This window comes from Raphanus sativus, chromosome 5, assembly GCF_000801105.2.
Source record: "Raphanus sativus cultivar WK10039 chromosome 5, ASM80110v3, whole genome shotgun sequence".
NCBI classification, from domain to species: Eukaryota; Viridiplantae; Streptophyta; class Magnoliopsida; order Brassicales; family Brassicaceae; genus Raphanus; species Raphanus sativus.
This window is the reverse complement of record NC_079515.1, coordinates 20822864-20891950: the sequence shown is the minus strand read 5'-3', so window position 1 is coordinate 20891950 and position 69087 is coordinate 20822864. Positions and strand designations below refer to the sequence as shown.

At 31.6% G+C, this 69087-nt stretch overlaps 1 protein-coding gene and 3 pseudogenes across 1 annotated transcript; 3 read left to right on the top strand and 1 right to left on the bottom strand.

Annotated features, from left to right (window-relative positions):
- Positions 1-6254: 6254 nt before the first annotated feature.
- On the top strand, positions 6255-8684 carry LOC108861189 (zinc finger protein MAGPIE-like). The gene is made up of 3 exons (XM_018635017.2): positions 6255-6537; positions 6713-7109; positions 7617-8684. Exons 1-3 carry the CDS (start codon positions 6390-6392, stop codon positions 8563-8565), a joined length of 1494 nt encoding a protein of 497 aa, XP_018490519.2. The 5' UTR covers positions 6255-6389; the 3' UTR covers positions 8566-8684.
- A 21829-nt stretch (positions 8685-30513) lies between these two features.
- Positions 30514-34052, top strand: LOC108857452 (protein TPX2-like; annotated as a pseudogene).
- A 3579-nt stretch (positions 34053-37631) lies between these two features.
- Positions 37632-45220, top strand: LOC108857299 (probable phospholipid-transporting ATPase 12; annotated as a pseudogene).
- Positions 45221-45937: 717 nt separating this feature from the next.
- On the bottom strand, positions 45938-48707 carry LOC108857205 (glutathione gamma-glutamylcysteinyltransferase 2-like; annotated as a pseudogene).
- Positions 48708-69087: the final 20380 nt, after the last annotated feature.

Genomic DNA, 69087 nt, shown 5'->3' with positions numbered 1-69087 from the left:
AACAAGAAGGCCATTATCATCCACTAAGTGACATATGTATACTTTAAGTCTAATCATATCTCCATTATGTCTTTGTTTTTATTTCATATATCGCCAAGTTTCTATGCTATGGATCTTTACTTTGTCTTCTTTGAAACGTCGTTTATTGCATTATGTCTATCTACACATACGTTTAATACAGGTATATAAAATTGAATGCACATGTATCTGTGGCTTAGACATCTCCTAGATCGTGATTTTTCTAGTGCCCTCCCAAGAATAAGTACGGATTCTAGCTACTGTTGTGTTATGTAAATCCATGTTACGACTTTTTTGGTCTAGTCTATGCTAATATTACTCTACATTTACATATAAACATGTGCATATATCTACACGTTCACCTTCTACATTTACATATAAACATGTGCATATCTACTTGTTAGCAAAAACCATTATACTATGAGATTTATTCAAAACAACTAAGTTGAGCAACTTAGTTTACAAAAATTTATCATTTTACCAAAAAAAAAAACTTAGTTTACAAAAAAAAAAAAACTAAGTTGAGCAACCACACCTTAATATAACGACTTTTAGAAAGTTTTCTTAAACAACTCATTTGTTAATTTTATATAAAGATCAGACATTTTGAAACAATGGTGCCTTAATTGGCACTATTTATAAAGAAAAAAGCTAGGTGACTATGAAAGTTCATATTCTATTATTTTAAGTATTTTCCCATAAAATTATTAATCAATGCAGCAGACTAATTCGTTCCTATTATTTAGAGCGTTTTCCATTAAAACATATATATATATATATATATGTGTGTGTTTCGTACACTTTCGGTGAGTTTATGGAAGATATAAGGGAAAACGTGCTATTTCCCCACGAGAAGTATCACATCCTCTCAGATGTCTCCCAAACTATGACCTCATCTTATATGTCCACGAGATAAAAGTTCGAAATCTAATTCCCCATAGAACTTTAGAAAACCTCTTATATCTCTCCGACATATAAGTTGAAGATCCTTAACCCCATAAAATTAAATTTATCTGGTTAAACCTATAAACCAAAACTATTTTCGTTAATTAAACCCGATTAAAACCTTATTTAGATCTCATTGCAGTAATTAAACAAGAAAAGAAAGATAAAGACCTGATTTGGATCTGGTTTAATTACTGTAATTGGATCGAAATCAGGTTTTAATCGGGTTTAATTAACTAAAATGGTTTTTGTTTATAGGTTTAACCAGATAAATTTGATTTTATGGGGTTAAGGATTTTCAACTTATATGTCGGAGAGATATAAGAGGTTTTCTAAAGTTCTATGGGGAAATAGATTTCGAACTTTTATCTCGTGGACATATAAGATGAGGTCATAGTTTGGGAGACATCTGGGAGGATGCAATACTTCTCGTGGGGAAATAGCACGTTTTCCCAAGATATAACTATTGCACCTTTTGTGAATTAAAGCATGTCTGTAACTATAACTAAATCACAATATTGACTGTACAAATTAAAATTAATACTTTTGATACTTAAACGGTATGAGCTGTCTATATATATACAGCAAGATTTGTTATTAATTTGTTAGATACAAGACTAAGACTAGGTCTATTATATTGACTATGTATAAGCGCCGTTACTCGAATTCGAATGAATATAGTTTCGGTCATTTCGGAGCTAAATATGCTGATTAAATAAATATGTTCTTTGTTGGTCTAAATGTATCAAATACATATGTTATTTTGATAAAAAATACATATGTTATTTTATCATCCTCTGGATACATTAAAATTAAAATTAACTAATTTCGAAGTATATTTTAAAAAGATTCTAAAAGATATTTGAAAGATTTTGTTAGACATTTATTTAAGATATTTATTAGTATTTCAAATAATAATAAAATATTAAAAGATATTATAATTAAGTTACGTAAAATTTAATAAATTTTCTATAAATGGTCTAAATAAAAAAATCACACATGAAAGAAATCATGACTTCTATTTTAATAGTATAGATTCACATGCACACATATATATATGCACATAAACAAACGAGATTTAAACAATAAAGAAACGCGTTTAATATAGTTAAAACGCATATATATATATATATATATATATATATATATATATATATATATATTAATTATCACAAAGTATAATTAGAAACTAAATTTTAGTTTATTTTTGATTGTAAACAAAATTAATAACTATATAAAATAATTTTAATAACATTTTAATGATAACAACAATTTTAAATTGATTTTATTTTCAAAACTAAACTAAGAAATATTTTTAAAGATGTTTAAAAAAAGAAATATTCATTTCTATTTCTACTTTAAAAATAAAAATATATTATCTATTTAGCACAGAAATTGTGATCTTTTCATGTGATTTTTTTTTAAAAGTTAGACCACTTAGAAGTCTTATCTTTAAATGCTTTTATCATGTAATACAATTAATTTACATCTCCGTTCATGGATGAAACATTTGATCTTTATTCATATTGTATAAATAAGACTTTAGTCTAGTGTTATTAACATATGTGTATTTTCCTGAGTTAAACATTAATTTTGTTTAAATATCTATATTAAATTGGTTTAGTTAATCCCTACATATCAAATTATATATTATGTAGATTCAACTTAATTTAATTTTCACATTTATTTTAAATTAATAAAAAAATTATGTAAGTCAGTATTGTTACATAATAATGTTTTCAAAATAAATTTTGTTACAAAAAAACAATTAGGTTTATTATTTAAAAATATATACTAAATTGGTTTAATTAATTACTATAGACCAAATTCTCTATTATGTAAGTTCAGCTTTATTTAATTTTCACATATTTTTCAAATTTAGAAATAAAACAAAATTATGTAAATTAATATTGTTACATAATAATGCTTTCAAAATAAGTTTTGTTATAAAATACAAAATTTATAAATTTTATAGGAATAATATTATAAGCCACATAATATCATTATAAAATTAGATAATACTCGAAATTGTATTAATTTATTGATATATTTTATTGCATTACCTAAAATATTTTAGTAATATAAAATCTGCACGGTCGGTCGGATCAAGATCTATTTTTTATTTGATAAAGGGAACTCATTAAAGTATAATGAAGTCTCGGAAAATTAGGGGAATATTCTAGTGCCGCCAAAGTTCAAGAAGAAAAATCCAAAAACTAAAACATTAAATAAATATAAATAATAGTATTTTATAGGAATCTTAAAACATGATTACAGTATGATTAAAGTGGAAATTACATATAAAGAAATAGTAACAAGTCAGCCCACATCCTGACGACCTCTCGCCCTTCCAAAAATTCACCTGCATTTTGTCAGTTATCTGTCTCTTAGTTTCTTTTAATTAATTAACCCATTGTAATTATTTTACTTTTCAGCTAGGAGTTACAAAAGCACACTATTTAATTTTTTAATTTTTGAGTTACACTAAATGATGTATTTGTTAATAGTTACTTGTGATACATTAAGTTTTTTTTGAATTTTTAAAAACAATCAAATGTGTGAAATTTTTTTTTATTATAAAGAAAACTTAAAGTGAACAATGATAGATTATATATGAAATATATAAATCAATTTAGTTAATTTAAAATAGGTTGAAATAAATGACTTTGAGTCATATATAAATCAAAATTGGCTCATTGTTATTATATTTTTTGTTAGGGCCATAGTGTTTTAGGTCAAATTAAGTTGGTCTAGTGGCTCATGACTCCCCTCTCTTATTCTAACCGACAATTTTGTTTTGTAACCGTTCGGTGGTTAGAAAAAAATTGTGAAGAATGAAAAAAAGAAATATCCCGACTTTCGGTGTTCTCCCATGGCGATGACGATTTCAAAACTCATTAATCGAGGGTCTAATGTTTTATCTTTGTGAATCTGATGTTTTTTCTTTACGAATCAAGGTATGGAGTAATTAAATCTTTTTTGAAATAATTGGTTTATTTTTCATTCTGTTTCAAAGTATATTGTTTGCATGTCTAGTTACACATAGTTAATTAATAAATGTCCATAACATTTATAAAACAAATCAATTGTTTCCTAAGAATATTGTAGTTAGCAAGAATATAGGCAATTGCCTCATTCTTAACTATTTACTTAATCTTATATTTAATATTGAGTACTCTGCAAGTTCAGTTAAACAGATTTTACTGGGAAAAAAACATAGATAATTTATTCATACGATAATTTTTTAGACTTATTGAGACCTAGCTCTATGTGAGGTGAATAAACATTGGTTTAGATGAAAAGGGAAATTCAATTTAATTTTGAAATTATTTTAATAGAGAATGGAAGTTAAATTTTATTTTACTACAATAAATAATTTCAAAATTAATATCCTAGATTTTTTTTATGATAACAAATATATAATTTCGGAATTTATTTAATACAAGAGAAGTTAAATTTTGTTTTAGGACAACACATTAACTAAATTGAAAAAGACAAACATTAAAATAGAAACTATCTATAAATAAACAGAGTGATAAAGACACATTTAATAAACTAGTTAAGACAAACATTTTTATAGGAAGTTTAATTAATATTCTCAGTGGCATGCCATTGTAAATAACTTGAAAAACTAAGGGGTATTTTTAAAGTGTACTTCTCTTTTAATAATATAGATATAGTTAACTAACTTACTTTTGTTTGAAAAACGCTATGATCCAGACTTTTATATATCATCAAAAATTAGATTTTAGAAGTGTTAAGTATGATCTACTTGTAACAGGTATAAAAATTCTACTACCAAGTATGAATTCATTCAACAAGACATTTATCTAATGTAAATAGTTAAATAGAACTTTTTAAAATATTATGATTTTTTTTATTATGACTTATAGTCCTCACATAATATAAACTAAGTTTATAAAATATGAAAGGAAAGAACACTTTGACATATTGGGAGAAAAAAACTTTGGTAAAGAAAAAGAAAAAAGGAACATTGCAAAAAGATCCTTATACAAAAGCATGAAAAAGATACTCGTATCTACTAACTTTATTCTCAATTCTAGACAGCATTCGCATTTTTAGTTGTAAATGTTTTTTCCTCACAGAAATAAGAAAATGATGTAAGAAAAATCACAATACTTCTTTAACCGTGATTGATCCTATTTGGTCAAATATAAATGTTTTAAGTGGCAAGAATAATTGTTTGAATTCAATTTAAAATACTTTTTTCAACTTAAAATACTTTTATCAATTAAAAGGGAAACTATAAAAAGAAAAACGAATTTTAACGTGGGGGTACTGAAAGGAAGAGTTTATAATGTCCATGGGTTTTGTTTTCACTGTCCACCAGACGATTATTCTCTTTTGCCTATTTAGGTTCTTGAATGATTTGTCGTATGTTGTTGGATTTACCTCATCAGCACGTGCATGGATACATGTGCATTGCAGGTTTAGTTCTCAGCAAACGAAGATGTAACCATCGCCGTTGGTTCTGTTTGCTTCTTTGACTACCCTTAATTTACGGAAATGTAAATCTCAATCAGTCAATTATGAAAGGATCAATAAAGCGTTGGCTATCATATAAACTTGTAACAATCATTTTAATCGTTTAAACATTAAAGTAAAACACATTCAACTATTTAATTTGCTTTTTCAAAATTTAATCCATTATTCAACTTCTAGATTGCACTATGATTCTACATATAACAACATACCACGTAGTTGTTGTAACCAAAATAAAGGGCACAAGTCTTTTACTTATCACATAATTATTGATGCTTTTGATCCGGTCCTTACAAAAACTTCAACCAAACCTAATTGATATGAAAATATGTTTGTAATGAAAAATATAACACTAAGAGAATCTATAATGAGAAAACCTACAGGAATATGAAAAAGCAAATAAATACGAGAAAATAATTAAGGCTAAACAAATAATGAGATCATCATACCAAATAGAAAAGGCAGACATAGTAACTTTCTGTGTGTCATGACGCACTGCCACTGCCACTGCCACTGAAAAAAAACTATCAAATATTGAAAATAATAGTAGTCAGGTAAATTTTATAAAGTTAAGTTCCACCGCCATTAACTTTTAACTAATAAACAGATAAAAATGGGAAAATATATGTTTAATTATAAATGAAAATGGCTGCGACAGTTTGATCAAGGTGCTTATATATAAAAAATGAAAGATGAATATTATTTTTATCACACATATTTGCTTAACTGTGTAGGGTGGGTGTGTGCCTATATAAGTAAACAACCAATATAACTTCTCTTTTGTATTATCCTCTCATTCTAATTACACAAGAGTCTAAGTGCTTCTGGTCCTTTTGTTCTCTCTTAATTTTCCTTTATATCTCATTTCTAGTCTCAACCTTCTCTTTTGTATTTCTCAACAAAACTTTCGCCCAGAGGAAGTCATGACAGCTGAAGAACAGACAATCATCTCTAGTAGTGGAGGATATGTCCAAAGCTTATCAGCAACTGATCATGTCGATCATCGTCATGAACCTGAACCCTTTAATCCTCCTCTTGCTAAGAGGAAGAGAAACCTCCCTGGAAACCCTGGTAATAATTAAATAACTATATCACTACCTAAAACCCTAATTAAGAAAAAAAGAAAGAAAAGTCATCTTCTTGATCTATTTTCTTCTTCCATCTTGAACTACAAAATTTCATGCATTCTTTCGTATAATCTATTATCAAGATCACAAATATTGATTAATTAATTCGATCTCTACAGATCCAGAAGCTGAAGTCATAGCTCTATCTCCAAAGACACTTATGGCCACAAACCGTTTCCTCTGCGAGATATGTGGAAAAGGTTTTCAGAGAGACCAGAATCTACAGCTTCACCGTAGAGGACACAACCTCCCATGGAAGCTAAAGCAGAGGACAAGCAAAGAAATAAGGAAACGAGTGTATGTGTGTCCTGAGAGGAGCTGCGTCCATCACAATCCAACAAGAGCACTCGGGGACCTTACCGGAATCAAGAAACACTTTTGTCGTAAACATGGCGAGAAGAAGTGGAAGTGTGGGAAATGCTCCAAGAGATATGCAGTCCAATCAGATTGGAAGGCTCATTCAAAGACTTGTGGGACTAGAGAGTATAGATGTGACTGTGGTACTATTTTCTCCAGGTATTGAATATTACATAGCTCATTTCAGTATTATAACTTGGTATTAAGGGGATAACATGATAAATTTTCGTTCAAACATTTGATTAACTGTGTAATTAGTATATTTAATTGATCATGTTTGAGTTAGCATTTTTCTTTTCTTATAACGAAGTCAAACTAAACATATACCCGGTAGATACTCTGATAAATGGCAACAAAACCGAAACAATCTTTTACTTCAAGTATATATATATGTTCTACAATATTTTTAGACTATGTATACAGACAAATTAAATTTGTTTTATTATGTTGTTTGTATATAACTAAGTTAAGATTATTAAAAATCAGTTCAAAAAAAAAACTAAGATAAGATTATTTTGTTGTTGTTTGACTTGTTGGTAGTAGCACTCGTAGGGTCTATAACTAAATAACTCGAAGAGTTTCTGAATGTTTTCTTGAATAAGACAGTTTCTTGGATTACAATATTCGATTAATTGCTGTCTTGTTAATTAATTTTTTTCAAAACAGGAGAGACAGTTTCATTACACATAGAGCATTTTGTGACGCCTTAGCAGAAGAAACCGCTAGGCTAAACGCAGCTTCTCATCTCAAAAGCCTCACCGGTAATAATCTTAATTACCATTATCTTATGGGCACACTCATCCCATCACCACAGTCACCACAATCACCACCACCGTCGTTTCCATTTGGAGCACCGCAACATCACCACCACCATTTCCCCATCACAACAACCACCACCTTCGATCAGCTTCATCATCAAGACGCCATGAAACCTGCTTCTTCGCTCTCCCTATGGATGGGAGGAAATGTCAATCATCATCAGGTGAGCAACGAGGACTGTACGCAGCCGCAATCACCGCAAGAGGATTATAATTGGGTTTTTGGAAACGCAAATAATAGCGGCGAGTTAAGCGATTCACTCATCACACATGAAAATATCAATAACTTTGCCCATAATGAAAACGCAAACGCGGTTACCTCTCTTTCCGTGCCTTCTCTTTTTAGCAACGTCGACCAGATCAGACAAGACGCAAATGCAGCTGTTGCGGCGGTTGCAAATATGTCGGCAACTGCGTTACTTCAAAAAGCGGCTCAAATGGGCGCGACTTCTTCTACTCCGACGATCACCAACGACCAGTCAGCGTTTCTTCAGAATTTTACGTCGAAAATCTCGGACCAGAGGCAGATTGTAGAAGATGGTGGCAGTGACAAGTTCTTCGCTTTGTTTGGATCGAACAGTGTTGGTTTGATGAGTAACAATGGTCTTGATCACGAGACCCTGAACCCTAGAAATAGTGTTACGGTCGTTTCGAGGATAGATGAATTACAGAATTACCCTTTGAAGCGTAGAAGAGTTGAGAATGGGGATGTATTAGAAGGAGGGCAAACTCGAGATTTCCTTGGAGTTGGTGTACAAACAATGTGTCGTTCATCTTCTATCAACGGATGGATTTAAAAGTTGAAACACTCGTAATGGATTTTCTACCTTGTTTAAGGAATGTTAGTGAAAGTAGAATTTGTAATGATTTGTTAGAATTTTCAAATTCTATTGTTATAGGTTAATGAGTTTTAACATTTTTGCTAACCAGGTATTATTGGTTTGTTTATTGTCCAATGATAAAGAAAATTCATAGTTGTTAGTCTTTGACTAATTTAAAGATTGTTGATTTTATCTCTCGAACAAAAATCTACTCTATTAAAATAGAGTCCTATTTGAAAATTACCATGGCATGTTTTAATTTTGGACTTATTGAATATGTTGTGACTTAAAAAAAACTTTAGTGTCACATTTAATTTTCCTATGTTTCTATAACCCTTCACATGTTTCTATCAAGTTATATCTAACCAACTAAATCCTTAAAAGCGGCTAAATAAAATATAGGATCAAACTCGATTGATTAAGGGTTTCTCGGAGAAAACGATGAAGAAAATTATAAGAACTCATATCGGCTGAGCTGGGATTCAACGTAATTCCTGATGGGAGCTTTATGGCCTCGAACACTGGGATCCAGCCTGATGGCATGCTGCCCAGGTATAATAATCTAACCTCCATTTCTATTTTTTTAATGTGTCAAAGCTTTTTGAGGGACAAACGTGGTTTGTCTTTTGTTTCTCTCGCAATGATACTACGTTTGGTGTCGCACACTTGCTTTCAACACATTCTTTAGCGAGATTGGTGCAGGAAAACATGTCCCTAGAGGCGTTTTCGTTGATACGAGCCCACTGGTTTTGATGATATTCGTACGGGAACCTACCAGCAGCTTTTTCATCCCGAGCTGCATATCTCTGGGAAAGAAGATGTTGCTAACACTTCGCAAGATGTGGTGAGAAAACCATTCCCTGCGTTGTTGTACTTAGAATTTTGCAAATAGTTCTTTAAATTTATATAATTGCAGTTGGAAAGGAGATTGTGGACCTTTATCTTGACCATGTGAGGAAACTTGCCAACAACTTTATTGGCAAGCAAGGATTCTTGGTCTTCAATGCTGTTGCTGGTGGAACTGGTTCTGGTTTTGAGGTCTCTGTGTTGCTAAAACGTTTCTGTTGATTATGGAAAGAAGACTAAATTTGAATTCACCATATACCCTTCTTCTCGGGTATCTTAAAACAAAGAAACTCATTAGTAATATACAGTTCTTTATTTGGTATAATTTGAAGCCTCTCTCATTATCTCATATACTCTGAATCTTGGTTTTGATACATTGTCTTCTTATGTGAAACCTTTCAAAATAGGATGGCAGATTCATGTTGAAGTGCTCTCTTGGAAACAATACATAGTTTCTGGTGGAGAGTCATTGGACCTAATAATTGCAGATGAAATTTTAAGCATATAATCTTTTTTTTATCTAAATCTACAAAGCCTATATTAATATTAACATTTTTTTTTACCTTTTTGTAGAGTCTAAAGATTAATGTTTACGTAAAAGAGTTTTTCTTAGGCACAACACTGTTGTTGCAATTTTCCGAAAATGATTTTGTGAAACCAGCAAGAGATAAACTTGCAAAATGCAGCCCGTTGAGTAGAGGTACCACCTCTTTTCTTAGGTCTTAATCTCTCGGGAAACAAACATCAGTAGGAAACTTACACCATAGATAAACTAGAGTCAGCGTTTTGACCTATTCACAAAAGGGTACACAAGTTTGATCAGCCAAGAGAAGAACATATAAAACAAATAAAGCTTTGATTCAAAAAAAAAAACAAACAAATGAAGCTTGAATAGAGATTCTTAAATTCAAGCTTTATTGGTTTACTATTATATCTTATTTCTATATTTTTGAAGATACACCTAAAGTAAGAAATTGTCATTCATCATATATATTTAAAAAATTGCCATTATCTTCCCAAAATGATATTTCCAATTTGCATAAGAGAAGAAAATTATACTTTGGCTAATCAGTTTTAAAGTCTATTATTAATTGCACATAGATCAGAGAATTGTATTCGATCTTTGTAAAGGACCTCTCTCAAGTCACAAATATTTCCCACCACCAGATTTTACTCTTTTGAGGAACAGTTGAGCAGTTTATATACAGAGCAATGGGAGAATAGATAATTGATGGCTGGACTTCAACCTGTTTAATAATTGTAACAGAAGTTGTTCTTCTGCATAAACAATTGATGGTTGGATGCGTTTTAAACTACTTTTCCATTTTAGCGGGATATATATCTTGGGAAGTAGATTTGAGAATATTCTACTTGGCTGTAACTCGCACACTAGCTCTTCCTCTATGCAAGTAGTTGAGTAGAGGGTGCGCAGTCGCGGAGCCGCTTTGTTCCATCCCCAAGGTCGCTTTCAGTTGTGTTGATAAAAGGAAAAGTAATACATCTTGGACTCTCTTTGCAAATAGATTACTAAATTTGTAAGGAAATGAAATAAAATTAGAGGATACATTCGGTTTCATGAAAGTTCTTTTATGTTAAATTACATACTATTCAATTTATCAAGTAAGCAATTTATTTCACTATAAGAATGTAAGATAATCGTGCTTAGCTTGAATCCTGATCCAGACTAGATGTACGGTTTATACTTTGCATACAAATCATTTTATTAAATGTTAAATCAGTTTATACAATATCAAACAACACAATTCAAACTACAATATTAAATTATTTATCGTCTACGCCAAATGTATAATTTACATTATCAGATAGAGGTATAAAGTTTCTGATTTGTTATATAATTTACAATTACTAAATATATTTAAAATATATAGACATTCAATAACAAAAAATAAAAATAAGAAAATGTAGCGAAAAATATAGCTATCTAAATCATAATCAAGATCTATAAGTTATATTCCTATTCAGATCCGGACGCTCGAATTAAATTCGAAATTTTATCGGGTTCCGATATTAATATTTGAACAAAAAACCCAAAATAACTAAATTCAAAATCAAATTCAAATTCATAAATAACCAACCAAAAAATATATTTCTTTAAACCAAAAATGAAAAACTATACTCAAACCAGAAAAATAAAAAAAAAACAAATCTGAAAGAAAGAGAACCAAACGTCTGTACCTAAACATAATAGTAAATACAAATACATATTAATAAATTTATCAACAAAAAGTAGTTCCGCGCTTTCGAAGCGCGGGTTAGAATCTAGTTTAAACTTAATTTGAAGAACATTCTTGGTATAGTGATGTGAATTATCCAGTGGCTACATTAAATACATTTTCCTGATTAACTTAACAGGATAATTTGATCAATACATTCAACCAGTTTTGGGGTTAAAATATTTTTACTTTTATGCAAGACATTTTATTCTACATCGTGAACCATCATTTTCAATATGATCACTAGGTGATGACCCGCGCCCTGCGCGGGATGAGACTATTTTAAGAGATAATCACATTTGATTAAAAGAAAGAGAAATTACTTACAATAACACATATTTTTCTTGGAATGACTAGAATAACATACAAAAACAAAGAAAGAATGAAAAAGTGAGTATAAGTCCAAAATGCCCATTCAATAAATAGAATTAAACTAAATATAGTTTTTTAAAACAGAAAATGAAAAACTCTACCTAAAGGGGAAGCTTTGCTGAAGAAAAAAAAATCTGAAAACTTAAAAAAAAAAAACACTTTCTCTCCCCCCTTCCCCCCCCACGATCTCTCTCTCTCTCTCTCGTGCAATCCTGAATCCCCAAATTAAGAAATTTTAACCCTCAGTTCTCTTTTTTAGTAACATGTTTCCTCATAGATTCGGTCATGTCCGAACTCTGATTTACCACTACAGCCTTCGGTTCACATAGGAGAAGTAAATCCGAAATCCACTTGACGAACCCTAGATCTCTTTTGAAATTCTCAGTTCCGTGGAAGGTCGTGGCTTTATTAACTGTTTTCTCAGTTGTTTCTTCAGAAGCACAACCTCATCTCCTGTTGAAGCTATTCAATTGACCTACAAATCGTGGCATCAAGGTGAGTCTCTTTCTTCTTTTTTTTTTTTCGCCATTCCATGTATGTTATTTGATTTTTGGTTTCTCATTTTGGTAGTTGTGTGTTTCCGCTTCTGAGTTGTGGAATTGGTAGTTGATTACTAGGTAGTAAAGAATTGGTAGTTGATTACGAGGTGCTTCTGAGATGTGGAATATACGATCAAATTTACTTATGATTTATATTGTTGCTTTCATAACTAGTAATGATAAATCGATACATACTTTATTATTATAGAGCCTTACCATTCGTTTGTAGTACTTTCATAGCATGCATGTTTGCTAGAAGCTCATCTCCGCTTGCTAAAGAGTTGAACTTGATTTACAATACCTTGGTATACTTGATTAAATTTTATTCTTGCGCTAATAGTATTATATATACTCCAGTAATTTGGAAGTTCTTGATTTTTCATTGGGTTATATGTTTGAAAATTTAGATAAGAGTTACACCAATCCCTCTTGATTTACTAATTGTCTAACTCGCTTTTCATATGTTTTGGACAATGTCTTTTTTATTACATTGTACATTTTTGACAGAGAGATGAGTCCAAAAATATATCTAAAAAGGTTGTCTGAAGAGGGAAAATGCCACTGCAACACCGAAGCATGAATCATAAATGTCACTTGGCAAGTTTGCAAATGGTCGAGGAATCAGTTGGCATAGATGCACGGGAATCCATTAAAGAAGCAGCTGTGAAGTTATTCTGAGGTTGAAAGAGCTGGATTATACTTGATCAAGCCAAACTGTTCACCATTTACTTACAAACCAGCTAGTCTTTTCATGTTTTAAAAACAAACTTATTGACTGCTATGTAGTATTTCATGTTTCAGAATCATTATATACTTGATGACTAGAAGTTGTGTAATTTGATTATGAATTTAATTTTAAATCGTTGGAATCAAACTGACCCATATCTACATGAATATAGGTTCTAGTTATAAATCAACGCAAATGCCTGTTAACTTTTTGTTCATCTTGTCTTTGTGGTTGCCGAGTACAACAGGACAGAGGACACATTGTATAACCAGTAAATAAATTGTCCAAAAAGAAACAAGAGAGTTTTGTCCAAATCGAAATGAGAAACAATGACATGTTTACGGCTAAACCTAGTAATTATTGATCAATCTTTTGGGCTCAATTTTGTCATTACTTAACCAAAAAAATTAATCTTATTAGGTTCAATTAGTAAACCAGAATCTGGTTTATTATATAAAAGTCTGTCATTACATAAAACTCCTAAAGGTCTACCATGTTGTAAATAAAAGTATGCCAATTAAAAGTTAGTTTTAAGTCTGCTATAATGAATACTATTCAAAAACTTTGCCACAGATAAAATAAGATAATATAAGTTTGTCATCACAAATGTAGAAAAATCTGCCAAGATATAAAAAGTCTGCCATCACAAATGTAAAAAAATCTGCCAAGATATAAAAAGTCTGCGAAAAAATTATCGATCTGGAAAAAAAAATCTTCCACATATTAAGAACCTGCTATCATAGGACCAAAAATTTGCTATAAAAGTCTGCCAGCTTACAAAAATCTGCGAACTTAAATATGTCTATTGTAGTGTATGGCAGATTCTTTTATAAAAGTCTAAAACGATATTAAGTCTGCCGTGTAAAATCTGCTGGAGAAAATAAATTTGCCCAAAATTAATAAATCTGTCATCATGTACTGCAGGTTTTCAACGGCATACTTTTTATCAATTTCGAAAATATTCCATCTCTACTGCAGAACTGGACGTGAGAGTTTCTTCTCATCCAGCTCCTCGCGAATAAAAGGATTAATTAAGATATAGATGTAGTTAATGATTAATCCTATTAATCATGGTATTTTTTTTTTATTTCATTTTTATTTTTGATAAATTAGTAATGGCTTTTTTGGTAAATATATTTTTTGTTAACATAAGATATGAGGGCAATTTAGGTACAAAAAACAGTCCTGTAAATAAAAAAAAAATTAGTGTTAATCTAGTAATAAAAACAAAGATTAATGTTATTTGAGTAATCATCCCTAAAAGAAATATGATTTAAAATGCATAAAAAATTAAAACTACACGTATTTTTTTACGTACATTGTGGTTTCGTTTAATTATTTATTTCGATCATATATCATATAATTGAATTAATAAGAATAAACAAATACTAATATAATTTCTTATGATGTGAATATAATATAAGTACAATTTGTTTTCATTTAACAAAACAAATATAAGTTAAAAAGAAACATATGAAATAGAAAAATAAAACCATGCATAAAAATATAAGAAATGATCATGCTGATCATCAAGTTCTTAGAAAAGGACGTGAATAGTGCCGTGAATAGTATCACCAGTTGAAGCCTTCGTTCGCAATCATATAATGAGGAATTAAATAAAATATCACTTATCACATTGCGAAATTTAAAACATTAGTTAACAAAATATGTGAAAAATGTATTACCTCAGTCTGAGAGCGGCGATTTCTGGAACATTATGGGGCTCATATAAACATGTGTATCATAAGACTTACCTAAACCCGATATTCTGATAGAAATTTCCTAATTTTTTTCTTAATTCTATTTTGTAAATGGACTACGCATTGATAATAAATGATAGGTAAATATTGATTATGAAATCAAAATTTCTTACGTGAAACAATCACAATATTTGATAAAAACTACTAACCATAATCGTCTTATTGAAAATGTGCATAAATTAATATCATTAGGCAATTAATGTTGATTGCCTTGGTTACTAAAATCGTGTACATATATGTCTAAATTAATTCAAATGTTCCAACCGCATACCATCAGGAAATTAATGTTGATTGCCTTTGGTTACTAAAATCGTGTTTAACAAAATATATAAAAGTCGGTAAACATTAAAGTTTTATCAATCACAATATCATATGACCTTGATTGATACGTTTTTTAATGCAAATACTAACACAAAGAAATTTAATAAGGGATTTGATTGAGATACAAATGAAATTAGAGCCTACATTAACTATGAATGTGTGAACGTATATAACATTTATATAGAGACGACATTACAGCAATTTTTTTTAAAAAGTTGGACTCATACAAAACGAATGCATTATAATTGTTATAACCATTAGAGATTTTAACATCCCCTATATATTATTTGAGGAGCATTCATTGAAAATAACCTTGTGTTGATGTGTGATTTACAAGTGTGCCATTTACACGTGACAGCTCCACAAGCACTCTCATCTCTTAAATTTAAAGACCCTTTGCTAACTAGAATAATTACAGGAATTGCCATTGATCAATATATTATAACTTTACTAATATAGTATAAGCTACTTTGTTATTGACTAACCAAACAAATTAAAACGTAAACGTTTAATGCTATGACTTTATTATTTTCCTATCTTGAAGATGAATAATTTTATGATCTGCAGATGAATTATTTTCTTATATACACGTCAAGAGGATTGTATATTAAAGTTGACCCCTAGACAAAAATAAAAATTATGTGCAAAGTCTCAATCCTATGTAGTATATTCACAATGTTAGAGAATTCTATTATATATTCATCCAATTTATCTTGATTTTTACACATTATACATATACTTCACATTCTTTTGTTAGTTGGGGTTATAACATATAGTATATGAATTTATTATATTTACGAGTCTGTTATGAAATTATTTGCAGTTTTTTTTATAAAGAGAAATAATTAAAACCAAACTATAACATGGGTTCTGATATAAAATGTCTAACTATATATAAAATGTAACCATCAAGAAGTTCTATATATAGTTAGACTATATATATATATATATATATATATATATATATATATATATATATATAAACGTGTTATAATAAGGATGCCTAACTATAGTGTTTACATAGATAGTGTAATGTCTAACTATAATGTCGTCTATATATCAAGTATCAAATAATAATAAAAAAAACAAAACAAATCTGTAATTGGACATATACAGAATTCATATAACCTACCAAATTTATTATGTTAACTTAATCAATTTTAAAATGTCTAACCTACAAATCTGGGTGGCATTAAATAAAACGTGATTTGCAAGGACAAATGATATCGTGTTTGTTAAAAGGAAACTTCTAATAAGTTTGATATTTTTTTTTACGATTTTGGTAACTAAATTTACTGATTAAACCCTCAATAATCTGCGGTGCCATTAATTGGCTTAATTTCTGTATATTATTAGGGAGTTGATTATGGTTATACTCTTTTAACAAAAATGTGATTGTTTTATATAAGGAAGTTATATTATGGATTCAAATTTTTGTAATCAATTAATAATTGACTGAATTTTTTGAACTTTAATTTTTTCATATAAAAGGAAGTTTCATTATGGTGCCTATCTAATTTAGGTTAGTCTTAGTATAATTATCGCGCAAGTTATGTGAAATGAAATAGGTAATATTATCTTTAATTACAGCGATTTGGAGATAATTACTATTGCTCCACATGTATTTCACTTCTTAGTATAAATATGTGGTTTTTATAATAAAATCAAAATCACCACACCCTTCTCCTCAACTCAAACGATTAATACAAACAATTTCACAAGCAAACTCATGGCTTTTTTAAATTCATGTCCGAAATTTATTTTATAGTTAAGTGTTCACAAAAATGCTATTATTTTGAGTGCGACTGTCTAAAGTTGTTTTTTTGTCTGAAAATATGAACCAAATATTTATGGGGTTGTAGTAGGAATATGATTTCTTGAAGAATATATGATAAAACCTACGAACGGGAACAATAATTTCATTGACCATAAGATCCGGTTCTTTGTAGTAAACATGGAGTAAGTATTTCACATTTGAAATTAAAAGTTATGCATTTAATTAGTTTTATATTTTCTAAATTAATTTGGTAAGCAGCTATGTTTAGTTTGGTAAACTAATTCTTAGTTATTTCTCTGTATATGATTGCAAATCAGAAATTCTAAAGATTTTTTTCGTGGCATTTTGGTTTTATCATTTTTTTTGCTTATAATTTGTTTCTTGCGTAATTTATTTTACTACTACCTATGTTTCTTTCAATATTATAATCATACTTTTTATTATGCAAACAATAAATCTATTTTATATGTTTTGTTTTGAATTAAATTCGAAATAAATAGGTTAAAATTATTTCATACTATTATATATTTTAACATAAATTAAATCTAATTAACACATAACCAATTACACAAGTTTTTTCTATAAAAAAAATATTCGTACATTATATATACATTCACAATTTCGTTCGATATGTACTATTAGATATAATATTTGTGCTTATAATTTTGAAAATTTCTAATATCGATAGATTAAAATAAAAATCTTTCACTCCGCACAGGGTGCGGGTTATCACCTAGCTTTCATAGTAAAAAGGAAAAAAATATATTTTGAACTGATATAGAGACGACATTATATTACAGATCAAAAAGTTGGACTCATATAAATAAGAATGCAATATATTTTTTTTTAACACGTTCATTGTAATGCATTTTTTTTATACTTTCATAGTTTAAAGATCATAGAATTTTCAACCTAATCTTGATTTCGAGAAAACATTATAATCACAGATCAAAAAGATGTATTCATACAAAAAGAATGCATTATCGTTTCATCATTTTCATAGTAATGCATTATATTTTTTGTTATTATTAAGAAAGCTTTTATAATACGATATATGATATATATGTAAATATAAATGTATGAGAAAAATATAAATAGAACTATAAAAGTACATAACATTAGCGGTGGTCACATGTGTTATATAAAACTATATATGTATGCACACATTTTATATTTATATATATATATATATATCATTGCTATCACTGAAATATCGACAATCATATAGAATTGACTATCAACGTTTTTTTTGTTTGGTTAGAAAATCTAAATGAATCATATATTATAGTTAATGTTATAATGTGACGGGTGATGGCAAATCCTGTAATTATTCTAGCTAATAAAGGGTCTTTAGATTTAAGTGGTGAGAGTGCATGTGAAGTTGCCAAGTGTAAATGGCATTCATGTAAATCACACATGAAGACAAGGTTATTTTTATTTAGTGCTCCTAAAATAATATATAAGGGATGTCTTAAAATAGAGTCTACATTTACACATCAGAAAAATAGTATACACTAACCAAGTAATGGTAGTCTAATGGTATTCTTTTGGGGTTTGGTGGATAATCAGTCTTGAGTTTAATTTCTTATGAGAACTAAGTTTTCATTTTGGCCAGATTGGGTTTAGGCTTGAGATCGTAATAGATGATCGGTTCATCCCCTGACATTAGTCAGAAGGTATTCTAAGCTAGGATCAAGCAGGCGGTAATCAGTCCATTATCCCCTATATATTAAAAGAGATGCATTCGTAATTAATACGTTCACACTATATTCGTTTAATAAGCTGACGTATCGCCTCCACAATCATTTGACATTTATTGTGTTCACACACAAAGTTTTTTTAGTGTGTGAACGCAACATTGCTTGTACAAAATCTTAATATATTTGCACACTAGATAATATTAATTATATTATCTTATATAAAATACAAAATCTTAAAATACCACCAAAATTGTTTGTACAAAAAAATAAAAATAATATTGAATATCTTTTTTCTTAAACTTTTATTTAGATTTTATTTTATTTTGCAAGCATTTAGAAATTAAAAAATGAAATCATTTGTTCGACATAAGAACTGTCGAAAATTCATATAGCATGAAACAAAAAAAATATAATAGTTTTAGGTTTACTACCGAAGAAAATGAAAAACCTCGATCATTTCAATCGAACAAAACAAAATACATATGAATTTAGAATGATATTTATTTTTAGGAGGTTAAAAAATTAATGTAATACCGAACGAATATCCAGATTAAATAGATATAATGTATTTTTATCTTAAAAAGTAGGGATGGACAAAATATTCGGAACTAAAGAACCGACCCAAAAATAAGGGTCCCAAACTCGATCAAACACGGGATAAATAACCGAATGGATCATAAACTGATGTATTCGAAGAACCGGTACTCCAACCGATCCGAACCGGGAACCGAATTAGTATCCGAAGATTTCTGAAATGTAAATATATATTTAAAAATATTTTTTATAATTATATGTATACTTATTTTAAAAATTCAAATTATAAATTAAATATATTAAATATTTTTTTTTTGTATTTTCGGATAAAATATGATAGTTTGGATAGAAATACTTAAAAAATAGTGTCTAATGAATAATTTTAGTTATTTTTTGGTACATTCGGGTAGGTTGGATACAAAATACCCGAACCGAATCGGATAATATGGTTACTTTGATTACTATTATCTGAACAGTTTCAGATGTATTAGTTATTCTATTATATTAAGGTTCTTTTACATCAAAACTGAACTCATCTGAACATAAGAGGACCCGACTCGAACCCGACTCGGGATTTTGTAATACCCGAACAAGATTTACTTTTCAAACCCGAGAAACCCGATATCCAAAAGAACCGACGGATACCCGGATGTCCATGCCTATTAAAAAGATAATAAAATCAATAATCTCATCCCGTGCAATGCACAATTATTACCTAGTGTAGTACTAAATGAGTTCATTTCGGAATCAACCGAATAAACCAATAGGGTTTATTAAAAAAGGAGCCTACACTACCTAAATACAAGCATTAGTGCTAATTAGTGTAGGGATTTATTTTCAAAGAAAAATTACTTAAAGTGATTAGGTCAGAAAGGTCTTCGATTTGCTTTCACAAATAACTTCGTAAAAAATAGAAGGGTATGCACGCATTGTATTTTGTATATACATAATACAAAGAGTGCATTGAGAAGTGGTGGGGACAAAAGGAAAGATGAAGGCTTTTTGTGCTCAATAATTCTAGGCTTTCTAGCTTAACTTGCAGGGTAATTCATAGTGGAATATAATAATAAGAAAATAATAAAGAGATATATAAAAGATAAATAGACATACGTAATGTTTTCAATATTACTGTAAAATCTAGCTATTTTGCTAGCTAGATGTGAAAAACTATCTCAATGTGTACATATGTCAATCCCATACACATGTGCCTCCTATAAAAAAAATTAAAAACTATTTGGAACAATCAGTCTCGATATGATTTTACTTTTGGCAAAGGTTTCCTTCTCTGTATTAAACCATGCGCTTGGTCTAACCGTGCATTGATCGAGTTCCCGCAAGACACAGAAGAATGTTTTCATGTTCTACCTTTATCAGAATCTCCTGACTTTGTTACTTTGTAGGTAAGGAAGGACGTAAATCCAGTAAGTAGCCGGCACTATAAGTCTATAAAAATGGCGATGAATGATAAAGTATAACAATAACCATAAACTGATGTAATTCAGGGGAAAAAAAACTCCAAAACATGAAACTCAACGAATTCATACAAAATGGTATCAAATTCTCGTGAAACTCAGGATAATGAACCAAACAGAAGCAAATGCTGAGTTACACTATTAATTCCATCTGAGCTAGGCACTAGTTAGGGAGATTACAAATATAAAATGAATACAACATATTGAATAAAGCCAAAAGTATCAATGGGAAGTGATCTTTGGTAGAGACATGAAGTTCTCAATATGGTTAGGAAAAAAAATGGAGACCATCCACCCCATTGCTCCACGAGTTAATTCTTCAAAGGCAGCTCCTTCAAATCTGACCTTTCTCCCATCGTTGCTTTTAGGATCATTATACAAAACATAAATGCATTACACCTTTTATTTTGCAATTGCAATAGAGATAAGCTCACCAATAGTATCGACGACATTATGACATCTTTAAAACCCAAGTTGAATCTACTAGGGAAAAAGGTAAAAGAAGGTCGCTATAAGACATTTTTGTTGTCCACCTCCTCTAATTTTTTTTTTTTTTCACCTCCTCTAATTTCATAGATGATGATAGACTGCAACTAAGCAATGCAAGACTTCCTTGATATCCAACTTGATAAACCCAAGTCATGATATTGCCGAGTTGGATGTACTAGGGAAAGCAAATGCGATATCTATAAAGGAATTGTCATATGTTAAGATTTGAAACTCTTTGTTAGAGGATTATGGTCCTGTGACAAAGCAGTATGATGTAGTTATCATCCTTTTTCTAACAAATACCAAGAAAATGGTCGGTTAGACTGATGATTGACCAAAGATTTGACACACAGCAAATCTTAATTTACTACAAATTTGGCCGGCAGTTTTCAGAATATAGCCACTGTAATATCAAAAGAAAGTTGATGTAGGAATAAACTGATTACCCAAAATTGATCACTTGCTTGTATGAGGTTATTGCACTACCATCTCTTCCATCTTTTTTGTCGCTCCTATTTAAAGACGTCATGAAAATATTCTTTTTGGAATTTGTTTTACAATTTATCCACATATATATTCTATTTAATTTTTTTTGTTGAAATAAAAAAATATTTTCTACCATAGATTGAAATCATAGTTTCAATGATATTTTGTTTTTTTTGGACAAAATATCATGTTTTCCTTAGAAGATTTTAATAAAGGGCAATTCTCTCAAATAACACATTTTTAAGTTTTTGTCACAAAATAGCACTCAAAAAAATAAAATGACCAAAATAGCACTTTTTTGTTTTGAAAATTTTAATTTTAATTTTTTTTATTTTTAAATATTTTGATATATTTCCAATCTGCACCCCTTACCTCAAAAACCCTAAGTCTTAGAATAATTAACCCAAGGGTTATAAATGCATATTTACCTTTCAATAAAACTTATTTTGGTCATTTTCCTCCTTGTGTTTGTGACAAAAACTTGGTTTGGTGCTATCTTGGTCTTTTTCTCTTTAATAAATCCAAGATAATTAGATAGAGAAAATTTACAATAAATTAAAAAAAAAGAAGAGAAATTAAAATTAATAAATTTTAAAAAGGCAAAACAACAGCAGATGCTATGAACGGGAAGCTTCGAAACGACACAGTTTCAAGGATGAATAAGAAGATTGGCTGGACAAATATAGCCGTTAGAGATCAGGAAACAGAAGCATTAAAAAAAAGAAGGCCGTTGAGAGAAAGTGAGACTCCCCCCCCCATATTCAAAAGCTTTTTTTTTAGAGAGATTTACATTATAGGTCACTTTTGAGTTTGTAATTATAGGATAAGTCACATGTTGCTCCACAAACACTTTTTCTCAACTTCTTCCCTTCTATTCTAACTATCCTGTAACCAAATATAATTTGTAGGACCCACTTCACCAAAATCTCTACACACTTGCTTTATCTTCTTCATCTTTGATTTAAATCCTAAAACTTGAATGAATTTTTTTTTCCACCGAACTAACATCACAGCGGTCATACCCCATGTGTATATCTTCATCATTAGCCATGAAAGCATCACCACCAAGTTTTCTCCTTTGCAAAAACTCGAATGATGTCTCTTTCTTTTGATTCAAAACCACATCAAATCTCAATCCGCGACCATAAAGCTTTTTCCTCAACACAAATTCGCTAGGGTGGTCGTCGGGAATCGTCGTCGCTTCAGTCTTCAAGCTACAGAAGAAAGCTCAAGTAACAATGGTGATTTATCTTTCTTTTGCACATTTGGTCCTCTAAGTTTTTAATTGTTCTCAATTTGACCCCACACTTTCAAAATTACATATTAATCCTCGTGAATTAAACCCAAACTTCTAAATATGCATTCCAACCCTTTCTTATATGGACAAGCTTGAATAACTATACACACAAACAAGTATAAACGACGACGTACAGATGGATAATAATGACTTTGTACAACCAGACACAATGAAAACACGTGCAAAGTGTACAATGTCAGTGACACTAACATGTGTGTCATGTGTGATGTGTACACAAAACTAGTTGAACGTTTTGACACGTACATTGTGTTTGTTGATGTAAATTTGACGTGTATATGTTGTGTGTTCGATTTTGACCAGTATTGATAACAAATTCGGTAACCACATGTACATATATATTTTTAAATGACTTTGAAGATATCCACATGTACACCTCTATATATGTACACTTTCTATTTAAAGGAAAACAAAACAGATTTAGATAAGTTACATCTCATTGTACTATGTTCATTTGTATCATTTTGAGTGACATATAAATAGTTACACACGAGATATGTATACTTGTTTTTCTTTGTGTACTATAAAGAAAGGGTGACATATGTTTAGTTGTACATGAGATCCGGTGTACATATGGATGTTTATGGTTTGTTTGTACACATTGATGTGTTCGATTTTGTTGTACACATGATCTGGTGTACATATGTATTTGGTGCTATATTACACAGTATCTCAATTCCCACATAGCAAAACATCATGTTTCTTGATTCAAGATCAAAACTTTACAAGATAATGGATGTTTTGGATAATTTTGAGTATTTCCAAATAGACAAACTACGGTATAACAGATCCTAGAATCAAATCAATGAAAGATGCGCCTGGATACACTTCTTGGAGCAGAAATAATGTTAGGAGTTAAGCACCCACACTCTTAACTCACTAACAAGTAACAAGAAGACACTAGAGAAAGGCTTTAGCACTTGGCTATAATCTTCAAAAAAAGGAGGAGAGCAATGTTGTTTCTTAAAATCCTTTCAAGCAAGATACCCAGATCTTAAAAAGAAAGGTTTTCAAGTTTTCTTTAATTTTTTTAAACAAGGTCTACCTCGATTAAATCGAGGATGAGCCGATTTGGTAAGAAAAACCGAGAGAGAAATCAGTTGTTCTAAGCGAAGGATTGCACAGTGTAGAACTGGCGGTGAGGAACCCTACTTATCGGATCTCTATGGAGGAGACGCGGCATCTTGGTTTTGGTTTATTAGCATCAACCGAGTTGGATTGAAGCGCCTCCCTTTCACTGTTACGCGGCAATAACTCGGTCCTCCGCCTCGAAGCTCCGATTTGTACATCTCTCCATGACTATGCTTCGATCACCAAGATATATCTTGATCAATCCGATTTAGGGTGCACGAAGAAGAAATCCGAGGGTAGCTGGTAGATATGGTGGAGATGGCCGGGAATATGGTGGATACGGACCAGGTGAAGGTGGTTCTGTGATTGGTGGTGGAGGTGAGTTTGGATCAGACGGTGGTTTGGCTTGAGATGGTGGATGTTCATGTGTTGGTGGTGGGTGGGGTTCTTCGTGTATTAGGTAGAAGGAATAAAGAGTTGTTCAATTGGAGAAGAGAAAGAGTGAATATTAAATTTAATTTCTATTTGATAAAGAAAAAATATTAATAAAAAAAATATTTAATTAAGTCACGTGATGGTTGAGAGAAAACTAAAAAGACTAAATCCTAATTTCTTTCTAACAGATAGTTGAAAAAAGTGTCCTAATATAAACAAGTGACTCAACTTGATATTCATAAGTAGTAAAGTGACCCTCACTTTAATTATTTCTTTTTTTGACCGTTGTGATAAGACTCGCCTTCTGATTGTTATACATATATTCATTGAAAGAATTACACTTTGAGTCACATTTTGAGTTTATTATATCATTCTAGGACACTTATTGCTACACACACTTTTTCACACAAAATCACACATACAGACCATACAAAATTTCAAAACTATCCTTTTTACTTTCTCAATTATTTTAATTGAAAAATAATAAAACCTAAATAAAGTGACTCTAGTTTTTTATTTCTGTTTGTCTGGCCGTGAATCTCCTCCAACTTCAATTCGCCGTTTCTTCTCCTCCACATCAATCATCAAGAACATATTTTTTCCTTCAAATCCAATCCCAGCTTTTCATCTCAGCTAAAGTATCCATCTTTTTGGCATTTTGAACTTATCACTGAACTCCTCCACCGCTGTCTCATCTTCCGACGTCGCCGGTCTTGATAGACAAAGTCGGTCTCTCCGTTTTTGTTTAATTCTGTTTACCCGATTGGCTCGGTTTACCGATTCCGAGTAACCCAATGATTCTTGTTTCTATTAGACACAAAGTGTCCAACATCGGAAGTTGAAACTAATATTCACTAGTATATAAGATAGATAGGTCAATCCACTTATCACCAATTGGTTTTAAGTGTGAAGCCCATCTAGCTTAACATGGTATCAGAGCCCACAATCCACAAAGTCCAACCCGATCCACATCGATCCGTGCCCAAAGCTGGCCCATCGAACCTTGCCCATAAATTCCGAGATTGACGCTCAAAGAGCCATCATCTCGAGGGGGCGTATTAGACACAAAGTGTCCCACATCGGAAGTTGGAACTAATATTCACTAGTATATAAGATAGATAGGTCAATCCACTTATCACCAATTGGTTTTAAGTGTGAAGCCCATCTAGCTTAACTTGGTATCAGAGCCCACGATCCACAAAGTCCAATCCGATCCACATCGATCCGTGCCCAAAGTTGGCCCATCGATCCTTGCCCATAAATTCCGAGATTGACGCTCAAAAATCCATCATCTCGAGGGGGTGTATTAGACACAAAGTGTCCAACATCGGAAGTTGGAACTAATATTCACTAGTATATAAGATAGATAGGTCAATCCACTTATCACCAATTGGTTTTAAGTGTGAAGCCCATCTAGCTTAACAATTTCTGGGTAAATCGTTTCATTCTCTTTCCTTCATGTTTCTGTTCCTTCTTTTATTGAGATTTAATTGAGTGTGTGTAGATGTATAACACAGTTTAATCACACTACTAATCTAGGCACAATGAAGCATTTGTGGTCAACTATTTTGAAAACAAGTTTGGTGCAAAGCAAGTTTCTCCTGGTTCTACAAGCTTTATCTCCATTTAATGAACTTATGTATTTGTATATTTAGTTGCAATCCAACAACATAAAGGATGTGTAGGTTTTCTGGGGCCTTTTCTGCTCTTTTTGAAATATGTTGTGTTGCCACAAACTATTTTTTTTTGGTTAACGAAACATTAACTTTTAGTCAATTAGTGGTTAGGAGAAAAGATTGTACCTTGAAGTATCTCTCTCAGTTTTTGAAGGACAATGATGGTGAATGACATTTGTTGGATACTTTCTGATGTCTTAAAATCTTATAGTTAAGGTCTCTCTCTATTTTCTCAAGACTGGTCTCCATTTCGACGGTAAACAAACAAAACAAACACAACAGAAATGAATCACTTCAATTAAAATAGGTGTACATGTAGATATGTTGTAGGTGTACATGTGGATACACGTGCTATGTGTACATGTGGATAGGCATGTGCTAGGTGTACGTGTGGATATTTTCATGTTATAGTTTACCTTGATTCTCACTTAAGCTTCTGTTTTTCTTTTGAAAGCTATTTGCGTACTTTTTAGAATGTTCTTGAGTATTGAGCTGTGTCATGTATTTCAAAATGCTTTCTACTTTGTAAAGATCACCTTTGTACATTTATTAGAATTGCCCACCGTACACAATATCCATGTGTACACTATGAGTTGTTTTGTACTATATGAGTTGGTATGTACGATTTGTCATGGACGATAGTTTCTTTATGTGCTTAACTTAATCTCTCTCAAGTTTCAGATTGTATAAAACTCTATGCATAATACATGTTAAGTGGAACATATGTGTTCTTTCTCTTGAACTTTAACTACCAATGACAACAAGTATAGCGGGGAAATTTGGTGGTATATGTTAGCGAAGAAGAAAGATGTGATAGTGTTTTTACCATATGGATACTGAAATCCAGTGTACATGTGGATGTAAACCATATGTATACGTGGATAATTACAATTATGTGTACATGTGGATAAGGAAAACTGTGTACATGTTGCTACTAATGTACTATATAAGTTGATTAATGCAAACACATCAAGAGACGTAACATATTTGGTAGAACAAAACATAATCAGTGTTCCAAACCTGTGAATGAAAATCTGGTCTTTTTAATTTTGGTTGTTGTAACATGAGTAACATAAGTCACGCTAACTGAGAAAAAAAATTCTTGCATAGAATCGGTAAGTCTTTATAAGTAACACCTTTTTTCTACAAAAAACGAAGTAGATAGAGAGATGGTCTTCAAACCCCCAACTGTCTCTGAGTCTCCAATATAGTGTTTGCTGATTTCTGCAGCTTCTCAGCCTCTTCATCAGTCATATGCACACTAGTCACAACCACCACACCGTTACGTCCAAGCAGAGGCGGAAGACTGAGGAAGACGTCACCACTAACATGTTCTTTCCTGCTCTTTGACAAAGAAAAAACAGACAAAAAATCAAATTTTGCGATCTTAAATTCAAACTGAAATCATGTGACTTCCTCCTAAAATCCCTAAACGAGTGATCTAATTGACGGGAAGCAGAAAACGGGAAGGTAAGAGGGCAGATATGGTAGGCAGTGGAGATGGCGTAGGCGGCAGAGTTGGTGGTCTCACCTTTTTCGGATCTATAACTGCCATTGAAGAACCTTCTTTGTTAATTTCTCCACCTGTTTGGCTCACTTATTGACAAAAGTCAAATCATTTGATCTCCTTCAACTGTCTCCCTCTGCTTAAGAGATTTCATTCAGATTGTGAAATCCGATTTTGGATTGAGATGGTGGTGTTGTTCGCAACTTTTACCGTTTATAGATCTGACCGGAGCATTCAGAGCCAGATCCATCGGCGTTTGGCCGTGCCGGAAGAACCATGGATTCAATCACGTAATCTCAATCTGTGTATAATTTGAGGAGGAAAAAGATAAACTTGAGAAACATTAAAAATAATATAATTATATTTATTTTGTGACAAATAAATTAAAAAATATTGCTGAAAAGTTACGAGTGAAGGTTAAAAACAGAAGTCAAAAAGACGAGTTCTTCCGTAGATTTAGTTGGGGACAGCAAAGTAAATAACCATACATAAAGTGTCTCAGTAGTTGTGGAAGCCCCCTTGGTCCAGTGGTTTGACTAAGGGTTCATTAATGCTTCTACACCAGGAGGTCTGGGGTTCGAGCCCCAGTGAAGACGAAATTATGCGAATTAAAGAAGAGAAGGCTTACAAAAGGTTCTGCAGCATGGCGCAAGGAGTACCGTCAGGCATGGATACGATAAGGTGGCATATGAGGTGATGCAGTCAGTGACGGGTAGAATTGTCGGCTGTAAAATTGTCTGTAACGTTTTCATAGTTTGTAATAGCATAATTATGTCTCAGTAGTCTAATGTGATTTATCATGTTACCCAAAGTCAAAATGTGACTTATTACGTAAATTTCTCATATTCATTCCCCTCCAGGGGCGGATCTACAGTGTTCGGTACGGGGGCACGTGCCCCCAACTCTTTATAAAGTAAAGTTACTTGGTAACACAAACGTGCCCCCAACTCTTTATAAAGTAAAGTTACTTGGTAACACAAACAAGCTATTTCCTTTGGAACATTTGGTAAAGTGCCCCATTAAAATTCTTCTTAGTTCGAACACCCATTTTGTACTTTCCCTTCTCTTCCTCTACAATTGATGTGTTGATTGACACGTACACTTCTATAGTATTTTTCCTGCTTTTTGTTTTACTATTAATTAATATACTTTTTTATGTTTAACATGCCTTTTTCTTTCTTTATTTCTGCTTTCGTAGTTTTACTATTATACTTTCCATTTTATTTTTTATTTTTTCCGAATCACGAACTACTTTATCCTATGGACTTAGTTTCTAGTAAACAAAAAAAATAATAATAGTAAATCTCCTAGTCCCCTAGTCTATATTTGAGAAGTCATTTTGACATGTGTCATCACCATATTAATTTTGAAAGAAAAATTATGACATGGCACACATACATTGATGACATGGCTTGAAATAAATTATGACATGGATATTTAAATTTAGTGTTGATTTATATTTAAGATAATTTTTTAAAAATATGGTAATAACTTAAAGATAATTATGACATATTTACATTCAATATTGATTTATATTTAAGGTAAGTTTTTTAAATATGGCAATAATTTATATATCATAATTAATATAACAATAAATAATAAATTAAATAGAAATATAATAATAATTAAAATTTCGAAATATTATTTAGCTATATTTTTATAAGTGTATAATTTTTATTACTAAAAACAATTCTTCAAAATACTATGCATTTTTTAAAAAAATATATAATTTTTCTTTAAATAGTGACATAGACATTTACATTTATTGTTGATTTGTATTTTTAGTAAATTTTAAAAATATGTTAATAACTCATAGATCATCATTAATTTAGTAATAAATAATATAATGTTATCAATAGAAATATAATATTATTTTGGATTTTTCAAAAGTTAATTATATTTTATAATTATTATTAGTAAAAACAATTCTTCAAAATTATACAGTTTTTAAATGTAATTTTCTAATCCAATACTATTACTTTATTTTTAATATCCATAAATTTTAGAAAATTATTTAGTTTTATGTTTTGATAATTATACACTTAACAAAATTTTCTCTTACATTTACAAAATTTGATTGAATATATTTTAGAAAAAGATATACAAATATATTGCTAAATATACATTGAATAAAAATATTTTTTTAATCTTAAAGTTTTACATATGATTAAATTAAGATTATATATTGTAAGCAAATAATAAAATCAAAAATTAACAAAATAAAAAATTAATAAAATTTATATTTTAAAATAAATTATATTTTAAAACTTTTATTTCTGCACATGGTGCAGGAAAACACCTAGTAGTCTACAAAAAAACGGTAAATAATGCATTGTTTTTTTTTGTAAAGTTTAGTTCTTTATAATATTATGACCAAAACAAGTTAATATTGATAGTAACATATTATTATATAAATAACATAAACTTAAATACTTATATATTTCATATAATTTAACTGTAGCATTTAAAAACTGTTATGTTTTCTAACAATTTTATCAAAAATTTCATGTCTAAAAATAGAAACAAAATACCTTTATAAATTTCCAAGTTTATAGTAAGTTATGTTTTTTTATTAACATTTTATAGCATATATATTTTTCAATGTTTATTTTAATAATTAATTAATATTATTAATTATATTTAATATGTGCCCCCATCAAAATAGTTTTCTGGATCCGCCACTGTTCCCCTCTGAAAAAGAAGGAACCAAGAAAAAAAGAAAGAAAGTTTGTGTGATTCGATTGGATTGGATCCATAGATCATGGAAGGAACAACGGCGATTGATAAGACGTATGAGTTCTTGGCGCCGCGATGGTTTGATTTCGTTAATGGAGAGACGGAAGACGATGCTCGCCGAGCAGAGCTCTGGTTCGAATCCGCTCTAAGCTGTGCTCCCTCTCGTAAATTTTCTTTCGTTTGTCAGATAATCTCAATTGCGTTAGGGTTTTGATATTTGTGTGTTGGTTGGTTGTAGCATCGGTTCCAAGAATCAAAGCAAGGAGATCGTTCAGGGTTGAGGCAATGTGCAACTTCAACGATGCAGAAGAAGAGACGTCTGAAGAACCACTATCTGAAACAGTTTCTTCACAACCTGAGCGTGATACTATCTCTTCTGAGGCCAAAAAAGAAGATGCTACTCCAATTAACCCATCTCACATCAGGTTAGAAATCAAGGAGAACATTCCTTCTCCTAACGCAAATGCTCCACACCAAAACCACCACTGCAGCCATCTCAAGGAGGAGACCTTAAGAAGCAGCAAACTTCTAGAAAGAATCCATCTGCACTTAGGCCCAAAGGAAGTCATCAGAAGAGTGTGTTGAAGATGATGCCTCACTGCAGGGAACGAGTGTTAAGAAGAACATAGCCACTACCAATCTGATTCAGGATAATCAAGCCATCAAAAGGCAAAAGCTTGATGATGGAAGATCAAGACAGGTGACAATCCCCTTTTTTTTTCTAAGATCACCAACCTTAACTAAGTCCATATCTCACTGCATGACTGAAACGGTTTACGCTTCTCATCATTGATTAATCTTAGATTCTGAATCCAAGACCAACAACTCTACTCCACAAGACAAGACAAGGTCTCGTTAATACCGGTTTCAATGTATGCCCTCAAGTCACTAAGCATACTCATAAGGAGAACAGAAAGGTAAGTTCTGATATCCTTCATATAAAGTTTCGGACAGATCCTGGTTCTTAACTTTTGTTGTTCAATTTTTAAGGTTTATGTCCGTGAGCAACCTAAACCTTTCGTTTCAACTGCTGAGTTGATGAAGAAGTTCCAAACAAGCACGGGAGACTTGTCACTGACTCAGGCCAACGCTGATCTTCCTCACGTAAAGAAACAAAGAGACTCTTGTTAGTGTCTTTCTCTGATTCTTTTTTAATTAACTTCCATGATGGTTTCCTTGTGCAGAAGCAAACTAAGTTGATACTGACAAGACCTAAGGAGCCAGAGTTTGTGACATCCCAACGAGCTCGTCCTTTAAAAGTTAAGAGCAGTGCTGAGCTCGAGGAAGAGATGTTGGCAAAGATTCCCAAGTTTAAAGCTCGTCCTCTGAACAAGAAGGTAATGCATTCGTTTTTTCACTGTGGTATAAAGAGAAATCTAAAAAAAACTATGCATTCTCTTATTTGATGCAGATTTTGGCAGCTCCAGCTTTGCCTGAGCCACAAAGAAGCACACCACATCTACCAGAGTTTCAGGTAGAGACACTTTTTAATCATTTTTAGTAGTGAATCTGGTATTTGATCTATCTTACCACTGCAGGGGTTTCATCTTGAAACAATGGCTAGGGCGAACCAACATGCAGAGATATCTTCAATAGCTTCAACACAACAAGTGTCTAAGCAGTACGGAACTTCTTATTTGCCCACTGAAATGTTGTATGTATTCATATAACAACACCTGCTTACTTCGTTTCATGCATCTGATATGCCTCTGTATTCCAGCATAATGATTGGAAGCCTCACCTTACTGCACCGAAGGTCCCTGTGCTCCAGACAATGCTTAGAGCTCGTCCTACTAAAGCAAAAACTACTGCGGAACTTGAGCAGGAGGAACTCGACAAGGCACCCAAGTTCAAAGAAAAACCATTGAACAAAAAGATATTTGAAAGCAAAGGAGAGATGGGAATCTTTTGTAACACTAAGAAGCACATAACCATACCTCAAGAGTTCCACTTTGCTACAGATGAGAGGATATCCAAACCCAACTCTGTCTTAGATGCATTTGACAAGGTACAGAAACTGTTTAAATAATTCAAGTGGTATGTTCCATGTTTGACACAACTTCTTCTTGTCTTCAGCTCTCATTGACCTCCGACTCTTGCCATGAAAAGCCTCTACCAAGGAGCACTGCTCCAAACCCCTTCAATCATGAAAAGCCTCTACCAAGGAGCACTGCTCCAAACCCCTTCAATCTAAGGACAGAAGTATGTATTACCCACCCCACTAACAACTTCTTTGTAGTCAAGAGAGACTAACCACCAATGTTTACTGACAATGTTCTTTCAATTACTTTGTGGCATTCCCAGGAACGAGGCGCTGAAAAAGAGAAGAAGTTTGTAATGGAAGTCACACAGAAACTGATACGAGATGAAAGGGCAAGAGTTCCAAAAGCAAAACCATATCCTTACACAACGGACTTTCCCTTGGTATGCTATACCTTCCTTGCTTTGTTTTATTTGAGTTGTGAAAGAGATGGATGGTCACGTGTTCCAACTCTCAGGTACCACCAAAATCAGAACCTAAGCAATGCACAAAGCCAGAACCGTTCCAGTTAGAGAGTCTAATTAGGCACGAAGATGAAATGAGAAGAGAAATGGAAGAGAGGATGAGAATGGAGAGAGAAGAAGCACAGAAGAGGCTTTTCAAAGCACGACCAGTTATTAAAGAGTAAGAACATCTGCTGCCTCTTTTGCTTATGATCTCCAGAAAAAACTAACTATAGCTTGAACACAGGGATCCAATCCCAGTTCCAGAGAAAGTACGAAAGCCACTCACAGAAATTCAGGCGTTTGACCTCCATGTAGAGCATCGAGCTGTTGAGAGAGCAGACTTTGATCAGAAAGTAAGGTTTTCAACAATAATGAAGAACATGCATAACCAATAAAGAACATGCTTACTCCACATGCTTATTTTCATTCTATTTGGAACACACCAGATCAAAGAGAAGGAGAATAAGTACAAGAGATACCGTGAAGAGAGTGAAGCTGCAAAAATGGTAACACACACTTGACTTGTTACTATACATGTCACTTAACTTCGGTCAAGTGTAATAATACTTGAAAACATCTATCAGGTTGAGGAAGAAAGGTATCTGAAGCAAATGAGAAAGACGATGGTTCCTCATGCAAGACCTGTGCCTAACTTCAACAAACCCTTCTTACCTCAAAAGTAAGTTTCTTCACAGCACTTCTCTTGTTTCTTAGTAACCTATTGATTAAGAACTTCCATATGTCCACTCACTCACAGGTCAAACAAGGAGACAACGAGACCAAAATCCCCCAAGCTTAGAGTGATCAAGAGAACCGAGAGAAGAAAGATGATAGCTAGACCAGTTTCTGCAGCTGGATGAGATAGTTTGTAGATGCTTGAACCTACTTTTCCTATGTAAATTTAATCTATCTCGTACTAAATTTTCCTTTGTAACCTTTTTAACCACTTACTAATACCGTTGAAGTAATTTCTCTTACATATCCTGATTCAAAATTGTAAAAAAATTTACTCCCTCTGTTTTAATATACTTGATTTTTTAGAGAAATTTTATTGTTTCATAATAGATGATATTTGCACAAATCTATGTATCTTTAACTTTATTAAAAACTGTGTAACCAATTGAATTTTTATTATTTATATTTATAATTAAATAAATCAGTTTTAAATAATAGTTTAGTAATAATTTTAATAAAAAGATAATTTTCCTTAATATTTGTGCATAGAGGTAAAACATCAAATAATATGAAATTGGAGAGAGTATTATCTTAATGATACAAATAGCTTCATCCTTGACACCAAGGAGCCAAATACTAAAGCTAATGTTAAATCTTAGTGCATATCAGTTTAATTCATTTTTACTAGGTGTTTATTAGGGACAAATGTCCCACATCTAGTCCAAAGTCGGTCCATCAATCCTTGCCCAAGTATTCCGAAATTGATTCTCAAAGAGCCATCATCTCGAGAGGGCGTATTAGAGACAAATGTCCTACATCAGATATTGGAAGGGATGTTTAATAATATATAAGATAGATGAGCCACTCCACTAATCACCAATTGGTTTGAAGTGTGAGGCCATCTAGCTTAACATTGTTTTCATGCACCATGTGCAGTAAGGAACTTTTAAGTCTAGTTTATATTTATTTATTTTAAATATTATAGATTTTAATATTTTCTTACTAATATTTAATATATATTAAATCAATTTGTATAAAACTAATAAAAATGATATATAATTGTATAATTATCAAAAGTTAAAGCTAAAAAATATTATTAGAATATGAATTATTACCATATTCTAATAAGTTTTCCAAAAATATAAATCAATATTAAATGAAATTATCCATGTCATATTTTTCCGGAGGCCATGTCATCAATTTTAGTAGCCATGTCATATTTGTTTTGTGAAATTGATTGTAGAGAAAACATGTGGCAAAATCATTTGGCAAATATAGTCTAGGGGATATACATTGTGATGTAATCAGTTGCTCCAACTTGTATTGGTTCTTTATGATTTGCTTTCTGCACACTACCATCTGAAAGAAATTGAACAAGGGGAGAGATCACGGTGAGAGATGGGATTTCAAGATTTATATTAGAGGAGTTTATGGACTTTAGTAATAGTGACAGTACAAATACTCATGGCTTGATCAGGTTTGCCAAGGTTTCGTCATCTTTAAGACATTTACAGATTTCTGTTGATGATGATGAGGTCTTTACTTGCAGTTGCATTCCTATTTTTAGACACCAACAAACTCAACCTCTTCAGCTTGTAATTGCATCTGGCGTTTTATATAGGGTATGTTCGTTTCACCATTTCACCATCTGTCATCTCCTGATCCTTTTGTATGATCCATCTACATGATACATTCAAATTTTATGGAATGTTTGTTTGTTCATTTAAGTGACTCATCTAGATAAATCATTTAAATGGATCTTATGTTTGTTTGTCCATTCAAATCACTTATTTAGATGAATCATCTAAACAAATTACTAAAATATCCTTATTTTGATTTAGCCATATACTTAACATTAATTTCAACTATATAAACTTTAATTATTTAATATAATATATTTACAACAGAGTTATTTTAAAATTATAATTTTGGCGGGAAACCGTGTTTTGCGGTGTTGGTGGAAAACACGTTTTTGGAGTTTTGGCGAGAAAATACGTTTCTTTTGCGGTTTTGGCGGGAAATGCATTTTTGCGGTATTTGCGAAAAATCACGTTTTTGTTTTTTGGTAGGAAACCACATTTTGGCGGTTTCTGAGGGAAACTGCGTCTTTGGAGTTTTGCGGGGAGTCACGTTTTTACGGTTTTGGCGAAAAATGCATTTTTGCGGGAAACCACCCTTTTGGAGTTTTTGCGAGAAGCCACGTTTTAAAGTTTTGACGGGAAATTACGTTTTTGCGGTTTTGTCGGGAACCTCATTTTTTTGATTTTGGCGGGAAACTACGATTTTATTGTTTGGCAGAAAATGCAAGCTTAGAGAACTTAGGACTTACGTGGTTCGACTAGCAAGGCATGACCTAGAACGTCCGACCTCCTCTTGTTCTATTTTTATCTTGTTCGCAGACCTCTGGTCCTCTCTGGATCCTCCTTTTGTATCTTCTCTTTATTTTTCAAGATCATAATCAGCAACAAACTTTCTCTTTCCCGTGTCTTTCTTAGCACCATCATCATCATCACTTTTGATGAGTGCTGTCTCATGTTTTTGACTTTCTTCGTTAACTTTGGAGTCTTCAGTATTTACTATCTCATTTGGTTGGTTTCGAACAAGCTTTCTCTTTTGGTTTCGTTAAACTACTTTGATCTTCATTTTATCCGCCTGAGGGATGTCCAAAGGAGTCTTAATCCACAACAAGGATATCCGCCGCGGCAATAGCGAAGAAGATAAAAGAAATCCTTATGATCTGCTCTAGCACAAAGGTTAAAAACTATCACAAAAATAAAATTAATCCTTGCACCAATCTCTTGGTTCCTGTATTGGTTCCTGTACAAGGAACCAAAAGCTAACTGCATTGGCAACTAAACAAGTTGAATTTACTAACAATACATAAAAGTAAGAATTCACATTCAGCTATTTAATACTTAACAATTTTACACTGCCATGTTGGTATCCATAGTCCGAGTTCCTTCTTAATAACTACGATCTCAACCACATATAGGTGAGATATCAAAGCCCAACAAAAAAAAACTGCTTCAACCCAAAATACAAAAAAAACTAAGAACTAAAAAGCAAAGCTGCCAAAGACAAACCCTAGTTTGCCTAAAAAACATGAGTTTATTTTCTTAGTAGGCAGCATCCTTATGAGCCTGTGACTTCATTTTTCTTTCGGGAAGTGCAGTCGCGCATTCAAAGGCCTTGGTCCTCTTGTCTTCCTATCAAATCCTTTAACACACACATATCCTACAAGTGAAAACTAACATATCCTCTTGTCTTCCTATCAAATCCTTTAACACACACATATCCACATATCCTATGATGATGGAGGAACTTTGGTCTGGAATCTCACCATATATATATATATATATACACATATATATATATATATAGTTAGGTTGGGGAAAGGGAAGAAGTTGAAGAGGGCATGCGCTGTTGAATGATACAATTATTGATCTTGATAGTGGGGAATGTAGGGGTGGGCACGGAGCGGATATCCGGAATTTTAAGGATATCCGTGATCCGATCCGTGCTTTACGAATATTCGATTTTTCGATCCGATCCAATCCGTAACTCTTCGGATATCCGATTTTTTCCGGGTATCCGATTCGATCCGTAAAAAATTAAAAAAATAAATAAAAATAAAAGAAAAAGAAGAAAATCTGAAATAAAATAATAATATTTCATTACTTTTTTATAAGAAAGTATTAGTTTACCTGAAATATGTACAAAAAATAGAGAAAAAGTATTTAATTTTTCACTATTAAACATATACAAAAGAATATAAAAATCCATATACAATACTTTGTTTCAAAAAAAAAAAATCCATATACAATACTTGTCTACTAATTTTTTTCTTTTACCAAAAAGCCCATGCCTATTTGAGTCAGCAAACAAATGGTCTGCGTCGGAGTGAACAATATACTGGGAAAAAATCTTTGGCAATTTTTTTTCCTCTTCAGAAACTATTATGTCTTACAATCTTCATTTTCTCTCTATCAGAACCCTTCTTTTGTCCTACTCCTATTTACAGATCTGTTCAGGTATATCTCCTTATCTTTTATGTTATTCTTGATTGACTTTAATTCAACAGATTTTTTTAAAAAAATTTCAGATCAATTTTTATGACGTTTCCGATAATTTTGATTTTTGAGTCCTATGATCGACAAGAGTAAAATTATAATCTAACTATCTGTAATTCGATTGTTTGTCTCTTTTTTTTTAAATTCAGATTGTTACTCTCCAGTGCAATGCTATTCAGACACAACTGAAAGATGTGGTCTTTTTTTTTCCGTATATGTGTCTGTATAAACAACTTGAGATTTAGTCTGAAAATAATTTGTAATTTTTAAGGGGTTTAGTGATTTAGCTAATCAATCGACATTTTATAGGAAAAGTTTTCAACCCTCTCTCTCCAGTGTAATGTTTTTTCAGACACAACTAAAAGATGTGTTCTGAAAAAAAAAAAATTAATAATTAAATTTTTGTGACATCTTTGTTTCAGGTAATTATGTACAACCATATATAAAATAAAGTAGTTTGTCAAAAATCATCATATATTGGAAGTATACAACTAATGAGTAATGATTCAATTTTATTATCCGACAATTGTTTTTATTATGGTAAACATTGATTTCAATGAAATATAGGCTTACTTTTGATGGACCAACTAAACATATGCAAACATCGTAGTAAATTTAATAATTCTTGAAATATTTTTCACACAATTAAACAGTATTAGTTTACCAAACTATTAATTTTGAAATTAATATGGTCAGGATTCTTAATTGACCTGAAATATATACAAAAATAGAGAAAGTTTATTTAATTTTTCACTATTAAACATATACAAAAGAATATAAAAATCCATATATAATACTTTGTTTCAAACAAAAAAAAATCCATATACAATACTTGTCTACTCAGTTTTTTCCGGGAAAATCGCATTTTAAACACTCAAAATGTCACTTACTAACACTTTAAACACTGAATTTTTTTTGCTAGCACTTTAAACCTTCAAAATGACAATTTTATCATAACGAACCTCCAACCACATTTTAATGTTCATATGTGACCGGTACTATTCATTTTGCAGGTAAAAATGCTGACATGTCGGTCTTTTAAAAAAAAAATAATAATAAAAATACATAAAAAATCGAAAAAACTGTATAAAATTCAAAAGTTCAAAAATATAAAAATTAAAATTCCAAACTTAAAAATATAATTAATTATTAAAAATTCTAAAATATAAAAATAAGATTTTAAATTAAAATTTAAAACGAAAATAGAATTTTAAAAATTCAGAAATAAGATCTAAAATTAAAAATTCAAACTTAGAAATTAAAAGTAGTAAATATCTAACCAAAAATTCATATTAAAAAAAATTCATCCAATGACAGTAAATGTAACTTATGACGATATCAAAACTTTCCACCATCAAAAACAATATATATCAAAATTTGCCACCATCAAAAACTTGTATGTTATTTTTATGACCCGGTTATCCGGACACCTTAGGAACCCGACTAGCACCTAAGTACACCTCCACAAATGGCATTTCGGGGGCAGCCGATTTCTTCTCATGTTAATTGGGGGTGGCCACACACGGGGCTAATAATTCTCTCAAATAAACAATTTTAAGTTTTTATCCCAAAAATATTTTCTAAGAAGAAAAATGACTAAAATATTTCATTAAAGAGACAAAATAATTTTATACCCAAGATATATAAATATAAATAATTAAATAAAATTTAATTTAATTTAATTTATTTTAAATATTTTTGATCTTATCTTCAAATTTTTTATTTAAAATTTTAAGTTTGAAATTTAATTTTAGATCTTATTTTTTAATTTTTTAATTTTTTTTAATATTTTACTTTCAATTTTTAGATTTGACATTTTAATTTTAGATCTTTTTTAAAAAAAAATTTAGATTTTTTAATATTTTATTTTATTTTTAAGTTTGAATTTTTTGTTTCTATATTTTTGATTTTTTTTAAATTTTCGAATATATTTTATATTTTTTACATTTTTTCCAGTTTTCGAATTTTATGTCAATTTTATTTTTTTATTAATTTTTTTTAAAAAAAGAGACCGACACGTCATCATTTTGACCTGCAAAATGAACAGTATCGGTCACCTATGAACAGTAAAACGTGGTTGGAGGTTTGTTATGATAAAAATGATGAACGGTATCGGTCATCTATGAACACAAACTTCCATTGACCATATCATTTTAGTCATATCGTTAGTCAACAGTTATAGTTGATTAAAAGTATGCCTAAAATGGCTTTTAAAGTTGATGATTTTTTGTGCCCAAAAATATTTTTTCTTACTTTTAGAATAAATACATTTAGTAGCTAGAATTTCTTATAAAAATAAATATTGAATAAAGAAAATATAATTTTTCATTATTTCTTCAAATGAATTATATTCTAAAATAGTCAGTTAACATATCATTAGTTTAATAATTATTTATTTAAAAGAATATATTTATTAAAAAATTGTTAAGACTAGTTATGTCAGTTTTGTAACTATTCATAGAGTTTGGATTATGTTTCATAATTTTATTGTCAAAGTTGATGTTTTTTTTATTCTTTATAAAGCGTTGATTTATATTTTTTTTTCCAAAAAAAGACATCAATTTTGACAATAAAATTATGAACATAATCCAAACTCTATGGATAGTTGCAAAACTGAGATAATTATTCCTTATAACTTTTTAATAAATAATTTTTTAATAAATAGTTATTAAACTAACGATATGTTAACTAACTATTTTAGAATATAAAGAAAATTATTTAAATATTCATTTGAAGAAAATAATGAAAATTATATTTATTTATTCAGTATTTATTTTATAAAAAATTTCTAATTACTAAATAATTTATTCTAAAAGTTAGATAATTTATATTTTTTGTCAAAAAAATCATCAACTTTCAAAGTCGTTTTAGGCCTACTGTTAGTCAGCTATAACTGTTGACTAACGATAAGACTAAAATGATATGATCAATTGAAGTTTGTGACTAAAAGGACTTGTCAACTAAATTTGGTGATTTAAATGGTCCAAATGAAAATTCATGTTTTTTTCAACCAAATTTGAAAATTCGTGATTTAAATGACAATTTTCCCAAACAACTTGAGATTTAGTCTGAAAAAAAAAATTGTAATTTTTAAGGGGTTTAGTTAATCAGTCGACATTTTATAGGAAAAGTTTTCAACCCTCTCTCTCCAGTGTAATGTTTTTTCAGACACAACTAAAAGATGTGTTCTGAAAATGTCAAATTTTCAGGGTTTTGGAGATTCTGAAGGTGAGAGAGAGAGAGAGAGGGAGCAATGGCGGCAGGAGGTGAAAGGAAGCGCAGAAGGAGGAGGAAGTTACAGTTAAGCAAGCTGTTCACACTATCAGCTAAAGCTTGTTTCAAGCCAGCACATTCTGAGATTGGACGATCTGGTTTCTCTCGTGTGGTTTACTGCAACCAACCTGAATCATCTGATGATGATTACTGCGACAACTACGTGAGGACCACCAAGTACACTCTCCCCAGCTTCCTCCCTAAATCACTCTTCGAGCAGTTCAGGAGAGTCGCCAACTTCTACTTCCTTGTCGTTGGCATCTTGTCTTTAACTCCTCTTGCTCCTTACACTGCTGTCAGCGCCATTGTTCCCTTGACTTTTGTTATCCTTGCTACTATGGTTAAAGAAGGTGTTGAAGATTGGCGCAGGAAACAGCAGGTACCCTTTCAACTTCCTATGACTGGTTCTTAGACTTGATGATCTTTACTAGGATGCTCTGTTTTGAATGAACATGTGTTGTTATCTTGTTTTGGATCTATACTTTAGGTGAGATTGAGTTAAATTGCTCAGAACTTTATTTGTTTTATATTTGGACACACCCATTTGACAGCTATAGTATCACTCTCTACTTCATTTGCAGATTGATATAATTCTGATTGTGTCGTGCTTTTTAGGATATTGAGGTGAATAGTAGAAAAGTTGGAGTGCACCGAGGCAATGGTGATTTCGATCTTAAGGAGTGGAAGACACTAAGAGTTGGGGATATAGTGAAGGTGGAGAAAAACGATTTCTTTCCTGCAGACCTTGTCCTACTTTCTTCTAGCTACGAGGATGCTGTTTGCTATGTTGAGACAATGAACCTCGACGGGGAAACGAATCTGAAGCTTAAACAAGGACTAGAAGTCACCATGTCAATGAGTGAAGAAGTCGACTTCAGGGACTTTGTGGCTTTGATAAAATGCGAGGATCCTAATGCTAACTTGTATTCCTTTGTCGGCACTATGGAGCTTAAGGGAGCAAAGTACCCTCTCTCACCACAACAGCTTCTTCTAAGGGGATCAAAACTGAGGAACACAGACTATATCTATGGGGTTGTTATCTTCACGGGTCCTGATACAAAGGTTGTCCAGAACTCAACAGAGCCTCCTTCAAAGAGAAGCATGATCGAGAGGAAGATGGATAAGATCATATACCTCATGTTCCTTAAACTTTCACCACCACAGTCAGTGATAGTGCGGGATGAAGATGGCAAACTCCTTTTACTTTGTAAAGGGGCAGACAGGTATGACTTTTAGTAACTCAGGTATAAATAAACTGGTTTTTAAATTTCTTTTCATCGCGCAGTGTCATGTTTGAAAGACTCTCTGGAAACGGTAGAGAGTATGAAGAGGAAACTCGAGACCATGTGAACGAGTATGCTGATGCTGGTTTGAGAACTTTGATACTTGCCTACCGTGAACTCGATGAGATAGAATACGAGGTGTTCACTGAGAGAATCAGTGAGGCCAAGAGTTCGGTTAGTGCTGATCGAGAAGCACTGATAGATGAAGTCACGGAGAAGATTGAGAAAGATCTGGTTCTACTTGGAGCTACCGCGGTTGAGGATAAACTCCAAAATGGGGTAAGCTGCTATTACACAACCTAAATTACAGTTTGGTGAGCTTCGTTGAGTTGAACAAGAAAAGTGAAACTCTTTTTTCATCCTCTCTTTTGCCTTTCTTCCAGGTTCCTGATTGCATTGATAAGCTTGCTCAAGCAGGAATAAAGATTTGGGTTTTGACAGGAGACAAGATGGAGACTGCTATCAACATTGGGTATTGATTTGTAGGCACATCCTGATTATAATTACTTATGACACTTCTGCACTCACTCTTGCTCACTCTCTGACTCTACCTGTGTCTGTACATCTTTGACAGCTTCGCTTGTAGTTTGCTCAGACGAGAAATGAAACAGATCATAATAAACTTGGAGACCCCTGAAATCCAGCAGTTGGAAAAATCCGGTGAAAAAGATGTCATTGCAGAGGTGACAACTTCTTTTGTTACATTGTTTTGATGTATTAATCTCACGTGTAACTATTTTCTTGCAGGCTTTGAAGGAAAATGTACTGCGTCAGATAACTAATGGAAAGGTTCAAGTAAAAAATTCTGGTGGAAACTCTGAGGCCTTTGCTTTAATCATTGATGGAAAATCACTTGCTTATGCATTGGAGGATGATCTGAAATACATGTTTCTTGAGGAGGCCACTGGTTGTGCGTCAGTGATTTGTTGTCGTTCATCACCAAAACAGAAAGCACTGGTACAGTTTTTTGGTTTATCTTTCATATATTAAGTGGCTGCCTAGTATTTTTTTCCTCAAGATGCATATTGCACTAGGTGACAAGACTAGTCAAAAATGGAAGCGGTCAGACGACTCTGGCAATTGGAGATGGCGCAAATGATGTTGGAATGCTTCAAGAAGCAGATATAGGAGTTGGGATCAGTGGAGTGGAAGGATTGCAGGTTCTTTAAAGAATCTCAGAGCAATCATTTTCAGTTTTTGTTGGAAACTTTGCTTAATCCTTGTTGATTTTGCAGGCTGTAATGTCCAGCGACATTGCCATTGCTCAGTTTAGGTATCTGGAGCGTTTGTTACTCGTCCATGGACACTGGTGTTACAGGAGAATCTCAAAAATGGTACTGTTGAACCGCAAGTTTTGATCATTCTTTGAGCTGATGCAGTTATCTCTCAATACTTGTGTTTTCTCTCATATGCAGATTTGCTACTTCTTCTACAAGAACATCACATTTGGTTTCACTCTCTTTTTATATGAGGCATACACTTCATTCTCTACTACACCTGCTTACAATGACTGGTATCTATCTCTCTATAGCGTCCTCTTCTCGTCTCTTCCTGTTATTTGTTTGGGAATCTTCGACCAGGACGTATCTGCCCGGTTTTGTCTCAAGGTATATAAACAATCATTCTAATCCTTTCCAGGTATAGTGAGTTTTTAACCCAATGTCTTCTTGCTTGTTTGCTGTAACAGTTCCCTGTATTGTACCAAGAAGGTGTGCAGAATCTCCTCTTTAGTTGCCGCGGGATACTCAGTTGGATGTTCCATGGCTTCTGCAGCGCAATAATCATTTTCTTCCTCTGCAAAACCTCTCTTGAATCTCAAGCTTTCAACCACCAAGGGAAACCCGCAGGGAGAGATACCTTTGGAGGAACAATGTACACATGTGTGGTGTGGGTTGTGAGTTTGCAGATGGTATTGACAATCAGTTACTTCACAGTGATTCAGCATCTCGTCGTTTGGGGATCGGTGGTTGTATGGTATCTTTTCTTGACGGTGTACGGATCACTGCCGCCAAGGGTGTCTACAGATGCCTATATGGTCTTTCTTGAAGTTCTTGCGCCTTCGCCTTCTTACTGGATCACAACTCTCTTTGTGGTGATGTCCACGATGATGCCTTACTTTGTTTTCTCTGTATTCAGATGCAATTTTTCCCAATGTCTCATGGGACTATAAAGCTGCTTAAGTACGAGGATCAGTGCAATGACCCTGGGGAGTTAGAGTTGGTCAGACAGGCATCAGTAAGGCCTGCATTGGTTGGTTTCACAGCTAGAATAGAGGCCATAAAGAGATCGGTCATGAGATCTCATCAGACTCAACCTTGACAAGTGATTTGATTCTCTCAGTTTTTTTTTTTCTTGGGGGTTATAGTTACTTTTCAGGATGTAAATAGGACCAAATGAACTGCAAACTCGAGGGACAAGTGGTAGATCATTGCAATACTCTAGAGCACAGGGTCTTTTTTACTGGTTTATGAAGGTGCAGATTCTGATTATTGCGGCCTTGACCGGTAAAAAGACAAGAATTTTACAGATTCTGAATGTCAAGAAACATCTAATTATATTGGGAAACATTGGGAGAACGTACATAAAACGAGAGTAAAGAAAGATTTACAATATTACAGCCTTGTATTACTTACCTGTCTCTTCTTACCCCCAATGTCTTCAACGCAGTTAAATCTCGTTGAGCCTTCATCAAGGGAAAATCAATTTACTTACCAACGCTCGTCTTTGACAACGTACTCCATTGTTGGTTGCAAGAATTTTCCACAACTTCTTAATCTTGTGAGCAAGTTTACGAGGGACACAAATAGAAACACCACGCATTATGTTGACGACTCCTGGCCGATGCTACTGATCCAATAACAATCTTCTTGGATCATGTCCATATATAGAGTTTTATGCTGCTTTAGATGGAAGTTTACTTTTGATGATTCTTGGCATGTGTTTGCCTGGGTTAATCTTTCTGTCAAGTCTCATGTAAGATTTCAGATATTAGTAGTCTTAAGATAATTTCGTATTGGAACCGAAACATACTGTTCACTCATTCGTCTAGGTCTTGTTGAGTTATGACATGACTACACAAGTTGTGGTTTTGTATGGAGCTAGCAAGCTTCATAGTTCTTATTTGGTTATATTTGTCGAGAAGGAAGAATTATGCATTGTATAAAGTTTAAAAAGAGTCTTTAACTGGAACATAAATATTTCTCGTTTTGTTATATGCTAAGGTTTACAACTCTTTGGTTTGGTGAGGCTAACCCCAGAAGTTGTATATCTCTGTTTCATCAAAGGGCATGCGAAACATAGTAGAAATTTTATGAGGTTACATACTTGATTGATCCAAGAGTAGAAGTCTGAATTGATCCAACATTATTCTTAAGCATAAACAAGTAGAAATGAAAGCAAACAATGCCAATAGTAATGAACTTAAGTCTTTCCCCTTAACCACTCGGGCAAACCTGCTGCATGCACATTCAATATTAGTTCTTAAATATAACCTAACTTAAATAATAATGTTAACGAGAAACAAATCACTAAAGATAAACGAACGTGGTTCCGTGAGCAAACAATAACCATAACCATGCATAGAGAGGATGTGCATAAGTGTAGTATGATTAATCAATCCTTGCTTTACAACTATGTACTTAGTACATAGCTTTTGCCAGATTCAAACAGATCTCGCATGAGACCGTAAGAATGATATATATATATTGTGCGGACCATAAGGGATAAAATTAGACATTCAATGGTTGCTTAAGGTTTTGTTGGTTGTTGAGAAAAAAATGAGAGTGATTAGTGTGTTAGGCAGGAGCAGAGAGGTCTTCGTCTTCTTTATTCTCCTGGCATCTTTTTAGCAGCTGAAGCTGGCGTCGTAGATGCAACACCTGTCAACCAACACCAATATAAAACGAAAGCCTCATGAGATCTTAAAAGTCTTTAACTACACAAAAAAAACAAGAATTTGAAGTTAGCTTAGTTATTTTTTTTACCTCCTGTTGAAGCAGAGTGGGGAAGCTAACCATGGAAATGAGCTGTTTCATCTCTTGCAAAAGTGATTGGTCTTTGATACCTGACCATGTCTGTGGAGGTAAAGCCAACAGAAGAGCAGTGAACACATCATTCCCGGATGGGTAAGCCTTCCCTTTATCCTCACCAACACCTTTGATGCAAAACAATATAAACTAGACTAATAAGAACTCAATTTAGGGAGACATCATCGATCAGTCAATATTAGCAAAGATAAACCCCAAGTCCAAGAACAAACATACCTTTAATGCATTTCACACAATTTTTCCGAACAACAAGACTCATCTGATTCTGTTTCAGATAAGACTTCAGATCCTTGAGAACCTGCCTTGGCAAGAACATATGGCTGATTTTCTTCGTATTCGACAGAGAATAGAAACTTATCAACGTGTTTGAAAACTTCAGTGTCCTGCACTTGTTTCAGCAACTCTTGCTATAGTATAGGTAGAACCATTAAAACAGTGATGAATTAATTGGTGAAATATAAACTGGGAAAACTGAGTTGAGGAGAAAATCAACAAGAGAATACATATATATATATATATATATAATATATATATATAATATATATATATATATATATATATATATATGCCTTTAGTTCGAGCCTTGATTCCTCTTCTGAGCTGGAGATTTTTGGTTTATATCCTCTGTTCTTCTTATCTCAGCCATCCATCTGATAAATTGGTTGAAGTTTGAGGGAAGTGACTTAAATACAACATCTAAGATTCTTTCGATGGAATCAACATGTTGCGAGCCTACAAGAAGAGGAACATCTTCCTTCAAATACTTTGCTATGCTGGTCCAGCTCTCATCCTTACAACTCTGAAATAGATAATCTAGAAATCATCACTCACTCAAACTTGGGAAAAGAATGTTTTCTTAAAAGTTCACACTCACACAAAACGTAAGAAAGTGATTGATTGTCGCCGATAATGTGAAGACATATTAGAATAATAACATTAACCTGGTTCAAGACAACTAGCAGTAACTACAAATAGCACCACGACAATGGACTTACGAGAGTATAGAGTAATCCTGGTTCTCTGTGGGTCTAGATATAAGCATGAACCTGGAAGCAAAGGAGAACATCAGAGAAGCCAATTCGGCAAGAAAGAAGAGGATTTTATTCTTGAATCATAGAAGAAAAGCCTTTAAAAAGAAAGATGGTGTACCCTCTATGTCTCCCTGTTGACTCATCAATACTGTCCATAGCATCCCAAAGAAGTTTTAAGAGGAATCCAGTGAGGAGGATACTTGAAACGAGCGACCTCAAGAATCAAAGCCATATCTCTTTCAGCATTATAGCCACCAATAGGCGAAAAATGGCCTGTCCCAGTCTGCAACCAGAGTTAATTAAAATCAACATGAAACTTTCTAGCAAGAAACTAAAGAATTTTGAGCAATCACAAAACTTTGTAAAAACATCCAGATACACAGTTCATGCCAATAAAAAAAAAAAAAAGGGGTGTACGTACCTGCTTGAAAACTCCTCTGTGATAGGTAGAGATCATATGACAATTATCAGAAGTGGAACATCTCAAGACGTAACTGCGGAAATCATCAATAGTGCTCTGAGTAGTACGGAAAGCTTGGACTTTAGCACCAGAGCTATGAGCCAAACAGACAACTTTTCCAAACGTAATGCCCTTATCCTTGACAATCTCAAGCGGTTCGCAACATTCCAGCATTGATTCATCAAACCACCTCCAAGGCCCTAGGAGAGAAAATAAAAAATAAAAATCAAGAAACTGACAACCAAATAAATGTAAATACCTTTCCATTTTCTGCCGGGGTCAATAGAAAGAGAGTTCAAGTTCAAGACCATAGAAAGACTAGCTAATCCACAGTAGGCAGGCTCGGATTGCGTCTGAAAATAAGAAATCAGCCTGAAAAATCCTTCCATTGTGCCTTTCTGAAGGGCTTCATTGAAGATTTTCTGCATCACACATGGGATATATTCAAACTCTTCAGTGAGGTTAAAAGAAAAAAAAAAACTTAAAGACACTGACACAGAGGGGCTTGTTCTGAGTTTAGTCCTCAGTGACTGTTGATTGTCAAGCGAACGATCTTTTAAAAAAATTAATCTTTTGACGTTTGCTAATTCGCATACCCCCAAAACCCCTAATTAGCAAACGTCAAAAGATGCAGCTAAACCCCCAAAACCCCTAATTTCAAAGGAAAAAAAAAACACAATATTTGATGTTTTGTATTAATTCACATACTCAGATCTAATTCACAATATTTGATGTTTTGTAGTAAAACATCAAAGATTGTTTCAAAGTCGCTGAAGAGAAGACTCAATTGAATACAAATCCCCGGATTTAATGGATTCTCCGTGGAGAAGACTCATAATAATGTGTTAACCCCGGAATTTCATCCGGTTATTTATCCGGTTTACATCGGTTATGATTTTTAAAATTGTTGACCTTGACCAAGACAAATGGCTAAAAAATGCTAAAATTATACACAACCTGTTGTAAGAAAAAGACCAAACCTATGTCAAGAAAATAATTAAAAAAGATCTAATTTTCTAATGCAACTGGACGATCGTGTAGTGTACCATGCATCGCATGAAAGGCAGGTTAAGACTAATTAAAATTAAATCTTTGTTTTTTCTTTCCAGACAGCATTAAAACGATGGCTGATAACAACTGATAATTTATTCCTCTTGTTTATCATCTGTTTTAAGATCCTAACCTAATACATGACTGCACGTTAGACTATTCACAATCCTTTATATATGTATCATCAAATATTTAATTTCATAAAAAATGAAGTTCGTAAGATATTATAAAATTAAAAATAAATATATCATACATAATTAGTTTCATAAAAGGAAGTTCATAAAAATAATCTTAATATTAAAAATATATATTCAATTTATAACATAATCTTAAATAAGATATTATATATTTTAAAAGTGATAAAATAATTTTTATGTCAAACTATTTTCTAAGATGATAAAAATAATTTAGATAACATAAACCTTGATATCTTTAATGAACTAAAAATATTTTGAATTAATGTTTCTGTTTTATTTATTTTTTCAGAATGTTTTTTTTAATTTCATTTTTTTTACAGTTTCTATATTTTAACAAACTTTATAAAAATATTTAGGTGACTCACCAACATTTTTATGCGGGTATGATTATTATAAAAAACTAAGTATAATAATTTGGGTAATATTTTTATTAGTTTCAGTCTTTTTGTTTGTGTACTTTTATGTTATTTTAATTACAGTTATAACTTATGAGTTATTTAGGTGTGATGTTTTAATTTTGAAAAATATTTAACTTAGCCACAATTCTTATTTCTAAAATTTTATTTTGTTTAAATTTGGTATATTTTATTAATTTTAGTTAATGCTGTTAGTTATGAAATTATGATTGTAATATCATATTTTCATTATTTTGGTTAAATATCTTAGTTTCAATAAATTAAAACATTAAAACAAACATCATCTTCTTATTAATTTATATTAATATCTTATTAAGTTTTATAAGTAATGAAATGATTCAGAATATATTAATAAATAAAACAAATATCAACCAGTTGTTACATTTGTTTTTGCAAAACGTTTATATGCATAAGTTTTAAGCAATTAAATTATATTCATTTATGTATCTTTGAACTCATCAGCACTTATTTTATTTATTTTCATTTGATTTTACAACAACATATACTCAATTATATATAAAATTAATAAATATATTTATAAATCTAAGAAAACAACCAAACTAAATATTAAAATTAATCAAAATTTTAATTTATTAATAAAATAAGATTATGGTTGAATTTAGACAATTAGATGCAATTCGATATACCCAAATATTAACAAAACATATTAAAATTACATATCTAAAATTACATGTATAATCAAAATAACATAACTTTATCAATAAAAGTTATAAATATAAATTATGAAAAAAATAAAATAACATATTTTATTTATAATAAATCATACCTATAAATTCTAAAATAATGAAGATAAAAGAAGTTTTAATCAATTATAATATGATATTTATTTTATTAATATTTTTATCTGTGCATGAGCACATGAAAATCACCTAGTAGAGTATCATATCATATTTATTAGAGTATCATTCTTATCTTCGACTACGGAACATATCATAAGTGAACAAAAAGAGAGCTAAAGACTGCATTTTGATTAAACCAATTACACATAACCAAATAGTGATTGATACCATACTTTTAGAGAAGAACAAAAAGCATGAAGATTTGATTGTTTCCTTTCATCTCAAAAAACAGTAACAGAGAGAGAGAAAAAAGCATAAACTTTTTTGGATCGATGCTTTTTTACGCATTCGGATTCTAAAGCCTCCAAAAATTGGAATTGAAGAGACCCAACACATCCGGTAGTACCTTCCTCGCTAATCCCTTGTGTCCACTGGCAGCCGCCAGCGGTAAAACCACCGCCGATTCTTCTTCTTCTGCTGCTGCTTCTGCTTCCTCAACAGATCTCCTTCCAAGCTATTTTTGCACTAGTACCTCGTAAATCAGGTATCTTGCACTATTTTTGCACTAAGTCAAGTATCTTGTTTTTGAATGTTTTGTAGTAATTCAAGACTACTTGTTGGAGTCATGGTAATAATAAAACCATGAGACAGTTAAGATCAAGCTTCTGTTTTTTTTTCTCCATCTACTTCTCTTGTTTTTTCTCCAGCTACTTCTCTTATTTGTGTTAGCAACTTGATGTTTAGCTGAGAAGCTTTCTGTCTAATTTTGAATCCAATTCCAGACTGAGTCAAGTATCTTGTTTTTGAATGTTTTGTAGTAATTTAAGACTACGTGTTGGAGTCATGGTAATAATAAAACCATGAGACAATTAAGATCAAGCTTCTATTTTTTTTCTCCAACTACTTCTCTTGTTTGTGTTAGCAACTCGATGTTTAGCTGAGAAGCTTTATCTCCAATTTTGAATCCAATTCCAGACCGAGTCAAGTATCTTGTTTTTGAATGTTTTGTAGTAATTCAAGACTACGTGTTGGAGTCATGGTAATAATAAAACCATGAGACAATTATGATCGAACTTCTGTTTTTTTTTCTCCAGCTACTTCTCTTGTTTGTGTTAGCAACTCGATGTTTAGCTGAGAAGCTTTCTGTCCAATTTTGAATCCAATTCCAGACCGATGCATTAGAATTTACTAGTGGTTCTACCAGATCTGGTCTGGTCTGACCGGATTCGATGTTACAAACCAAAGCATATGTATCATGTGAGGAGAAGGAAACTGAGGTAAGGCTGGCATAAGAGAATGTTATCATTAACCACAAAGATAGGAAAAAGTAAACTCATCAACCGAAACTAAATTGGTATATATCTCCAAATCATTAACCACAAAGATAGAAAGACATTCAGGTTTATCGTATTGAAGATGATTCTAAAACAAGCTGCTCAAGTCTTAACCAAGAAACTATCTCAACTACCCAATAAAAAGATTTAGTAGTTTAAACTCAGTCTAACTAGATTAGCTAAATGTTAATGTAAACCTAAACTGTGTTATATATATCAAGGCACCAGATCACAGAAGTAAAAAAACTGAACTTACAAATGTCAAAAGCTGTGAAAGTGAGGAATTGTTTCCTGAAGAGAGAACATGGTTTCCAGTTTTTTTAGGGGATGACCTCACAGGGATGGACAAGGCAACCTTCTCAACTGCCAATGTCTTGTTGGGGTTCTTACCATCAGAAGCAAAGGAAGGAGATTCACCTGTCCCAACAAGATGGAAAGTAATTCATCAGCCCCAAACATTTTAAGATATATGTTCTTTCTTTTCAATAGTGTTGATGAAAAATAAATAAAAATAGTAATATTTACAAAGAATTACGTCTTCTTATGTATAATAATTTCAAAAATAGTAATAATACGATAAATCAGCAGTTTGATTATTACTTTTAAAGATGCCAATATTTCTAAAAAATTGTCTACTTCAAAATAAAACATAAATAAATATCAAATAAGGTAAGTTAGTAAAACTATAAAAAAAATATTATAAGTAACTTACTTTAATATGTAAAATATTTTTGAAATTCAAAAAAAAGTGCCAAAACTTTATATGATTATAACTAGGGGTGTAAATTTAAAACACGTTATTCAAATTTTAGGCTACATCCTATTGATACTATTCAAAAATTAAATATACTTGTCACAAATGATTTTAAATGTCCACATATTATCTCAAATCACCAAAAAAAAGCCATATTATTTTTTATTTTCTATTTATTAAAATTTCAAAATTATCAAAAAAATATTATTTCGAAATAATACATAAACTAAATAAAAGGTTTAATTATAAGCATAAAACATTATATATAACATGAAACATATTTCTTAAAATTAACATAAAAATAACTAATGAGGATAATTTTTAAATAAATTATTTAAAAGACTTGAAAACAATAAGAGCTTGGATTTAAGATGCAAGTCACATTCCTTTTAGTGATGTAAGATGGAATATAAGTTTTACCAATTTTCTTTCAACCGAGCACCGCCGTAACTGTGTTTATCGCTTTTCTGATCCACCCAGATCTACGAGACGAAGCTTGGCCCAAGAATACTCCTTCCCCATTTCCTCATCCAAGGCGTATTAAACCATTGTGCTCAGAGTGAGTTTGCGCATTTGTATTAACTTCAACCATCTTAAGATCCCATCGAAACTAAATAATGCATGTAAATAAAAACAAACAGATTAAGAGGAAGAATAAAAAAACAAAAAAACATAATAATAGCTTACTTAGATTCTGATGACTACCTGCAACACCACCTTTGTGTTGAGTTTAGTATATAGAATGCACAATCTATTCTGGAAACTCAATATTAGATTTCTTTTGCTATTAACATTAATCTTTTCTTCACTCATCAGAAAAGTTTCTGCATGTCAAGAAGACTTAAAAGACTAGGAAAAGGAAGCAAAATTTCAGTATTTGGTAATTTTGCCATTATCGGTGCTAGCTGCACTTGATATGCTTTGAAGGAGTGTGAGATTTGGTCATGGATCTCTCTTCATCTTAGACTTCTCGACTGCACTTTTTTTTTAGATAAGAGTTTATTTTTCTATTATTTGGTGTGGAAAAGATGAACGGTAGAACGACTAGAACATAATCGGCCAGTACCGATAATTTCTATTATTTGGACTTTAAATTTGGCTGTCTAGACTATCTACTTTAGTCCAATAGTTTGATTACTATAAACAAAGTCCACATATCTAACCCAAGAATGGAATTGTAATATGGGCACGTAATCTTATTCTATTTGAGTTAAGTCACTAAACAAATTAATTAAGTATATACACTAATTTTATGCACCGTTGATATTTTTTATGATTGCTTATTCTTTAGCAAAACCCATAAAAATTTATAATCTAGAGGAGCCCATTAAATTTTTCATTTTCTATGTAATCTATTTTCTGGAGCTCAATTATTTAATCAATTTTGAATTAGGTTAATATAATAGAAATGTCCCTAATAATCCAATATAACTAAATTTACTTATTGTTTAATAATAATTTTTAAATATATATATAAATCGTTAAATTCAGATGCTAAATTTTAAAATTTATAGTTTAGAATAACATAGATAATTAAAATATCATCATAATATTTTATGAAAGTAAAATTTATCGACATAAAATTAAGTTAAAAAAAAATTACCACGCCAAAAGCTAACATTGAGCAAAAAATAAATAACTACATTAAATTTTTAATATCAAAATTTTAAATTATGTGTTTTATAATAAGAACCGGTTTATTATTCAAAATTAATTGAAACCAAACCAGATTCGAATTGAAATCAAAATTTTTAACAGGTTTTTAATATTGTAATCCAAACCAAATCAGAAACAAAATAATCAAAAATCAAACCAAAAAGAAAATTGTAACCGCAATGAGAACCAAACGCATACCTAAACATATTAGTAAATAAATAGAAGGATTAATAGTTTTGTCAAAAAAATAATCATGCGTTTTGAAAGCTTAGATTAAAATCTCACCAATGCTGTTAAAACATAAACACTTTTTATCTACTTAGAAATAGTCTAGGTTTAACAATTACATTTATTTAAATTCTTATCATTTCTTCTACAACTAACGTAGTTACTATTAAATATTTACCATATCTTTCATTTTTTTTATAACTTTGGGGATCCGGCGATCGAGGTCAACTTAGTAATCCCACGAGGTCCGCAGTAGCTACGTATTCTTACCATTTAAGGCAGCCCGGGTGGCCAGCAGAGAAAATATATACCATATTTAACCAATTATTTTAATTTTTTATAACGGTATTTTAATATTTTTAAAATATGACATCTAAAAATTTCTTCTAAATATATTTTTTCTAATATTATATTTTAATAATATATTTTATAATGTAAATACACTTTCGTTTTAATATTTACTTTAAATAATAAAAGTTATAATTAATATTAACTATAATTAAAAACAAATACTAATACATTTTAATTTTGTATAATGAGAAATAACATTGTTATAATATTTATATATTTTTATATTCATAATTAAACACCTTAACCAATTAATAAATATAAAGTAACATAATTTATTTATTAACTATTTTATAAATGATAAAATGACAGTATAAAATATATTCATGAATTTTACAACAAACTTCAACTTGTTAAAAACTATTAAATTAAGATATATAAGCTAATAAATAAATTAAAATATGTAAATTAAAATTAAAGTATTAGAAAAATTAATATACATATCAAGTATGAGATGGGCTCAATGACAATATTTAACTTATATAATAATGCTGATAAAAATATAATAGTAAAATAAATTTTTGTTCAATATAAGGAATTAAAAATAAAGTTTTACTATAATTTAAATTTTTAAAATATAATCTTATTTTCATAACATTATGTTCATATAAATTTTAATTTAATTATATATACTTTAAAAACAAATGTTCTTATGAAAAAATAATTATGATAAAGATTTCTAATTTTTAGTAAATAATTTTTTGAATAAAAATCATGTGCTTTAGAGCGTATATCAAAATCTAATTATATAAATTACTATTAGATATATAATAAAACATATATAACAATATTAAAATTAAAAAATATTTATCTCTAATAATAATAGTGAAATTAAGTTTAACTTTAAAAAAAACAAAAAAAAACTATTGGTTGCTGAACCTAGAGGTTAGGAAACTCAATTATATTTCCATTTTTTTAAATATATCAAATATCAAATACTCAAACACTATTGGTTGGTGAACCTAGAGGTTAGGTTATTATCGAACTAAATGTGATACAAAACAAACAGGAGTTAAAGACATACAACAACTTCTACTGCTAAACCGAAAAAATTAATTTGTAATTAAATGTGCAAATCTGGGTTTAGTGAGGGCATATGAAGGATGCTACGCTTCATAAACTTAGACAATTACTATGTATTTTAGTTTAATTATACATCTTACTGCAGTCAGGTACCTGTCCTCTAGTGTAAAGGATTGATCCATCCCTGTCAAAAGTTACTAATTGTAGCCAAAGTGGTCATAAAATATGACTAAAATTCAATTAAAAAAAAATATGATTAAACTGCCACACTTTTATAACAGTTAACATCGTCATTTTAATCAAATAGTACAAATTGGTGACAAATAAAAATACTAACAATATGGACGATAAGCTTTTCGTCACTAATTTGTCATATCATTTGTGGCATTATTTTGTTACTTTCTATTATGTCACAATATTATCACAAAATAGTAACCATTTTGTAACATAATAATTCCGTCACACTATTTTGACACAAAAATTGGTCACAAACTCACAATAATCACATTTTCTTAATCGGGTGTTCTCTGGACCGGAATCCAATTAAATGTCAAACAATAACTAATGAGTATAAACTAGACCGGAATCCAATTACGTAACGGTAACAGGTATAGTGATTTGGCTTATCACACTTTTGCATGTTTACTACCATGCCTCGCTTCCAATGCAATAAGCGTGTCATATCTTAACTTGTTTGATCAATTTCTATAGTTTGGTTCAAATGTTGAAAACCAAGTCTTTCCTAGTATATAGGTCCTCAAAGTCAAAAATTAATAATTATCTTTTTACTTTTAATACACATAAAGAAAACAAGAGAGAAATAATAATGAAGAGACAATTGATGGTTAAAAGTGAGACTCATGGTGATTTTCTTGGCCACCAAACCGACGTACGGTGAGAACCAGTTCGTGATCCACTAGTTTTTTAACTATTATCCAAGTTAAGAAAGGAAAATGGTTTTAAGATTTTTAGTCAAAAAATGGTTCTAAGATAAAGTATTAGTAGTCTACTATAGTTTCTATAGAAGCGAGTCACGGAAAATAACGAGTCAGATACAAGCAGTTGGCATAAGGAATTCACATTAAAAAAAAAACCTAATAGTACTGAATTTTGAAACTTGTGGATAAAGGGCAGAAGTTGTAAATAACTCTCTAAGTTGGGTCTTTTTATCACTCACAAATTGACAAATATTAACGGGACTCAGACTAACCCTATTCTAGGACGTTAGTCACGAAAACAAATAGAGAGAGAGAGTGGAGACAGTGCAATGATAACCTGGATTTGTGTTCGTCTGGGAATCATTAAAATTTATCTTGATTTTGAGCAATTAAGATATTAACAGATTAGAAAAGGAGGAAAACATTTTAATCTATATATCATTAAAAAAAAGTGAGAGCAAGAGAAAGGTGAAAAGGTTATGAACACACACAGTGCAATGATAACCTGGATTTGATTTTTTTTTTTTTTTTTTATCAGGTCTCCGGTTCGGAATTTGGCCGACCGACTATAAGTATCTTAAAGTTGTAAGTATAAATATTATAAAGAAATTGGATATCTATAATTTGAACGAAGAAATGTTAACAAGATGATTCAATTCATTTAAATTTTTTAGGATATGTAAAAAGTTAGGAGATTATGAGATCACAGTGTATGTGTGGTATGTGTGTGCACACATACATAGGCATGCATATGAAAACAATCGGAGAAAAGCAACTAGCTCATTAATGAAGACAGAAAAGTTGACAATGGTATCTTTTTCCTACCAAAAAAAAAATGAAAGAAGGAAGTGTAAAATCAATCAAACTGTGGCTTTAGTCTTTTACAATTTGTAGCTCCAAAAATTTAGCAGAAAGAAAAATGTCTATCAATCAGATTCTTGAATAGTAAAAAGATCACTTCGGATGATTAAGTTTGCAGCATATGACTTACTAGCTAACATACAATTTTTATAGACATGATCCATGTCTAATTATAACAACTTATCCGACATTTACAAAAACATAACTATGTTTTCTGTTTTAGTTTTGGCCACATGGATGGACTTCTCTATTCACAGAGACGATATTGACTTGATGGTGATGTGAGATGTTGCTTCGAGTCCATCCATCATCTGTAACCATTAATTGCCTAGCATAAGAAATAAGAGGGGGGGGGGGGGGTGGATCGAGAAGTGGTCTTTGAGAACTCTAATCAAATAACAAACAAGGAAGGTCAAACTTTTTTTTTTTGGGGAAAGTCTTTGGTGTATATAGAAAGTTATATTACCCAACAGTTTCTAAAAAAAAGATAAATGTATATAGAAAGTTAAAAAGTTACACACATTAGGCCATGCATATCAGAAGAAAAGCAAAAAGAAACTATAGTAGTATATGGTAGCTGCAAATAACGAGTGAAGATAAAATTAGGGTTAAGAAAACTTTTCAAAAAAATATTCTCGACGATTAGAAAAGTTAATTAAAAAAAAAAAAAAGGAATAGCAAATTAAATTAAAAAAGGAAGGGAAACATTAATTAAATCAATAATATCATGAACACACACAACGGACAGGTTATATGGGAAGTAGCACAAAGAGACAAAAAAAGTTGGTGAATAAGTATCGGTGGGATGGCTGAAACCCTACTTGTCAAAAACGAAAGAGAAATGGAGAGAGATGAGATAGAGACAGAGAGCGAAATGGCTAGTTCTAAGAATACCGCCGCTCCTCCACCCATCACCGCTATTCCTCCTTCTCAAGCCAACACCAGCACCGAAGATCCTCCAGCAAACTCCTCCACCGACACCGGTACTATTGTTCCTCCGGCCAACACCAGCACCGAAGATCCTCCAGCAAACTCCTCCACCGACACCGGTACTATTGTTCCTCCGGCCACCAACAACACCGAAGATCCTCCAGCAAACTCCTCCACCGACACCGGTACTATTGTTCCTCCGGCCACCAACAACACCGGTACGCTAGGAGCAGAAGCAGTTCCTATGAGTCTCCTATGGACGATTCTGAACAGCTTCCTCACTCTCGTTGGGTTTCACCCCGCAGCAGCCGCCGTTCCTACCATCTCCGACGACGACGCCGCCGCCTCCATCGAAGATCCTCGAACTCCTCGAGGAGCAGCCGTTCGTACCATCTCCACCGCCGCACCCCCAGGTCTTTTTTCTAGCTTTCTCGCCTGCTTCGGCGCCGGCCGTACCACGCGCCAAGGTGAGGATCCATCGGCGCAAGAAGAGGGAGCTCCCTTACTTCCGCAGACGATTAGGGCTTCGTCGTCTCCTCCGAATCCTTCTGGTACCTCCTCTCCGTGGAAGATCTTTCGCAGATGTTTGTGCCTCGGCGGCGGCGAGGGTAGTGATCCACCTCCACCTCCACCTCCCTCTTCCTCGCCGCCTGGTTGCTTCTGGAAGATGATGAACTACGTTCCAGACTACGAGGCCTATAAAGCTTTCTTCAAATCCGCGAGACAATCCATAAATTGGTTGGTCACAACCCTCTTCGGTCTTCTCCCGGCAAAGGTGGTTGCCCTTTCGGTTACATCTTCCATCGCTCTCTCTCTCTCCATGACCACTACGACTGCGGGGGACTCCACCATCCCTCTTCAGACTGCTGTAAGCGATTCCATACCTCTTCACTTCATCCAATCTCTTATCTTGTATGCTACCTTAAGCACATGTGCCGCAGCGTTTGTCAATGGCAAGCTTAGGCTTGTCTTTGAAGTAGCGAGTCTAGGTTTTGGTGCTTATGCTCTTTACCGTCTACTGAGCGTTCTACATCTTCAACTGGTGGTCATATCTGATCCCTTTGCTTGGGTCGCTCTCACTTCTCTTGTCACCCTTCTCCTTGCTGGAATACTTGATCTAGTCATTAGGCCTAGGCCTTTAGTTTAGGGTGCCTCGGATATTATCTTTTCATGCTTTTTAAGTTTTCATGGCTTAAAAAAAAAAAAAAAAAAAAAAAAAAAAAAAAAAAAAAGTTTTCATGGCTTATCTTGTGTGACTGCCATCTTAATTAGGTTTTCATGCTTTTTAAGTTTTCATGGCTTTATCTGGTTTGCGCCATGTTAATTCTCGGAGTTTGTTTTATGTTCATGTTTTTTGTTCTTATCAGAAGACTATTAATTAATGCAAGTTTTATCTCATATTATCACACATCACACGCATTTGACCCAACATTTTCTTTTCTTTTCTTTTCTTTTTTTTTCTCTAAATTATTAATTAGTTAATAGCAAATACAGTAAAATCACTTTTCAGTCGACTTGTACCGTATATATATATGACAAATAAAACGAGAAGAGTGACAGGGACGAGTCGGTATAAATCCACTTCAAAACAACATCAACCCATACTCACTTTGTTGTAGAGAGATGTATGTTATATATAATCAAAACCTGCATACTCAATTTTTAGATGGTTTGATAACTGATGCCCCTTATAGAACAACCCTCATGCCATGGAAGTTAGCATCTATATTTTCCATTGGCAAACTTCCATACGTTAAACATAAATATGTACTAAATAAGAAGTAATTCACAACTTAATAAGACCACCGTGAGTGTTGAGAAGACAATTTAATCAACTAACTAATCAGCAGAAGATCATTTTCCTGCCACGATAGACATCTCTCTTCTTATTGGTATCTTGATCCCACTGTATTGTCCTGTAAGATCTGGTAATTCTATGATCATGGACGGCTCGGAGTTTGAGTGTGGCAGGTTCACGAAAGCGCTTGAGCAGCTCGCCTTAGCACTACGTTAGCAATTACATATCACACCCAAAAAGAAGACCTGAAACGTAGCGTACCTGCAAAAGAGGACAAGGAATGAGCAAAAAAAAACGATGACTATGTGACATATACCATTCCGGATTGATCTGTGACCACCAAAATCTTGCGAGCAATTGCCAATGATCACGACTTGTTTGTAGTCGGGATAAGCAGGTATTGAGGCTACAAATGGAATTAATAAGTAGCGAGCGTTCGATGAATTGGGACCCATTCGAGATTTTTTAGCATCACATGAGTTTCCTTCTAGAGCGTCAGTTTTGGTTGTACAAAAACAATACATTATTCATAATACCAAAAGCAAAAGAGAGTTACCTAAGTGATGCATGTGAGATATTTTTACTGCTAAGCTCTTTAATTTGTGTTGGTAATTTTTTTTTAAAAAATTAGTTTAGGATGTATGGAGTTATGGTCTTTTGGAATACAATGATTCGATTTTCTTCTGAATATGATAACTTCGAGATTTTCTTCAGAATATGATAAAAGATTAGTTTCGATTGCTTGTTTGATTATCAAAACTGGGAAAGGAACCCCTCATTTTATAAAAAAAAAATATATGCTATATGTTGAAAGGAACCCCTCATTCTTTGTAGCATTTTTTAAAATCTCATTTAGACACTTTAACTATATGTTGGACCCGCAAACTCATAAAAATTCAAATACATCCATGACTTGATTCGTTAATACAAATTATAATTATATCTTTACCCGTCCAACCAGGTGAGTATTTATTTTATGTTTTAGCTTTTGTTTATACTAAATGATATATTTGTTATATTTAAACATAATTTTAGAATGAAAATTCATTTGGTAGTTATAATAAAAATTAAAAGTTTAATAAATAATTTCATATAAATTTGAAGTTTCCTAACTAAAATGCTGACGGTGACGAAGGTTACCGACTTTCGGTGGACGCGGAGCCAACTTCTACTTAAGGGGCAAAGAGAAGCGCTTTTGCATCCCTAGGAAAGTAGAACAGACTGATCTCTCAGGCACACTACCACCATCCCTACCTGAGGAGAATAATATAGAGGTGGGTCATAATTGTTTCTAATTCCAAAATCTTAGCATCTCTTAAAAAAAATAAAATAAAATTATAAATATATAAACATATTTGGAATTAAGATAAATTTGTTAAAGAAAAATAATCTTGCGCTGTTATTATTTATTTATATAACTTGACCTGTGGGCGTATAAATATTTGCTTTCACTTTAATTTTTTTCTTTGTACTAATGATAATATATGTACTAATGATTAAAATCACAAAATATAATTATTCAAATTAATATATATATATATATATATATATATATATATATATATATTTATTTATTTGAAAATGAATATGTATTACATAATTTTTAATATAAAATATCAAAATAACACTTTTATTTATTAATTTGAATAATTATATTTTGTGATTTTAATCATCTATTGTATCACAGTTTAGTATATAAAAAATCCAATATTTATAACTAATTGGACTTATATCATGAAAGCGTTATACTAATAATTTATTAATAAATTATTTTATATTTTATTTCCCTGTATCTTGAAATTAATTCATCAGGTTGATGATAAAATACACAGACGTTCTAGTGGACATTATGCACTTGTTACACAACCTACGAAGTAGACTTATAATATTTTTCCATTTTATATGTTATTTAAATCGATTTTGATGTGTAATTATTATTTTATTATTTCTTATCCATAGATAATGAAAAATATTAATATGTTAATACAGAGTATATTAGTAAATCTATTTTTTTTAACATTCGATTAAGTAAACATATTACGTATATTAGGAAAACACATTAAATACTTAAATATATTATTTAAATAAGGAAAATATAAAACCTCCTTAATATAGCTTCATTTAATATTTCAGTGACCTGCCATTGTAAATAAAATGAAAAAATTGAGGGCTATTTCAATTTTGTACTTCTATTTCAATAATATAGATATTAGTTTTCTTGAATTATTATTAATTTTATGATATTTTATTTTCTTAAAAATTGAACTTTCAAAATTTTATATTTGACAAAGCTAAATAAGTTAATAATATATTTAATTATTTTTACATAATATAAAATATATATTTCAGTTTTGTATTTTTATTTCCACGACAAAGAAACAAAACTGAACTCTCAAAATTTTTTATATTTGACTAAACTAAATAAGATAAACCATATTTAAAAAAAAATATAATATATAGAATATATTTCAGTTTATGTTTTTATTTTCACCACAAAGAAAGTAATTAATTTATTTAAATTGATTTTAAATGCAGTGGTATAATCTGTAAATAAAAAGAAATACCAAAATATTTAATTTATTGTAACTGCAATGAATAAATGTGTAAAATAAGATGAAGTACTTTATCTACTATCCATATTTCTAAACCATTCTCATTTATATTGTATTCATGTTTCCAAACATTACTACAAGGTACTTCAGTTATAATAATATAGATAAAATAAAAAATGATGACCAGTTTACTCGGAGTCTTGGTCTGTTACTTCAATATCTGAATTTACATCTTCATCATCTGAACCAGATTCATCATTATCATTCACATCATTTTTAGGTTATACAGTATATAGACTGTAAATAACTGAAATACTCTCTTCACCTGACCATGTAGATTTGTTAACGTCTCGACTTCCACATAATTGACATTTATAATTGGCGAATCATTTTTAGACTGAGTAAAACCAAAACTTTTCCTCTTGGTTATATCACTATTGCTTCTTGCCATTGTAGTTCTATTTTCCGAATTACCCACGGATATCGAACATAACATACTTGATCTGCTTGTGAAGCCAAATTAAAATGATTATTTTTTCATAGCGCTTTGTGACATTAACATCGATGATGCTTGAGTTGTTTCTCCTTATACCTATCCCACTGGTGGAATCATACCAGCCACAAAAAAAACTATAACTTTCAGCTCAACTAATCCATGATAATGGAGTTCTAAAATATCTCTTATTATTCCATAAAAATCAGGCTCATCACTCCATCCTGAAGATAATGTACATTTCACAAACTCCATAATTAGCAGTTTTTCTATCTTTTCCATGATCATATGTGTGAAATATGTAACTTCCTGAAAAATAAATTGTCCAGGAAGTTACTTTTACCATTGGACCATGGGTGAGGGACTGCAACCATTTTGGGTAAGATTTAGCAACAGAATTGTCCTCCACTTGTTTTCACCATCAAATACAAACATCTTTAGCATAAAAAAATGTTAACATGAGTTAGCTATTGTAAAAAAGAACTACTTATTTCTTACATGTTTTAGTAACCAGTTTGCAGAGTATTTTCCTTAAGCTTGATAAGATTTTCGTCACTTATATCCGGTTGATCAGAAGTCATTCTCTCATCAAACAACCTATACATGAATCTCTTTAGAAAGACCAAAATTTTAAGAAAATTCTTTTGTTAAAAGCTAAAGTAAATTTAGATCTTACATTTCGTTCAAATGGTATTAACTGTTTCCGGTTTAACAAAACATATGTATGTGCGTAATGAAAGTTTTTATTTGAAACCATTTATCCTTCGCTTTACCGCAGCTTCTCACATGTTGGTAAATCATATCTGGAACATCGCCAAGTTGGCCTGTACATCGATCATCACCTCCTTCATAGTGTCGATCTTCTGTTTGACTGTTTTTCTTATCTGCGACTCAAAAATAATGTGAACAAAAATTTAAATTTCTTCATTCACAATTTGTTCCACAATTGAGCCCTCTACCTTAGCCTTATTTTTGTTCTTCTTTTTGAGGTGGTAAATGGTAACGCTCGAAAGGGTACATCCATCTAAATTGCACATTTCTCCAAGTTGAGCTCCATGTGGCAGACGAACTGGTAAATGCTCCATAACATTAAGAAATGATGGAGGCAATATATTCTTTAAAGTTCAGAGGACCAACATCGCCACACCATCTTTATGTAAAGTTCTTGCCGAAATATCCTGAAAACTGAACTCACACTTGTAAAAAATAAATATTGGATTCTATAAGTTATAGTATAAGATTTTAAAAAGCAACAAAAACGTAAACGGTTTACGTAGCTATAGTATAACATGGAGATCAAACAAATTAATACTCTCACATAAAAAAGAATCTGAATTCTACTTAGAAAACAAAGCCCTGTGTTCTCACAAAAAACATTAGTTTAACTAACTATAGAACAATAAATTAATAATTACCAGATAAAGCTTCATGTCAAAATTTATCCAACAACTCAGCAAATGCAATTGCAAGTAACAGTTGCATAAAACATGGCAGTCATGACTTTTCATTAACTTTCCCCCATATAGATCAACACAACCAGATATATTTGATGTATGGTTCATCTGAAAATTTAACATCTTCTTTCAGCCATTGTAAAAACAAAGTATTTTTCTCATTAGCTTGTAATCTGAAAACTGGGATTGGAGCCTTTCCATCATATGTTAAATGCAAATCTTCATGGTTACAATACTCTTTCAAATCAAGTCGCGTTTGGGATATAATATTTATATACCGGTTACAATAATCATTTTTAACCTATCAGATATCGGCAGATAAAATATTTGGTGATACGTGACTCTTTTTTCTTCCAAGCCATTTAGTTGGACGAAATCTATCTTTTTTCGCAGAATCGACAAGTTTCCTCATTTTTCAGCATCTTTCCTCCAAAAAAACATGCAATTATCTTGACATACATCAATCATGTGGTATGACAAACCCAGAGAACGCATAAGCTTCTCTGTATCATAGTAAGAATCCAGAGAGATGTTATCTTTTGACAAATATTATTTCAATAGGTCTTTCTTACATCCATCATATATTGGATGCTTTGAAGCCTCCAAATATTATAAATTGTTTTCTTTGAGATCAGTTTCTTCTTCCATGTTCTGAACATCTGAAATCGTCTCCACATAAGGATTCACTTCTTCTGAATGAGAATCATCTCTCAAAGTTCCTTCAGGCATCTTGCTCAATATATCATAGTCTTCCCAATGAGAAATCCAAACCCAATAATTACACATAAACCCCATGTTATATAGATGTCCAGGGACTGTTGTTTCTTTATATTGATTTTCATTATTACATTTAATACATGGACAAAACAACTTCTTAGTCTCCAAAAACAGTGGCAGATTCATCGCAAACGTCATAAAATTCTATAAACCTTGACAAAATTCTTCAGAAAATTCATCAGGTATTTGATTGATTCACTTATACATCCAACTTCTTGAAGAAAAAATAATTCCAGTAAAACTCATTGTGTTATTTAGAATTCAAAAAATCATTCAAGATGTGATGAATTTTTTTGAAGAGATGTGGAAAATGATGAGAACAAATAAGATTCGTTTGTGACCTAAGATATTTAGTTTATATTATTCAAATATTATTAAATAATATTTAGTCACAAAATTACAAATTAGTTGTATTTTATAAACTCACGTGTTTTCATATTTATTGTTAAGGATTAAGTGATCGACCAAGACAAGCCCGTATCGACCAGGCCCATACGTCCAGCCCATTAGCCATTGGCGCCAGCCCCTTGTCAATATCCTTAGCCCTCTTGTCATTATCCTTAATGTATTATGATTATCTATTCATATTTCCTAAGAGGCTTAGGATTATCTCTAATCTATGACGGTTTATGATTTGTATAAATACAGGCATTGGCCATGAGATAATAAGAATAAGACTTCCATACTTCTTGATTCAAAACATTTATGTTTAAAATACATTTTTTTGTTCCCATCAGGATAAATACTCATTATACTTAGGTCAAAATATCTATACTGTTAAAACAAAATGTCATTTTTAGGTATATATTTTATTTTGGAAGTATTTACATGGCACTGCCATTGATTTTTAAATTTTGTTTTTGATTTTATGGTAAATATTTGATGAAAACAAAAGGATATCCTATTTACCTTAAATAAAAAACTACCACTTACTTATTTCAACTTTTGGCCATACGATAACACAATATTCATTTAGTTCGTTATTACATTTAGTTACATGCTTACCTTTAATTCACTCATGGATATTATCATTAATTAAAAACATTACTTTAATATATTCTTCACACTCTTACTAAAAATAGTGAACCTTCAGTTATGTTTTAAACTTTGAATATACTATAATACGATGAAACACTGATAGCAGTTGACGTTTGGCCATACGTGGATTATTTTAACAAATATTGGCCATACGATATCCGTTATCCAACGGCATCTAATAAGAGCATCGGCATTGCTTTTAGTTTGTTGGAGCCTTTCATAGAGCAGTTCCCTACAATCTCTTTTGCTGATTTATGTAGCTTCCTGGTGACTGTGGCTGTTGAAGTCACTGGTCGACCTGAGATTTCTTTCCACCCTGGTTAGTCATGACTCATGAGATCAAAATAATGTAATTTTTAATAAATCTCCAAATCTCGTATCTTCAGTATTTGTAAATTTTAAACCTAGTCTAGTGATTGAGCCCAACAAAACAAATGATCAACCAAATCTCTGTAAGAAATCAAGAGACATGATTGAAAAGATTATGTTGTGAATACAAAAGCCCATAATATTAAACTTGTAAATACACTCTAAAAGATTACCTTAGACGTTTTGAAATCCAGTAGATGAAAGAGGAATATAGAGATATGATCGTGAAGTTTTAAAGATTTGTCAAGAAAATTGGTGTAGTAGCAACCATACTATTTGATCCGATCAAGAAAAATGACTTAGCTTGCCAAGTAAGGAATTAAAAAAGAGGATTAGTTCATTGACTCAACAATAAATCAAACAGTGTAGATAAGTCATCTTCATATTCAAGATGATACGCACCAACCTTCCCGAAGAGAAGGACGATGGTGTTTACGGATGGATCTTGGAAAGAAAATAATTTATTCTCAAGAAATAGCTGGTATAGTACATTGGAAGGTTTCGATGGACTATTGGGAGCAAGGAATAATCGGCAAAGCCTATCTCTTTTGCATGCAGAATTTGAAGCATTTATATGGGCGATGGAATGTATGTTAAGATCACGACAACTTTGTGTAACCTCTGCAACATATTGTTCTTAGTTGGTGAAGATGGTTTCGGAACCAGAAGATGGCCTGCCTATGCAACCTACATTGAAGAAATTCAAAATCTACAACGAAGCTTCAGTTTTTTTTGTGATAAAGCACATACCCCGGACTCAAAACACAATGGCGTACCGTCTAGCACAAGGTGCTCGCAGTCAACCGTCATCATTTATTGATGCTTGTTCCTACTGTGGTTTAGACACTGCACCAATGATTGTATCTTTCTTCTCACCTTTAACAAAGATCATGATGGTAATGAAATCAACTCATATTTGTTATAATAACATCCCTTATAATTTATCTTCAAAAAAACAATTAAGTAAAAATAGAATAAACTGTCAAAAATCACAGAGTAAATTGATTAAATTATCAGAGAAAAAATAAAATTGGTTGTAGTTGATTGAAAGTGTTTGGTAGAAGTTAATCCTAAAACTACAACATAGTGATTAGAATTATCATTTAGTTATTTTATTTTATTTTCTCAGATGTCATAATCTTGTAGGATCTGATCTACTAATAATAGGTATCCCAAACAACGTTGAAAAGTTGTATGTTTTTACAGGAATTTTATTTTTCTTAAAAATTGTGTCTTTCCATTATATATTAAGATGTATCTTTTCATTATTTATTTTAGGATTTGTGTATTAATTATTATTTAAATTGAATAGATGTAATTATTTAATGAAAATTTGTGACTACTCATATATGTATCATTTCAAAATAACTATTTTTAAATTTTAAAAAATGTGACTATTTAAATTGAAAAATTGTGAATATTCATATAAGTATTATTTCAAAATAACCACCTTTAAATTAAAAAGATGTGACTATTCATATATATGGAAAGTTGCATGTCTTAAAATTTTATATGAGAAGTTTTATTTATTAGTATTGAGATGAAAACTTATGTCTTTTCATTTTTATTATGCTCATATCTATTTATTAATATTTCATAAATATTTGTAATTGTTTTATATCTAAAAATCAGTGTACGATTCATGAAAATTTGAATCTCTTAAGTTTATGGAGAATAAAAAAAGTCTATTTAAATCAGAAATATGTTTTTCTTAATATTTCTTTTAGATTTTATCTGTTTTTATCTATTCAGAAACTTTTGTCTTTTGGATCACAATTTCAGTTCACACCCTTTCGTCCACAGTCCGTTTGTACCTTTTCGGTCATGACTAATTCATATCTTCGGACAATACACCATCCACCCCTTAGAAAAAAATTCATACCTCTTGAACCAAATCATGTTTGTACCTCTTGATGTGTTTGTACCTCTTAGATTATGAAGCATTCGTACTTCTTCTTTTGTACCTCTTGACAAGGCAACCTTCTCAGCTGCCAATGTCTTGTTGTTCTTACCATCAGAAGCAAAGGAAGAAGATTCACATGTCCCAACAAGATGGAAAGTAATTCATCAGCCCCAAAACATTTTAAGATATATTGTTCTTTGCGTTCAGAATAGTGTTGATGGAAAAATTAAAATAAAAAATAGTAATAATACGATAAA

Bases quoted from the DNA above. Each gene is read 5' to 3' on its own strand.
- LOC108861189 (XM_018635017.2), top strand. From the start codon at position 6,390: ATGACAGCTGAAGAACAGACAATCATCTCTAGTAGTGGAGGATATGTC. The intron at 6,538-6,712 runs GTAATAATTAAA...CGATCTCTACAG, and splicing joins AAACCTCCCTGGAAACCCTG to ATCCAGAAGCTGAAGTCATA. The intron at 7,110-7,616 runs GTATTGAATATT...TTTTCAAAACAG, and splicing joins TGTGGTACTATTTTCTCCAG to GAGAGACAGTTTCATTACAC.